This window comes from Lactuca virosa, chromosome 6 (assembly GCF_052849685.1).
Source record: "Lactuca virosa cultivar CGN04683 chromosome 6, Lactuca_virosa_CGN04683_v6, whole genome shotgun sequence".
In the NCBI taxonomy this organism is placed as follows: Eukaryota; Viridiplantae; Streptophyta; class Magnoliopsida; order Asterales; family Asteraceae; genus Lactuca; species Lactuca virosa.
Window position 1 is genome coordinate 5295754 of NC_136431.1, and position 72089 is coordinate 5367842.

The 72089-nt window shown below is 41.4% G+C and overlaps 3 protein-coding genes and 1 long non-coding RNA gene across 4 annotated transcripts; 2 read left to right on the plus strand and 2 right to left on the minus strand.

Annotated features, from left to right (window-relative positions):
• Positions 1–17017: 17017 nt before the first annotated feature.
• LOC145120332 (uncharacterized) lies at positions 17018–19518 on the plus strand. Its single transcript, XM_079056161.1, has 8 exons — positions 17018–17293; positions 17948–18030; positions 18190–18198; positions 18304–18392; positions 18470–18543; positions 18625–18675; positions 18760–18836; positions 18900–19518. Exons 1-8 carry the CDS (start codon positions 17043–17045, stop codon positions 19502–19504), a joined length of 1239 nt encoding a protein of 412 aa, XP_078912287.1. The 5' UTR covers positions 17018–17042; the 3' UTR covers positions 19505–19518.
• A 4963-nt stretch (positions 19519–24481) lies between these two features.
• Positions 24482–26762, minus strand: LOC145118960 (uncharacterized). The gene is made up of 10 exons (XM_079054607.1): positions 26607–26762; positions 26315–26376; positions 26106–26180; positions 25893–25974; positions 25715–25785; positions 25485–25586; positions 25287–25376; positions 25126–25200; positions 24937–25041; positions 24482–24848 (listed from the first exon to the last, which is right to left on the minus strand). Exons 1-10 carry the CDS (start codon positions 26659–26661, stop codon positions 24690–24692), a joined length of 876 nt encoding a protein of 291 aa, XP_078910733.1. The 5' UTR covers positions 26662–26762; the 3' UTR covers positions 24482–24689.
• Positions 26763–27478: 716 nt separating this feature from the next.
• LOC145118979 (envelope glycoprotein) lies at positions 27479–28477 on the minus strand. The gene is made up of 2 exons (XM_079054620.1): positions 28210–28477; positions 27479–28103 (listed from the first exon to the last, which is right to left on the minus strand). The coding sequence occupies exons 1-2, from the start codon at positions 28338–28340 to the stop codon at positions 27662–27664; spliced, it is 573 nt and encodes a 190-aa protein (XP_078910746.1). The 5' UTR covers positions 28341–28477; the 3' UTR covers positions 27479–27661.
• A 3522-nt stretch (positions 28478–31999) lies between these two features.
• Positions 32000–32803, plus strand: LOC145120661 (uncharacterized). The gene is made up of 2 exons (XR_013714292.1): positions 32000–32272; positions 32492–32803. It is a non-coding gene; the product is annotated as an uncharacterized LOC145120661 (long non-coding RNA).
• Positions 32804–72089: the final 39286 nt, after the last annotated feature.

Below are 72089 nucleotides of genomic sequence, written 5' to 3' on the forward strand. Positions count from 1 at the left end.
AGTGACAATAACTGCACCATCGTCGTCTCTAGTCATTTTAGTTGTCTTCCAGAACTCCCTGATTATTCTTTGGTAGACCACTGGGTTCACCGTTAGAGCAGAAGCGAGGCAACATTCTCGCAGTCTGTGCATCATTGATCTGAACTCTCCATGAGCTGCCGGAGGATCTGCCAGTATAATGGCCAGGTTGTGCATATCAACAAACTTCAAACTCACCATTTGTCTGTACTCAAACACACCAAGTAAGAAAACAGAAATATTTAAGCAATTAATGTTTTTAAGTTTTCTCAATTTATCAATTCAATTTTGACCTTTTTTTAAAAAAAAAATTAACTTCGACCAAAAATTTGAGTTTACGGTCAAAGTTTGGAGTTTACGGTCAAAGATGGTCAAAGTGTGTTTACGGTCAAGATTGGAAGTTTACGGTCAACATTGGTCAAAAGGGGTTTACGGTCAAAATTGGGTTTACGGCCGTAAACCCATGGCCGTAAACGGAGTTTACGGTCGTAAACTCCTGGCCGTAAGCTTGGGCCGTAAACGCCGATTTCAGAAAAACGTCGATTAATCCCCCAAAATCAGTCGAATCGACTAACAAACTGCATTCCCACGGTCGGTTTCATCATACCTTGAAGATGAACGGAGTAATTTCGCAAAAACACACAAAAAGTTTTTCGAGAGGAGAGAGGGTTTGAGAGGTTTACGGCCGGATGAAGAAGGAAATGAAGGAGTTTCCGGCTGTAACCTCCTTTATATACCCCCTTTCGAAAAATACCTGTCTCCCACACAGTATAAGGCTCAGTCCAAATTCCAGATGATTTATCAAAAATAAAACATTTTGAGGATTTAAAAATTAAAATTAAAAATTAAAATTAAAATTAAACTAAAATAAAACTAAAAATAAAAATAAAAATAATTTCTAAAATTTAAGAATTAAAAAAAAATTTCAATTTTGACAATTATTAAAAATAAAATAAAATTAAATAAAATTAAAAATTAAAAATAAAATTGAGATAACATAAACGCAGACTAAAATTTATCTCACCAATCACGAAGTATAATTTTTGTGACACAGGGATCAAAGTTGTTAGACAGTCTTAATCCACTTGTCAGTACCTTTATCTTCATGTCTTTGTCTGGTCGATCGCCGGTATTGTGGTCCACTTAAACACGAAAGTTTTATAATGAATTTGGACAGTCTAAATAGGACAAGACATTTCGATCCTTAATTCTTAATAAAATTTCCTAGGGACCATTTAGCTAACGACGACCAGGGATATTGTTGTCCACCTAAATTGAGCAGCGAGATCTACAGACAATCTGTATGTGTTCAGTTTTAGTTGTACCAGAACATGTTTCCCGCTTCCTGATATGCTCCAGTAATCAAGGACTTCCAGAATACTCCTTACATCGGGTGAGCAGACAATTATAAAGAAAGAAGATAGATTTAGAATGCATATGCTATACACCCAGGTCGGATCTTTTCCAATCACGCAGAGGGTGAAACATATGACTAACTGAAGTTTTAGAGGGATTGAGAAGAGAATGATGCATATACTGTGTACCAGGTCGGATTGCAAGTCACGCAGAGGAGACAGTATATGACTAACAGACAGAAAGAATTGCATAGATAGAGGATGCAGAGAGATAGAGTTGCATATGCTACATTCCAGGTCGGATCTTTCGATCACGCAGAGGAGGCAACATATGACTAACAGATAGAAAGAAAGAATATAACCTTCTACAGACCTAACTTATCGGAATTCACCAGTCACCCCATCAATACCGGGATTAAGGACATAATCTGCACATCGAGGAAAAGTTAATCCACAGTTCCAGATACTAGTTCTTTAGTGTAACCAGTGGATTCCCGTGTTTATCTCCCTGCTCAACCTATCTGAGCATCGTATTGTCAGGCTAAACGGATTCAACTAGGTCAAGATTTGTCAAGTCTATGAATTCCTTAAGTTCAGATCTCCCTAGTCAAGTCCATCTAGTTTCTTTCGTGTCTACCAGCGCATCAAACCCAGAGCATAAACAATTAATTTTTGGTACTTTACGCAGACTCAGATTACTCGTTATCACTTGATAATATCAGTTCCCTGTACAACATCCACAAACAAGACTGACAGTAACATATTTTTGATTTTTTATTTTTTTTATAATGATTTTGGAATTTTTTTAATGTTTTCTGAAAAAAGTAAAAACAGAAGCACAATATTTTTGGGTTTTTCATATTTTCTGAAAAAAAATAAAACAGAAACAAAATATTTTTGGATTTTTGTAATTTTTCAATTTTTTTTGTTTGGTTTTTTTTGTTTGGTTTTTTGTTTATTTCTCCCCCTAAATTTGTGCATGGGTGAGAATGAATTCACGAAAATGCGCAAATTTAAAACTAATCTAACAAAAAAAAATTAATCCTCAAAACGAATCATTTTCAAAAATCCCACAAGCACATCGAATCGAGCTTTGTTAAAAGGCTTGGTGAACAGATCCGCCACATTATTAGCAGTGGGAACCTGTTCCAGCCGGATGAGCGAGCGCTCATAACAATCTCTGATAAAGTGAATTTTGATGTCAATGTGCCTGGTTTTGGAATGTTGGACAGGATTTTTAGCAATTTGAATGGCTGCCTCATTATCACAGAAGATTGGGGTTTCTAGATAGTTCAAACCGTAGTCCAACAGCTGATGTTGGATCCAGATAACTTGAGAACAGCAAGCAGATGCAGCAACGTATTCCGCTTCTGCTGTTGAGGTAGAGACTGTATGTTGTTTCTTGCACTGCCATGACACCAGCCTATCGCCAAGAAATTGGCACCCTCCTGATGTGGATTTCCTGTCAAGCTCACAGCCTCCATAATTACTGTCAGCAAAAGCATATAAATCAAATTCAGAATTCTTCGGATACCAAATACCCAATTTTGGGCTGCCTTTGATATACCGAAAAATCCTTTTGACAGCAATAAGATGTGAAAGTTTAGGATTAGCCTGATATCGTGCGCATTGACACACTGCAAACATGATGTCTGGACGGCTTGCAGTGAGATACATCAACGATCCGATCATCGATCTATAGTGTGTCTGATCTACGGACTCGCCATCAGTATCTAGATTCAAAAGAGGTCTTTCGGTCATTGGTGTTGAAGCAGGTTTTGTGTCTTGAAACCCGAACTTCTCAAGAATATCCTCCACATACTTAGCTTAATGTAGCAGGATTCCGGTTGAATTTTGTTTGACCTGAAGCCCCAGAAACATGGTCATTTCGCCCAGCGAACTCATCTCAAACCGCTTTTTCATCACGCCTTCAAACTCTCTGCATAGCTGTGGACTGGTAGACCCGAAGATAATGTTGTCAACGTAGATCTGTACTAGAATCTGATCATTACCAACGTGCTTGATGAATAAGGTTTGATCAATGGTGTCGCGAGAGTATCCATGCTCGAGCAAGTGTTTTGTTAGTGTCGCATACCATGCTCGAGGAGCTTGATGCAACCCATACAACGCCTTGTCCAACTTGTAGACATGATTAGGAAACTTTGAGTTGACGAACCCAGGGGTTGATCAACATAGATTTCTTCCTTCACCTTGTCGTACAAGAAGGTTGTCTTGACATCCATTTGGTAGACCGTGAAGTTCATGTAGGAAGCATATGTGAGAAATATACGAATAGCCTCCAACCGAGCAACTGGTGCATAAACCTCAGTATAATCAAGACCCTCAACTTGTCGAAACCCGCGAACCACCAACCTTGATTTATTGCGCACTATTACACCAGAATCGTCCTGCTTGTTACGATAGACCCAACGCGTGTCAAGAGACCTTTTGCCTTTTGGTAACTCAACCAATTTCCAAACCCCGAGCTTTTCGAATTGATTTAGCTCTTCATGCATAGCATCTACCCAGCTGGGCTCATTTAAAGCCATTTCTACGTTCTTGGGCTCTATTTGAGATATAAAGCAAGAATAGAGACATGCATTGACATCTCCACTCTGACTTCTGGTTTTAACTCCATCACCCAGCTGACCAATGACGTTTTCGATAGGATGATCGTGTTGAATTCTCGAAGGTATCTCTTGGTCGATATCATTGAATGAAACGGGAAGAGTATGAATGTTCAAACCTCCATCATTTGCTGATTGATCCATATAAGATGAATCTGATTAATCGGATGAATCTGCTACAAACTCATTAGCAATTGCTTCAGGAAAGAGTAGTTCCATAAAAGTTGGAGTGACAGCGGAAGCATCTCTAGACATGAACTCTCTTTCAATAGGGGTAAGAGGTGTAGCGTCAGCATCAGGAGTTTCCTTTTGAACTTTAGACTCTGGACTATCAAGTCGAACAGATGACTCCCCCTCAGGTGGAGCAGAGGACTCCCCCTCAGATGGAGCAGAGGACTCCCCCTCAAGCGGTACTGTAGGAGGTCTGTAAACAACTTCTTCGTCTTCGTCTTCAGAAACAATCTTCGAATTAGAGGAGGACCCACATGAACCATTTGAAGACACATTTAGAGATTTGAAAAGCGATGTGTAGTCAAATAACCAGTCGGGACCCACTCGAGCGTCCGTTTCATTCTCCTCCAACCAGCGCACATCATAGGATTCGACAATCTGCTTAGTCTTCTTGTTGTAAACCCTATACGCAGTGTGTGCAGCATATCCTATGAAATAACAATCATCGGCTTTGGCATTGAATTTAGGGTTGGATTCCAGGTGAAGAAGGGTGCAAGGGCAGCCAAATACACGGAAATGACTGACTGAAGGCTTGTGACCGTATATAATCTCGTACGTTGTCTTCATCTGAGCTTTGTTGATTAAAACGTGATTCTGCACGTAGCAAGCCGTGTTAATCGCCTCGGCCCAAAAGAAAACAGGTAATTTAGAATCACAAAGCATTGTCCTTGCAGCGTCTTTTAAAGTTCTATTTCTCCTTTCAGCAACACCGTTTTGTTGAGGTGTGTGAGCAGAGCTGTATTAACGCACAATGCCCTTTTCTGCGCAAAAATGGTCAAGAACCGCATTCTTGAACTCAGTTCCATTGTCAGTACGAAGCGCCTTTACCTGGTTGTTGGTTTGATTCTCAATCATCACAATGAACTTCTTTATCAGATTAGCAACCCCAGCTTTGTTGGATAAGAAGAAGACCCACGTAAAACGAGAGAAATCATCGATCACAACTAGACAGTACGAACTTCTGTTGATGCTCAGGACGTTGACCGGACCAAATAAGTCTGTATGCAATAATTGGAGCACCTGACTGATTGAGTTGACTTGCTTTGGCAGGTGTGGTTTTCTATGATGTTTTCCTTGGGCACAGGACACACACTTCTCAAATGTAATAAAGTCTCTGACAGGTAAGCCTCGGACCATCTCATTCTTAGCAAGGCGATTTAGGTTTTTTGCGTTAGCATGACCGAGTCGTCGGTGCCACAGCATTGCGTTTTGTTCGGAGACTTTTGAAAATAGGTAAGTGACTTGTTCAGGTATGTTACTGTTCATGTCAATAATGTAGGCATTCCCATCCCGCTTAGATTTGACGAGAATCCACTCTTCCGGGATGACAATGCATGGCTTGAGAATCATGCACTCTTTATCGGTAAAGTGGGTAGAATAACCTTTGTCGCAAATTTGGGAAACACTCAACAAGCTATGCTTTAACTCGGGAGCAAAGTTGACATTTTCAAAGATTAGCACTCCATTTGTAACGGTTCCTCTCTGAGTGATCTTGCCACCATCTCCGCCCGCGAAGGAAACATACCCCCCATTAAAAGATTGAATGTCGCTCAATTGGGAGATGTCTCCGGTCATATGCCGGGAGCAGCCGCTGTCGACGTACCAAGGTCTGACGACATTCCTCCGCAACTGTCCCTGCAAAATGAGCGGGATTATTTAGATTTAGGAACCCAGGTCATCACTGTCTTGGGTTTCCTTTTCGCTTTCTCTGATTTATCTTTTAAAGTTCTCAAATTAGGATCCTCATATTTAATCATTTCAGAGGATGCTGATGATTGATTGGAAGTTGATTTGGGCATCCATTGGTAATTTGGTTTTCTAACAGTAACTGGTGAAATGCGTTTCTTATCAGTTTGCACTGAGCATCTGGATGTTTTATCAGAAGAGATAGAAGATCCAGAAGTACTCTTTGACGAAACCGATCTTGGCGGAGCCTTGTTCGGTTTTGGCAAACTGTTTGGGACTTTGTTCTTAAAAACCTTTTTATCTTTTTGAAAAACAGCCCTTTTTCTGCTTTGATCATTTTTCCAATCATCATTTCGAGAACGAGTTCTTGAGGACTTTCTAATTAAAGACCTTCCTCTAGATTCATTCTCTCCTCTTGGTGACATATGGTTTACAAAGATCCTATTTTGACAATTCCTAGCTATATGACCACCAACACCACAATTAAAACAAATATGTTTATTATTTGAAATTGTACTGCATTTCTCAGATTATTTTCTTGACAGACACTCTTACTCTTCTCAGAAGAACATGCATAAGAAATAGATGGTGAGATAAGTGAGGGTGCCTCAGATGGTGTGACTTGTGGAATTGATGGTTTTTCAGGAGAATCACAAGCATCAGAATTACCAAACAGTTCATCAAACATATCAAAGAAATTAAATTCAACTGTAGCAGATGTGGAAACATCACAAGAAACATTCTCAGTTCTAATATCAGAAACAAAAACTTTTTCATTTGAAACAAAATTATTAGAATCAGAATCAGAAACAGAAATAGACTCTCCAACTTCATGCTTTGCCTGATCTAAGGATTGATCTGCAGGGGAAGTAGAAACGTTAGTACTTTCAACATTAATAAATCCTCCTGAAACGAAACCAGATGGCTTTCCATAAACCATGAATGGTTCATTGGCAATCTCATCCTTTGATAGGGGTTGATACTGATATGTATGGTTATAAGGAGGAGGTACACTATCGTATCCTAAACCCTTTTGTTGGTTTCGTTTGAACTGCATGCAGTGATCAATCATGTTAGCAACTACCTTGCTTGATCCATCAAATTTTCTAAAATCAAAATTTGCAGTTTCAAATTGTCTCTTTAATGTACCAAGCTCAGTAATTAACTCATCATTTTGTCTCTTAACATAATCATAAAGTTCACATTTTTCACTGTATTCTGTCTGAATTCTCTTAAAATCCTTTATTTTTGTTTCTAACTGGGCCTTAAGGGGTTTTTGTCCTTTCCTGAGTTGATAGCCCTCATATCTAAGGTCCTCTACTTCTCTACGTAATAATTGAATTTCATCATGAAGAAGTTTAACATATTCACTACATGCCTGAGAGCAAGAAGGTAGATTTACCTCACTCTTCCTGGGCTCGGAAGTAGAAGATACCATCAGAGCAAACTGCAGCTCCATCATTTCTGCTTCAGGATCAGCTGCATCATTCTTCAGGGGAGCATCATCAATTTGAGCTAGGTGAGCGTTTTCTGGCCCTGAAATATTCAAAGCCTGAATCTGGTCCTCCCAGTCAAAGGACTGAGCGACCATAGCAGTCTCACCATTAACCGCAGCACCTGCACGATTGTTTCCCACTGCAACCATTGTCCTGTTATTGTTCGTCCTGCGATCTGGTTTTGGACACTCACGAGCAAAGTGACCCGGCTCGTGGCAGTTGAAACATCACAGCATGCCCTTGTTGAACCCCACCTTCTTGTCAGCATTCATGCCCCAGTTGTTCTTCCCTGTCTTTTTAGCAAACTGCTTGGCCCTGAAAACAGCCATAGCAATTTGCCATGTAATGTCCATCTCTTCCACGTCTTCTGGATGAATCTAGTCCAGGTCAGCAAATGACAGCTGAGGTGGAAGCTCTCCAGCTACAAAAGCATTGTAGCAGTTAACAAGCCTAGTGGCTAGAGCCAGATTTTTATCAGTGTCTTTCGTGTTTGAGGAAGAGGCTACAACTGGCACATTTGGAGGGGGGACAGCATGTGGAGTGACAAATGACTGGCTTTGTGAATGAGGAATGGATGAATCAGCAGCAAAGGTCTGAAACTGAGGTTGTTGAGCAGCAAATACTTGACCTGAGGAAGATATGACTGAAGAGAGAGCATTGTTAGAGGAGATTCCAAGATTTGCAGTTGAGTACGAGTTCACATGGTTAATCTCTCTCTGTTTGTCATCAATATCACAAGCTTTGATGATCGCCATAGTTTCAGCAAGAGTGAGGCGATTCAGATCCTTGGTCTTCTTAATCACAGCAACATTCATGTCCCATGATCTTGGAAGAGCATTCAAAAGCTTCTTGTTAATCTCTAACTTGGTCAAGAAAATCCCAGATATATTCATGTCAGTGGTGAGAGTTGTGAACCGCCGCAGCTGTGCCTCAAGAGTCTCTCCGGGAATGTAGTTAAACATATTGAACTTTTGTCGCAACATGTCCTGGCGACTCTCCTTCATATCTTCGTTGCCTTCATATACCTCAATTAGGGCTTCCCACAAATCTTTAGCTGAAGTATACTCTCGGAAACCTTGAGCAATATCAGGAGATAATGTCATGGTCAGAGTGGCTAAAGCCCTTTCCTGCTCTTCAACTTTCTCAAACTCTTCATCTGTGTAGTTTTCAACAGCTTTGTCAATCACCTGTCCTCCAACCGTCATAGTAATTCGGACAGGACCCTGGATGATGCTTCTCCAAACTTTAAAGTCCTTCATTTTAATGTATTTTTCAATCCTGTACTTCCACTCAGGAAAACCATCTGCAGACATTAATCTTGGAATACGCGTAGTAGTGCCCATGACAGTATCAAGTTCGTGAAAATGAGTTTGACTTTGAGATTCCATCAGAAATTAAAGCAAATTAAAATCAGAAAGGAGTTTACGGTTGATGTGTTTACGGCTAGGTGTTTACGGTTCAGTGTTTACGGTTCAGTGTTTACGGCCATAAACTGAGTTTACGGTCGGGTGTTTACGGTCGGGGTGATTACGGTCCAACTGTTTACGGTTTAATAAGATTAGTTTACGGTTAATAACGATATCACGTTTACGGTCCAAGAACACAGTTTACGGTTGAAGAACGGTCTTCAGTTTACGGTCGTAATCTAGGTTTACGGCCGTAATCTCTAGGCAGTAAACTCCCAGAAAATGCGTTTTTGGAGTAGTTTCAATCTTCTTAACGACGATAGCACCAAACCAATCTCGAATCAGTAAAGAATGTTAGTCTAAAACAGCCGTAAATTCGATTAAATAAAGCTTGACACCGGTTTTTCTCTGATACCAATTGTAAGGTCCTGAAACGGATCTTTACCAATGATCAAGCAACAAACAATCAATAGCAATCACAATAGAAGTAGAAGAAGTAAAGAAATCAAGCTTGCACACGTTTATTGCATAAAACGTCTGGTACAACTCGACAGAATAGACCGTGAACTCTATGGCATCAGCAACCTTACAAAGACCTACAACCCCTCTATTTATACTAGACTTGGGCTGGAAACTGGGTTTACGGCCGTAAACAGGCTTACGGCCGTAAACTCATACTTGGGCCGTAAACAGCTAAGCAATCACCAAAAACACACTAAAGACTCATAATGAACTACTACAATGAAAGCCTAGACCAAACCATTAACTGGACCTTTCACCTTTTGCTCGATCAATTTTCTTTCAATACCATGCTTGATCATCTTGCTAAGAAGATGATTGAACCGATCGAAGGTTTGTATCAGTTTCTCTTCAGGTTTCTGTTCGAAAACTCCAAATTCTTAGAGCATCAAGGTTTGAATAGAGTGTTCTAGATCCTCATCGGTTGAGTAAAGTTCCTTCAACCTATCCCAGATTTCTTTCGCCGTTGTGCATGAACCAACTAACCGAAAGGTGTCAGATTGCAATGCGAATCTTATCATTCTCATGGCTTTCACATTGCATAGCAGCTTGTCCTTTTCATCTTGTGGCATCTTATCTTCGTCCGCTACAAGCTTATTATATTCTTTTTGAGTCTTCACTGTCGTGTTCGTTCCAGAGTGAACAAACGGCCCAAGTGTGATTGCTACCCAGATGAGATAACCATTATCTTCATATCCAACCACGTAATCTTCAAAGTGATGCGCCCATACTTCATAGTCTTGAGTGTAAAGAATGGGAATCCTTGTAGTGGATCCAATGTTGTTAGAGATGTTGATGGGATTAGTTTGAGAATCTTCATGAGACATGGTGAGCCTTTTCTTAGAACAGCTAGAATCAGACCTGTAAACTTGAGATTAGGGTTTTATTAAACACAAGAGTTACCGTCGACAGGAAGAAGACGGCATCTTTATATTCGATAAAAGCGGAAACCCTAAAGAATTCTTAACACAAAAGGAATGTGTATTGATCACACAGTCTCCTGCTCTGATACCAATTGTTAGAACAAAGTTCTAGTAGGATCGATAGATTCTAAGCAGAAAAACAATTAAAGACGTAATGATGAACACAAGAATGGTTTAACTGATGTCGAATGATTAAACTTTAACACCTCAGAAGAGCTCGATTAAGAACTTCGACTGTAGAGGTGTTTAGGGTTACAAAAGCAATAACGATAATAATTACAAACGTATCTAATGCATACATGCATGCACTATTTATAGCTTAACCCTACATGATAATCACGGATGGACAGGCCCAATCCGGATATACAATACAAAGCCCATGACGCAACATACAATACCCAACAATATACACACCCTCGGGAATGGTCAATATTGGAGCCTCGCATAGTCTCTACCTCAAGGTCTCAAATTTCGCCTACTGCCCAGGCCCCCACCAAAAACTGACATTCTTCTTCCTCAATGGGGTCAAAGGAACAACAATCTTTGAGAAATCTTGGATGAATCTCCGATAATACCCAGCCAAAATCAGGAAGCTCTGAATCTCATATGGAGACCTCATGACCTCCTACTACATCATTGCCTCGATCTTGTCCGGTTCGACCAATATACCATCTTGGTTGACAAGGTGACCCAAAAATTACACCTCATGCAACCAGACCTCATATTTAGAGAACTTTTCATAAAGTCTCTCCCTCCTCAAAGTAACCAGAACCTCTCGCAAGTGCTCATCATGCTTCTCCTTGGTATCATAATAGACCAAGATATCATCAATAAACATAATAACTGACTGGTCCAACATTAGCATACACACCTGGTTCATAAGATCTATGAAAGTTCTCGGTATGTTAGTGATCCCAAACAACATCACTACAAACTTGTAATGGATATAACGAGTCCTGAAGGTTGTATTCTGTACATCCTTATCCCTGACCCTCATCTGATGATAATCATAGCTCAATTCAATATTGGAAAACCAAGATGCACCCTTCAGATGATCAAACAAATCGTCGATCCCCAAAAGTGGATAACGATTCTTCTTTGTCATCTTGTTCAACTCCCGATAATCGAAACACATGCGATGAGACCCATCCTTCTTCTTCACAAAAAATCGATGCTCCTCAATGTGAAATACTCGGCCTGATAAATCCATTTTCTAACGGCTCTTGTATCCGTGTGGACAACTCCTGCATCTCCGGAGGTGCTAAGTGGTACGGTGCATTAGCTATTGGGGCCGCACCCAGAACCAAATCATTCCGAAACTCCACCTACCTCTCAGGAGGAACTCCCAAAAAATCCTCAAGAAACACATCAGGGAACTCTGGAACAATAGGTACATCATTAACAGTCTTCTTCTCCACAACCCGAGTATCCATAACATACGCCAAAAATCCAGAGTATCACTGTTGAAGATACCTCCTAGCCCTCACAGCTGAGCAAATAGATGGTCCCCACTGAGTATCCTCTCTATTAATAACTAGTTATCCCCTACTTGGGATTCGAATCCTCACCAACTAACACTCACAATAAATCATAGCCCATTCTGACCCAACCAATTCATGCCCACAATAATCTTCATCCCTCGCAGAGGAATGGGGACCAGATCTATCAAATACTTCTCACGGAATAGCTCGAGAATTCAACTCTGGTGAACCCTCGGATCACTCAATGTATGATCATCAACAATATCTATATCGAATGGTTAATCCAACGCTCTTGAAGCATCACTGAACTTCTTGCTAAGTGCAATATACATAAAAGATCGGATAGCCCCCGAGTCGAAAAAAACACGAGCAGTCATAACATTGACTAGAAACATCCCTAAGTAGTTGGAGCGGGTGTCACCATTGCCACTCCTGATAACCTCAGATAGTCGGCCTTCTTGTGGCCTATCTGATTGCAATGAAGCAAATCAGACCTGATCCCTAAGGACAATCCTGGCTAATATGACTGGCCTTGACGCACCTGTAGCAGCCGAACCCACTGATTGACAAACTCCATCGTGTGATTTACCACAATTTCCACAATGGCCCCAACCCTGCTAGCCTCTATATTACAATTCATAATTCTTGTCTTTTTTGTTAGGCCCTCAACTGCCTGAGTCTGAGCTGGTTTCCGCTTCGCCCAAAGCTCCAACTCAGTCTCTCGCTCTCAAGCTCTGTCAAGCATATCCTCCAAATTCCTGCATCCCGAAATGCTAACGAACTCCTTGATGTCATCCCCCAACATATCATGATATCTCGTCTTCTTCATCTCCTCATCTGCAACATATTGTGGAAGCAGCAAAGCTCTATCCCTGAAGTTGGTCATGATTCCGCCACAGTCTTTGGCGTATGACGTAGATCCAAAAACTCTCTCGCCAACTGTTGCACCTTGATAGTTGGTGCAAACTCAGATGTAAACCTAGTAACAAAATCTACCCAGGTCATGGCCTCCCCGGCCTCCGCTCCCAAAGCATGACCAAACTCCTCCCACCAGTCGCAAGCTCGATCCCTCAGAAGGAAAGATGAAAAACTCACCCTTGATCCCTCATGGTAGAAACTCATCCGCTGAGCGCTCTCCATGTTTGTAATTCATCATCTACTGGAAATGGGGTCCTTCTTCCCGAAGAACTATGGGGGCTCACAAGAATTAAACTCCCGAAAGGTGAGAGTTCATGCCCCAAACTGACCAACTGCTATCTCGATACTAAAGTCCCCTAGGTGCTCATCTAGTAACTCCATAATCCTCTCCTTGATAATACCGAACATCACATGGGTCGGATCCAAGATACCGTGTGTGATCTCTAATGTGATAAACTTGTGTATCCTCTCATCAATTTGTTCATCATCAGCGCCTAAACTGGAACCAGAACCTCGGGTAGTCGCCACCATACTGAAAGTCAACAATACAAACGATTAGAACATACCCGAAGAATCCATCATGCTATAAGCTCCTTAGAATTTATGTGACTCTCCTTGATTTGAGTACGGGTCATGTGCTTCCAGTAGTATGGTCCCAATATTGCCTTCCACACTTATTCGTACTTCCCTTAAGAATCATCTTGAATCCTCTAAGTCACTTCACTACGACAACTCTCATAAGTCCTATGTTAAATAGCATACATAACTTACTACAAAGCTTCCTAGTCTTTCCTAGGAATCCTCCAACTCGCTTCTGCATTACTAGGAATCTCTAACAAAACCGTTGGTTGCCTCGTGCATGCAAATTATACACAATACAATATCAAATAGACTGTCAAATAAATGATCCTACCCTAATCCCATAACCAAACAAGGAACAAGAAATAAGGCTAAATCAATCATCATAAGGCTATATCATCCTAATCATGTACAACTTTAAAACATACACTTAGCAATTAACGCTATCAATCTAGACTTCATGTAACACATAACAAACAGTTCCCTAGGCTAGGCATCACAGATGCCAGTAAATTCTATCATGCAAATCCTGAAGGGATCCTTAGCCCTAATCTAGCATGCAGCTAACATAATAACATACTAAAGCATAACATCAATGTATGGGTATTTTGGAAATCACTTACTTGCGTTCGTTTGATTGCACGCATCATACCCCTTTTTCTTTACAAATATACTTTTATTTTTAGAAAACATTTACAAATCCTCAATTTGAGTCCAGACACACCCGAAGGTGTATCTGAATTCCTTAAACCAAGGCTCTGATACCAACTTGTAATTCCCAAAAAATACTAAGTAAATATTTTTGATTTCAAATCACCAAACCATACAACCGTTTAATCGAAACCAACCAATATATATAATTCTCAAAAAAATCACAGTGCGATCAGATCAGGCCCTTTCCCTAGGAACAAGAAGTACCTGAAACATTTAAAAATAAACTGTAGGCACAAAGCTTAGTGAGTTCCCTGAAATACCACATACCATACGTAACATAACGGGTCTATTCCAACCCCAAGTGCATGCTATGGGAAAATCATAGTCTTGCCATCACTTCCTTCTATGGGCCAAATCATGGTTTTTACTTGTACAAGTGTCAGGGGTTAGATCCTATTCTTCCATACAATTGCCATGGGCCAAACCCTACTCTTTCATGCAAATTCCAGGGGGGGTGAGGGGGCAAACCCTAGTACTTCATACAAATGTTGAGGGCCAAACCCTGGTCTTCCATGCAAAAGTCACAAAGACAACTAGTATCTTACATAGTATAGTGAGAAAACTCACCTCACAAACGTAGTCGTTGACTAGCAGGCTCACACGGTAGAAAAAGCAGGTGCTACACACCTCCTAATGAATCAAAGAATGTAAACTCTCAATCTACCTTCTAAATTTGGTCATTTGACTAAAAGTTAAACCAAGTCAAAAAGTCAATGGTCAAAGTCAACTCTAGCTGACCTCTACATCGTGGCCAGCCAATGGTTGCGTCCTAGCCATCCTACATGTTCTCGTAAAAAATCTGCTACCATGTCGTGGTAGTCACGCCACCACGTCATGGTAAAGTCCAGACAAAGCGGCCACGACCAGACTAGTCTCCATGTCATGGCCAACCAATCGCCACGCTGTGGAAACTTCATAAAGACAGCTTAATGGATTAAGCCTTCAATCCGTTAAGCCTTCAGTTCCAACTTTCCAGAATGCTTATTGGGACCATAGTAGTTCATAAAAATTCAAAGTTTATGGATATTTATGTCCTTCCCCAAACTAGGTCAAGAAAAGAGAAAGGTGACCTAAAACTTGTAACATCCTGTTTCAAGAAGTTTCCTATTTCGGGAATTATGGTCATTGGGCGGATCAAGTATAGGCCTTGGGATTCAAAGGATTAGGGTTTAGACTCAATTGTATGTGGATGATATAGGTTATGTGATCCAAGCTCTCGGTTTGTGTTTTGGAGTCAAAGGGTATAATGGTAAAAGTGATGGTTCGGACTTCTTCATGAATTAAGGATTCTAGTTCGGTAAGTTTTGAGTCAAAGGATATTAGATGGGATTGTAGGACTTTTCATTACCTTTTTGAGCATATTAAGAACACTGAAAATGGATTTGGGATGCATAAGTTATGACCATTTGAAGTTATGAGGGAAATGGGTTTTGGCCTATACGTTGGGGGTACATGGCATGTACGTTGTGCATACTGCATGAAAGTGGTGTGGTTATCCTTTGAGTACGTCGGGCGTACATAAGGGTACACATGGCATACCCACATGAATATTAAACCCAATTTTTAGGGTTTGGACCCTATAAAACTAATGGATTTTCTAGGTTATAAACAAAATTACATATGGCGGAAAAACACTTAAACCCTTAAGTTCACATACAACCTAGAAAGGATCTATGTTTTCTTTTTTTATTGCAACTAAATATGAATATCAAGAATCCCTAGGAGAGAGGCTATGAAATTGAAATCATACTAGATTAGAGTTATATACCTTTTGATTATTATTTTAAATAATCAAAGTAAAATCATTCTTCAAGATCTTGGAAAGCTAGCACCAAAGAAATGGATGTCTCTAATGGCTTGTGCCCAAAACACTAGTAGCCTTCCTTGTCTAATAAACAAAGACCAAAAGATTTTTTATTAACTCTTAATAACTAATGCTAAATATTTAATAAAAACTTTTATTAATAAATAATTACTTATTTATTTTCCCCACTTAATAAATAACAAAATAACAATTAATTCTTATTTATTAATTGTTGGTAATAAATATTTATATATTATAAATATTATTTTTATATTTTTATATGATCCTAAGTATATTACCTCATTGGTTCATATTAGGACAACCCATATTATATTTTTTTTTTTCTAAACATCGTGTAACACTCGTATTTTGAAGCTAGAATTTTTGGCATTTTGAGCAAATTAGATTTTTGGAAAAAAAAAATTAAGTAAAATAAAAATAATTTAACTAAAAAAATAAAACTATTAAAAAGAAATTATATAAATTAATTGGATAAATTTTGTTGGCGAAAGTTAAAGTTTCAAAGTTGCTAAAATGTTTAGTTAAGGTTAAATCAAGATTATAGTTTTAGGGGCTATTTTTGCTAAGTTTGGGAAACTTGTATGTGGCTTGGATTTAACTAGGTAAACTATTTATTGAGGACTTAATTATACTAAATTGGTACTTATAAGCTTAATTAAGTTACACTTTCTAAGTTGGAAATGTTGGTAAATGCTTTTATGGGGTACCAAATGTGCTTATTTACTTTGCAATATGGACCAAACTTGTAACAAACGAGATAGTTGGACCAAAAATGTTATATACATACACCAGACATTAGGGAATGTAACTTACTCTTAAACTTTTGATGTGCTTACCTAGAACAGAAAGAGACTTGTGGTCATAGAATGATATTACAGAAATACATTTTATTAAGACGGAAATTTCTTCGGCAATCCTAAAAAAAAACAGAAATTTATTAAAACTTAAAAGTGTGCTTTTTTCTTTTGTCAAATTTGAAAAAACGACATTGTATTTTCTTAAGATAATAGAAAATAAAAAAATATTTTTATGAGACGAGAAAGTAATAAATTATTATGATTTTGTTTTCGTGCTGTCCATGCGCATGGTCTTGAACTTGCCGTTCATTGATTTGTCTCTTTGTTAATTAAATTTGTTTCTAGTTCCAAATGAGATTATGAGACTATATGCCAAAAAATTCAATCCTTTATTTAAAACAACGATTTTGCATTTCTTCCTTCTCTCTAGTTAGTAGTTATCAAAACGTATAGCTTGAAGCTCTCATATGGATTCAGTTGCTACAAAATCTGAAGCAAGTCTAAGAAGGCGTAACTCATTTAGCACGATAAGTGACGCATCAAGTACAATTGTGAAAAGACGGCGTAGATGTCCATCTATGCTAGCATTGAATGATCCCACGACTAACAGTGAGGGAAACCAGATTCAGACATCAACAACACCGCTTGTTGATCAATCCACCACCACCACTACCCCGACCACTGTTAAGAGAAGCTCCAAGTATCGAGGAGTTAGCAGGTTTGGACACTTAACAGATAAAGTTCATGTCATAAATGGGCAAGGCAATTACTCCTATTTTTCTCACTAGTTAACATTGTTTTATCACTATTTTAAAAAAGTATTATCAGAAAGTAAGCAGCTCAAACTTTGTGTTTATAAAAATCTTTTTTTTATGGTATTTTCCGCACAATCTTCCAATTATTTATTTCCAGTGGTCTATTATTTTAAATAATGGTATTTTGTAATAAATAATAATAAAAAAGAATAGTTCGTTGCCCATTTAAGATATTAACCCTTACATATATAATTTTTTTTCAAGAAACGTCGAGTGTGGGGTGCCCGGAAGTATGGGCAGTTGCCCCCTTATAAACTACAATAAGTTAAAAAGTCATGTATATTGTTTAAGGTTTTTTTTTCTTTTTTTTTTTTTTGCAGAATTTCGTAGATAACTATGTTCATTTTTTTCTTAATCTCATTTTCGTCATAACTTGAAGAGAAAAAATATTACTTGTTCACCCATGGTCAACGGGATGGTTGTTTTATTTTTAACGGTGGGAAGTTTTCTTGACAATGACATTTAAAACTTCTTGATATATGTGTTAAGATTCTAACAAACTTTTGTTTTGTGAAATGTGAATTAATGATTGAATAACGGGTTTTATGAATTTATAGGCATCGCTGGACCGGAAGATACGAGGCTCATTTATGGGACAAAGGGTCGTGGAATGCGACACAAAAGAAGAAAGGAAAACAAGGTTGGTTATGTTGATCTTTATTAATGCTCACAAACTTGAGTCAAAATTAATTAAAGATAATGCAAAAAAATTGTCCATTTGTTTCCTTTACTATAAATTAAGTTGCTAATCCAGTTTCTTTATTCATATGTATATGTTGCAACTATTTGGATGAAGCAGTTTATCTTGGTAAGAAACTAATAAATCAACATCAAATATATATTATTTCATAGTCTTATTTCAAAACTACAAGAGAGTAAAATGCAAATGATTTGGATTTGCAAAATCTGTTAGGGGCATATGATGAAGAAGAATCTGCTGCAAGAGCCTATGATTTGGCTGCAATCAAGTATTGGGGAACCACAACTTTCACAAATTTTCAGGTAAGTGACTTTTTTTAAACAGCAAATCTAATTAATCTACTGTTAAACTACTTTTAATTCCATGTATATATATCTAGGTGACTGACTATGAGAAAGAATTGGAGATCATGGAGAACACAACCAAGGAGGAGTATTTAGCCACCTTGAGAAGGTAGTATATACCTAGCTAATTATTATAATTTCAAGTGTTTATATTTTAATACAAAATGACGAAACTGTCCTTCATTCACAGGAGAAGTAGCGGTTTCTCAAGAGGTGTATCAAAGTACAGAGGGGTTGCAAGGTCATTCGCTTTCTTTTTTTCTTAAAATTCTTTCTTTTTTTCCAATTTAGTCAAGATGCTATAATTTCATTAACCACTCCACAGGCATCATCACAATGGTAGATGGGAAGCAAGGATAGGAAGGGTGTTTGGCAACAAGTATCTTTACCTTGGCACTTATAGTGAGTTTCCAATTTTACCCTTCACTTTAATTAGTGGTGATTAATTAATTTGATCATCTTCAGGTACACAAGAGGAGGCTGCTCATGCATACGATATTGCAGCAATAGAATATAGAGGAATCAATGCAGTAACAAATTTCGATTTAAGCACATACATAAGATGGCTGAGAACCAGTTCCAATTCCGGTGGCGGCTCCTCCCAGACACAAGACCAACCATCGCCGCCCGCCACCACCAGCCACCATGTGAATCCACTTATGGAGGAACCTCAGTTTGCTTTCGGTTCCAGTTCCGGTTCATTACCATTAGCGATGACTCCTCAGAACCAACAACTCCTTGACACAAAGATGATGCTGCATGATTCCGATTCCAATTCCAGTTCCAATCATAACGATTCATCACCTGCTCCGAGTGCTCTAAGCCTTCTTCTCAGGTCATCCATGTTTAAAGAACTCGTGGAAAAGAATTTGAATGCGGGGAATGAAGAAGAACATGAGACGAAGATGAAAACCGAAGGGAATGAATTTCGAGGGATGTTTTTCAACGGAATGTGTCCTTCAAAAGTGGGAATGGAATTGGATGCGAAAGATGAATTGCCATTGTTTAGGAATCCAAACCAGTCGCTATGGAATGGTTCCTTGAACATGAACAAGTCTTCTAGGCATTAATTAACAACATTACAAACTAGAAACATATAGATGAGTACTTGTGTTAATTTAAATAAAGGTTTTCAAGATTGTACACATTACAAATAAAACTTGAGATGAACAGGTTGGTTCGACGAAGGGCAAAACCGTCTATATAATAATATACACACCCTTCAAGAATTGGACATGAGTCCCAAGAGGTTTTGACCAGGTCGTACGGGAGGGTCTTTTGTCCGATGATGCATGGTTCGTACACCCTTGGGGACTTGTTTGGCAAGACGTATTACGTATAGTAGAGGGTTAAGCAGTGTCATACATCGTCGTAAGCCTTGGGAACAAGTCCTACAAAGACAATACCCATAGACCTTGAGTATACTTCTTATGTGGTGTCTTATACTATATACATATATAGGTGCCATTACACCTTCAGTAAGTAACATAGGTTCCTAGACGTGTAGTCTACTTATTTATTGTCAAACGAGTACATTGAAATTAAGAGACTTCCAAATATAACCACATTTGTACTTTGTACCTTCGGTGCCAAAAAAATACCCAAAGTTTTCAACAATGACCATTTATTCCCAAAAAAATACCCAAAGTTTTCAACAATGACCATTTATTCCAGAGAAGTTAGGTGTTCATTATTTAGATAAAACTGAATTAACATGAATATGATTGGATGATTTGGTTTAGATATTTTGATTTTTAGATTGGTTAAAACCTAATTATTAGTAATTTTGGATTTTAAATTGGTTTTGGTTTATATAATAGAAACTAAGTGTGAGACTCATGTATTATATGGATTTCTTTCAAATAAAAATTAAATATGAAATTCTAAGCATTTGAGAAGTTTGAATTTATAAGAAATTGGAGAAAAATGTTGAATTATTAAAAATAAAGTGTTTTCTTCTCTTTTAAATGTAAACAAATAATTTAGATAAATAAATAAAAGAAACTAACGAAGCATTAATTTAGTAATTTTGAAATTAAAGGAAAATCCATTAATGAAATTGATATGCATTTATTATTATATTTAAATATTATATGGAATTTAATAAAATAAAAAACCATAAAATTGACATGTGGAATAAAATTTAATTTAAAATAACCATAAAATTACATGTGGCAAAATGAATGAGAATGTGATATGAAACAAAAAGATCTTTATTTATTAGAATAGATTTAATAGTCTGAAAAAACATAATATCACTTTATTATTTAATTATTTATTTAATATATATTTTTAATTATTTATTATTTTAGTAAATTACTTTTTTCATATAAATTTAAAAAGTTTCACCTAATAAAAAAAGTTAATATTTATTTTTTCTTAAAAGTTTTTTTCTATAAACTATTAAACTATAATATATTTTATTAGTACTTTATGAATTTTAATCCACAACAAAATAATTCGTTTATGTTTCTTTTATAAAATTAGTTAATATTCTAATTATATGTGTTTTTAAAAAGTTATGATTCTTGAAAACTGAATTGTAATTTGGTTGGATCAGATTAGATTTAAATTTAGTTTGGACTATTCAGATTCATGTCTTGAAACCCGAAATCAATTTGGATTCATTTGATTGGATTGGATCAAACCAATCCATCCGAGCGAACACCCATAAACAAAGGGTGTGAGTTTTTCCCCTCAATTTGTTTTTTGAATCGACCTTAAAACTATCTTTTTACCGTTGGAAATGATGTACTTATAATCGACCCTAAAACGACATTTAAAACTAGTTTTTTACCATCAAAGTGATGTAGTTTTTGATAAATAATTCAACCACTTAACTAAATATTATTTAAGAAAAAGAAAAACAAAAATATTCCTTTTTCCTAATCATTTTCCAAAAAAAATAGCTAATTTCTTTTTTTTTAAATGATATTTTTAAATAATCATATTTTGTAATAACAAAAAAACAGAATAGTTTGTTGCCCATTTAAAATATTAACCCTTACATATAAATAAAAAATGCTAAGGAGCTGACTTTTTCAAGAAACTTCGAGTTGAGATGGCCCGCAATATGGACAAAAAAGAGAAGGGAAAAATAAACATGGGATCATAGATGAGTAGATAGGAAATCGTTGATGGTTATATGCAGGGCCGGCCCAAGGTAAGTTCAAGAGGTGGCCTTGAACAGGGCCCATCCTTCACCAAGGGGCCCAATTTTTTAGCCTAATGTAGTAGTACATCCATTAGGGCACTTCTCCTCTTCACTGAAAACCAAAACACGTTTTCATCCAAAACAAAGAGAATCAAAATTGAAAGTGGGATCATGATTAAAATCGATTTTAATACTGCCTCGTTTTCAGTCGCATGCATGAAGATAAAGCAATTGATGGTGGGGAACGATTCAATTCTTGGTAACGATCTCATAATCTTAGTATATCTCCAAATTTAAAATATCGCATCCTTCAAGGCTTCAGCAATAACAACAATTTCTGCATTTTGGATCCCCTGTTCTTAAAAAATCGTAGTCTTCAACACTCTTCTTGTTCTTGAATAGCAGCCTTTAACCATGACTCACCCTTATGTTAAAAAATCATTGTCTTCAGCACTTCTTCTTCTTTTCAAACCACAGGACAACAACATTGTTCTGAACTTATTCTCTTCTTTCTTGACATCTTATAAGTTGTAAGTAACCCAATATATCTTTATATCTTTTATTTTTATTTTTTTACATTTTAGAGTATGTTTTCGATTTAGATTTACCAGGTTTTTAGAGTAATGCATTTGGTTTATCAAGAGTCTAAGAGTTTTTGATTCCTTTATTTCTAAATAATATGATGTATTATACGTTTTTTTGATCATTCATCCTTTCTGGTTTTCGTTTTTAAGAGATAAATGTTGTATTTAATTATGATTTTAACATCTCTTCTAATTTTGATTTTTACAGAATTTTAGCTTTAGTAGGACAATCATCGAGAATCTAGTTTTATATGTTTTTTAATACGTAAACGACAAATAAGGTTACCAGTTCTAAATTATACAGATTTTGAAAGGGTAATTAACAATTACGATTATATCAGATCATCACTTTTGAATTTTAAATTCCTGTCATCCCAAATTTTATTTTTCTATCTTTCTGATTCAGATTATCACATTTCACTTTTTGTGAATTTGATTTGATTTTTCTAAGAACATGAAAAGAGAAAACTGCAAATAAGGTGTTATGCTAATACATCTATTATAAAAAAGTTGGATTTGAATAATAACAATTTATAAGCAGAAAGGAGTTTTTTTTTTTTTTTTACCAATGTACCATCTGGAATGACATTTTGTCTTTTATATACGGTACAAGTTTAAATGATTAGAACTTTTACTGTTTATTTTTTTAGAATTTTCAAGATTTAAGGCCCTTTTTAACTAAATTGCACAGGGCCTCTAAATTCTCGGGCCCGGCCCTGGTTATATGTCATTTGCGATTCTGTGTCTCGTGAAATTGGCAAAGTGAAAAAAAAAAATTTATACCCTACTCGAAATTGTATGTCAGAAAATGAAATTGCAGGTGAGTTAGTGAAATAGGAGGCGCCTTGCCTTCATTTGTTTTTTGTTAGCTAAAAATGTCCATTTCAAAAGAAGATTATTAGGAAAACCGTCTATTTTTGTTTTCTTTTCTCATGTTTTTCAAGTTTTTTTTTTTTGAAACGGCAAATAATTTAAGTATCTTCTATAGGATTGAAACCATGACCTCCTAGTTAGTTGGTAGAATTAGCCCCCTTTTTATATTTCATCTTACTTCCTAATTATAGTTAAGCTTTAAATCTTTGTTATTTATTATTAACTAATTAATTTTTTAATAAATACTAAATAACATTTCATTATAATTGTCAAAATTATCGTATTGTAATATATATTATTTTAATTAAATTTTTTGCTGTGTAATATTTAATTTTAAAAAATTGATATTTTTGTAAATATGACAATTTTGGAAGATGTTTTATAATACAGTTCATAGTTCATATTAGATGGGATAGATTAGTAAATTATAGAAAGAAAAAACTTCATCTATTTTGGACAAGAAGGTTTTATAGTACATTTCAAAGAGGACCAAAGAGTTAGTACTCCTTCCAACAAACATTTCTAGGTAAACATTGTTATTATACAAAAATATCATCCATATCTTCATGTGAAGTTAGAATGAGCATATTGTTTTTTTACTACGTATAAACACTATTTCTTAAAGTATGCCGTGATGTAGTAAAATACATTCAACGATAAAATATTTTAGATGTTAGAAGAATATGAAAAACATATTTTCCTTGTATTGATGGTGATTATATCATCTAAAAATAAATTTAGACTTTGGAATCTCACTCCAAAGCCCCATGAGACAGAATATTATTCTCCAACAAAAATTCTACTGACGGATCATTTGAAAAATATAAAGCCCGACATTTGGGGATGTTATTAATTTAGTTAGATATGATTGCTAGACTATGACTATGATTAGTTAGATATTGTATAAATCTCATCACATCTAATGAGAAAGGCATGACGTCTTTGTTTTTTTGAAGCCAAAATGTATACAGTCTGCAGACCACATCTGCATGCCTCTGCTGCAGAAGAGGTGGACCAAATGTCTGCAGTCTGCAATAAGAAGATTGTTTGTTTTTAACGTCTGCAGCTGTTGAAATAAATTGATTTTTCAAACTTAATTTAATATCATAAACATTAAAAATGAATTTTTAGCAAAAAAAAAAAAAAAAAAAAAAAAAAAAAACAGCACGGTGGCCCATGTTTTTTTTTGTTTAGGTTAAAATGAAGTCTGGAGACCTTCGAAGACAGTGGTCCATGTCTGCGCCAGGAAGACCTCGCGCATTTGATCTGCGCACTTCCAAAAAACAAACACTCTGCGATTGCATATGTTTGCGCGTTGTCTGCGCGGCGCAGACAAACGTGGTTGCACAGATCTTAACAAAAAAAACAAACAGCCCCTAAGTATTAAGTTCCCCATCATGCAAAATATCTATCAACGGCACATAACGAAATCAATATGAGTTACAACGGAATGTGTATTTCAAAGGTTGGAATGGAATTGGACAAGAAAGCTGAATTTACCATTGTTTCAAAATCCAAATCAGTCAACTATGGAATGGTTCATTGAACATGAACAAGTCCCCTCTAAACATTAACCATAAATAAACGTTTTCACTATTCTACACGTTACAAATAGAACTTCGAGGATGAGGGGCAATATCGTCTTTATATTAATTTGACCGTATGTCTCCTGGTCAACATTCTTGATTGTATTTGTTTCTCTGGATCTAAATTATCAGCAATCTCCTTTACACCATCAAGAGAGAGAATTCCATCAGATGAGAGATGACCATCAAACGACTTCCCAGCAAGCTTAAACTGTTTCTATAATTATAATTAAAAAAAAAATTATAAAAAACTGGGGAACATTCCATTAAATGAATTATAAAAAAAGTCAACGTTGAAGTCAAACCTGTGCAGTGCCAGATAACTTGTTTCCATCAGCCATATTGCAGAGGTACCACACTCCAAGATTAGTCATATCTTGTTTTTCTTCCAATGTCATTATCTTTCCATTCTAAAAAACCAATTAATAATAAAAACAAAATTTTATAAAAAGCAACAGAAAAATGTGAATTAACAAAAAATAATAATAACTCACCAAACCAGAAATCATTTTATTTAGTGAATCCAAATCATACCCTATTTGGGAAACATCAGCACGAACATCAGTCACCTGTTTTACAAATTCAACAAATCCGTTATATATTTATATTATTATATAAAACCATGTAATATTAGTGTTTAACAAATCAAATGTACCTCGTTTTTAATTAGTTTTGATATTTCAACTTGATCATCCAATTTCCCATCCAAATTCTCAATCCTCTGGGTTAAGTGCCTCTTTGCTGCCTGATTAAACAAAAAACAAAAAATTAAAAAAATAAATAAAAACTATGAATGTAGACATGATATGACGTAATTAAAAAGAAAAATAGTTTTTTATGCTTCAAAACTTACAGCGAGAGCATCTGTAACTTGTTCTAGATTTTTTGTCAAATTTGAAACAGCATTTGCCATGTTACTCTTGGTGACATACATGAGGTCTGAAAATGAAACACCCTAAACACAAGATTTGAGAGAAAAAAAAAATTTGTCAAAAATTTGACATAATGTTTGACAAATGACAAATGAATTGAAAAACATTTTTTGTGTGAATCAAAAGTCAAAACAAAGCAATACGCATATACCTTCCACCACATGTATCCATAGCCCACTGCACCTAATGCAGCAGCAGGTACCACCATAGATGTTATATTACCTATATTTTATTGTAAGATGTAAGATTTACATTACAAAAAAAAATGGAAATTAGAATTTAACCAAAAAGTGACTTTTTCAATGACTTTAAAACAGTGTAGAACATACCACTAGAACCCCCATTTAAAACAGTGATTTGATTTTGACGTGAAGAAGCTAGCTGTCTAACTTCCATTGCTAACCTTCGAACCTGTTTTTTTTTTTTCAGAATTAAATTCGATTACCGTATACTTGTAAACAAAGTATAGAAAAGTTGAAATTTTGAAATTGCTTTATTGAAAACTAAAATTTTACATAAACAGCTTATGGATAAAACAATACCTGGCTAGCGATGGCATCTGAATAATCTCCTTCAGCTCCATCTCCTTGTTTTCCCTCATATCCTTTCACTAAACCCTGTCCAATTGAAACTCTATTGGAATTAAAACCTAATCAGAACTTCAAATTTTGGTCTTTGGAAAACTGAATCACTTGAGATCACATGAATGTCAAATTGGCTAAATAAGCATCGAATTGATAGCATCGTTTACCTGAAGTTCGCCCAATACATCAGAAAGCTTCCCGTTTTTAAACAGCAATGTACCAGTGTACCCTGCACACAAAACAGATCCATATGTGCATCAAATTAACGACTCTCTTACACATTATATCTCTCGAACTCACAACCTAATGATTGTATAGACTTGATTAGCACCATTGGCGCAAAAACCACTGTAAGGTAGAATATATAATATGATCGATTTGATTAACATATATGCAGTTGAAGATTATAAATAGGTATGCAACAGATGGAGGGGTATGATTGTGTAAAGAAAAAGAAACCTGTTCCGACTAAGATGATGATCTTATAAAACCCCATGCCAGCATGCGTCGCCATAGCCGCTGTGCACTCCTTCAGGAACGAAATCAAACCCTCGTTTCCGTCTGATGAAGAACACTGACCGCTGTTCTAACGCCATGCCAAAACGTCATCGTCAAAGGTTTAGCAGCAGCCGCGTGATAGATCCACAATGTTTGGGCCTAATAATTGAACCTGGGCCTGAATTTTTCGGGCTTTTTTGTTTGTATTGTTTGAAGGAAGTAAAAGGTAAAGGCATAATTTTAAAAAGATTTATTATTTGAGCTATTTATTAAATCACTATATATGCATTTGATCTCTTTTTTTTTATTTATAAAAAAATGATCATCCATCAACAAGATAGTAGTACCTCGCGAGTTCGTAAGGAGGGTCCACTTTCCCATAAAGTAACCTCGCAAAATCTTTTTGATGTCCTAATATTTAGCAAATGATAGCTCTCATCTATTAATCTGTGAGTTTTACCCAGTTGAACCTTAGATGATAAATGTGTGCTCATATGATAAACTGTCTTTTCATAAACCATGTTGATATTATGTAGAGAAACTTATATTAAGTATATATGAAATGATCCATCATCCATGAATATAAAAGAAGAGTCAGAATAAATCTTTAATGTTGCAGAAAGCAAACAAGCAAATTAAAATGATCCATAAACGTTAAAGAAGAGTTGGATAAATCTTTAATGTTGCAAGAAAGGACCAACAAGCAACTTAGAACGATTTATATCGCATCATTTGTAGTGAAAGAGCAATTGAGCAACGATTAACTACTAGCTAGATGTGATCTTATAAAAGGACAAAAACAACATATAATGTTGGCCAAAACAAGACTATGATTAGTGAAACTGTTTGCTATTTTCATTGAACATATATTCCACAGCAAAAATGGAAAAACAACCCATTGACATTGACATCCATTCCTATATTAACTACAACAGAGGATTTGGAAGATATTTTTTCAATTTGATTTACTCTCAGAAAGGAACAATAACAACTATGAAAATCCACAAGAACAAACACTACCCATGAGCCAACCATTGCATTATATCATTACGAACAACTCCATTAAACCCAAAACTCTTCTTGCTGCTTGAAACCATATCTCTGTACTGCATATTACTCGCAACAAGCTCTCGACGCCTCAACAACTTCGCAATAGTCGGATATGTTGTAAGCCAAAGATTTCTCGACGATGTAACAAGACGCCTTCCAGATTCTCGATACCCAAATCCTCCTCTACTTTTCTGTTGAAATGATTCTATCAACTGCATGTTTCTGTTTGGCATTCTCATCGTGTTCCTCACATATGGGGCAAAACTTCCAGCTCGAATCTGGGTCACCGGTTCCATCTTCTCAAGCCACTTGAGAATCCAATTGCCCAGATTCCGACCGATTTCAATGTCTCTCCGTTGTACCTCGCGATGAACCTTCAGTGTTGCATCAAATACAGTTCGAGTTTTCCTGTTATACAACAGATTTATAATCAAATTGAGTAATTAACCCAAAACCTAATCGACGATCGATAGAATTTATAAATATCAAAAGCTAAAGATTGAGAGATAGACACCTGTGGAGGAATTGACGGATCTTGGGGTGTTTAGGGCTAACAAGACGACGTTGAATGTGAAGAGCAAGCCTGTATGTTCTCTTTAACCCTAAGAAATACGCTGTCCCTAATGTAATTTCCCATAGCACCATTGTTATGCAAGAAGATCTTGGCTGAATTCTGTCTATGTAGTAGAAATAGAATAGCGTCCCATTACTTTTCTTTCCCTGTTTCGTTTTCCCCAAGCCAACTTCGTCACTGCTTACAAACGTCCATGTCTTTCTAATTTGCGTTAACAGGTAGTGGAAGTTTGGTTTATTGGACACTATCGCTACTTACTAAAGTCCACAAAAGAGGCCCAAAATCGCAAAAGCCCGTTCTCCAGACTTACACTTTCCTTAATTGGATATTCATCTTCAAAACACTTAGGTTGTTGGATGTGGTTCTAACTTCTAACACCACATCAGTATAATCTAATCCACCTCTTCGGCATCATCACACCACATCAGCTCCACATGAATGGGGCATGGTGATCTCTTGAGTGATAGATGTGAAGAAGAAGCAATCAAGAAAAAAAGAAAATAGAAGGTGGTGAGGAAGGGGAATGAGGATGGTCGCGAGAAGCCACTCAATATCAGCATCATTTGAGAGGGGGGTGGTGTTCACCTGAGTGATGGGTGGCTACATAAGCATGATGTGGGTGGCATGATGCCCATATTGTATTGCCTTAGGCTAGATGTTATATACCCTTCCCACACAAACATCGATGTCCTACCTACCATTTACGTCCTATGTAGAGTGATCATTCTTTATTTTCTCTTGTTTTTTGGTTTTGTTTGTATTAAAAAATGGGTAAAAATGATAAATGGTATACCTAGCCTCCGAGAACCTTATAAGAGATTTGATTTGAAGGAATGTGAGAAACGAAGACAATGATTTGACTATTGAGATCCCAATCGACGTGCATCAATGTAAAATAGAACTATTGAATCACAAGTGACTCACTCCCTTTATTTTATGTTTATATAAAATTAAATACATAACACACTCATAACCATATTGAAACATCCCAAAAAAACAGACCAAAAATTTCTTTTTAAAATCATTTATAATAAAACCATAAGTCATCCATCATCATAAAAAAAATCATAAATCGTGTATCTCAAAACATCGTGTCAAAATACTGTATCAAAATCATTTGAGAAAATATCAGAGTCTAAACATCCCAGGCTGAAACTGTGGTATGTGTCATGCGATCATCCCGAGTCATTCCCCTTGCTAATGGAAGTACCTGAAACCAAAACTAAAAACTGTAAGCACGAAGCTTAGTGAGTTCCCCAAACTACCACATACCATACAAATATCATGCAACTAGGAGATACGGGCCCCGCCCACTCTCATGGAGATTCGGGCCCCGCCCACACTCTGTTGTCTAGGAGATTCGGTCCCCGCCCACACTCTGTTGTCTAGGAGATTCGGTCCCCGCCCACACTCTGTTGTCTAGGAGATTCGGGCCCCACCCACACTCCGCTGTCTAGGAGATTCGGGCCCCGCCCACACTCAACTACTAACATATCACATATACGGGCCGACCTTGGTGTCGTAGACCCGTTCCTACTGAAGGAAACTCACCTCGCAAGACTGACTGTTGAAAACTCGAGTGAGAAATCCCCGTCTGTTGCTCCGGTGACTCTCCGACTATCAATTCCATAATAACACTTAATCAGAATCTGCTAATCCCTCTAGGGTAAAATGACCATTTTACCCCTGGTCAAAGTCAAAGTCAACTCCCAGTCAACCCAACTCGGCGAGTCCATGAAATACTTAAACTCGTGGTCAACTGAGTCAACTCGTCGAGTCCCTTAACAGACTCGTCAGTTTCTTTCTGTCATAATAATCGGGTCAACCCGCTTCAACTCGTCGAGTCCTTCCCTGGACTCGCCGAGTTCCCCTGTCTGATTGAGCCATCCCAATGGATTAAGCTCCTACCATTCAGATCTATGTTCCAAACTTCATCTACATACTGGGAATACACTCTTAAGGATAAAGTTTCCAACTTTACCCGTCCTTATTCCTTCCTAATGGGTTTAACCCAAACCCTAACTTTCTTAAGAAATAAATATTGGTCCACAAGCCATAATACCCTAAACCAAGGCACAATATACTAGATCTAGGTTCTTATCATTTGTGGGACACGTAAAGTCCCGAGCTTTCCTCCCATGCATGGTCTTTTAGGGCTAAAAGGCCATGTTCTTGCATATAAGCTTGCATGGGGTATCCATGGTCATAAAGTTTGCACCTTTATGCCATGGAGCCCTTCCTAGACCCCAGATCTGAGATGTAAATCACTTGGGACGTCCCAATCCCAAGGACTAAGGTTCTTGAACCAAATCCTTCATAAAATGAAAACAAATAGATCTAAGAGAAGAAATATCAAATTAGGGACTTGATTACCATAAAATGTAGTAAATGGAGTGTAGTTCCTGGATCTACTTCTTCCCCTTTGAGCCTTCTATCTTCTTCTTCTTCCACATGCTTCAAAAAGCACACATAACACTCAAAATGGCAAGGAATAGCTCAAAATCACTCAAGGTAGATTAGGGTTTCGAGATTAGGGTTTGGAGGTGAGAGAGGCTGGGGTGGAGGCCAAATATGATGTTTAAATAGGGTGCAAACCCTAAAGATTAGGGTTTCCTCCTGATGAACCTACTCGTCGAGTCAAGGCTTCGACTCGTCGAGTAGACCACTTAAACCCCGCGACCAAGTTGGCATCTACTCAGCGAGTTAGGGCTACCAACTCGTCGAGTAGCTCTTACGAAATGAATACTTTAATAGATTAAATGCGTACCAGGAACAGGGCGTTACATATATATGGTTAAACGGAGTGGAGTCGATGACATCCACTCCACCTAGATAAAATCATGTCATGGCATTTCAATATCATCTTCATTGAGTGGTGTTGATTGTAGATGTATGGAGGGTGTGATGCATGCGCTTATCGTTCAAAGCATGTCATCGACGTATGTCGGCATCATGGGATGGTGTATGCCGCCAACATCATGTGCCAAATCGGATGCTCCACACCATTTATTCTAATGTCATGTTTTCATGACCAAAAGTGTCATTATTGTGTTGACCAAGAAAATAACGATTGTGTCATTTGGTTGTCTGCCTATCAAGATCAAAAGGAGGTTGTATTAGAGCATTGGGTGTGGGCAACTAGTCATAACATCAAATTGGTGTCACCTCACTTGTCGCATAAGCAATGGTGTTATAACACCAAGTGGGGAAATGGTCACCATGTTAAGAGCATGTTATAACACCAACTTTTTTTCATTTCATATATATATATATATATATATATATATATATATATATATATATATAGTTTCTTTTTTTTTTAGTTAAAGCAAATATATTTTAAATAAAACATAATATATAAATAAAACAAAATGTTTAAAAAAATTGTAACATCCTGTTTGAAATAGAGTAATTAAATAATAAAACCGAAACCCCAAAAGGTAAATTTATAATTTATATTAATTTATAATGGCCCTAAAACCAATAATATTTAGCGGAGAGTGGTTTCGGGGAGCCAAATGATATAATTTGGGACTTTCGAGGGTTAAAGTGTAAATTCAGGATTTATTTCGTAAAAAATTTTAAAAGTCAAGGCATGTTTGGTAAGATTAGGACTTAAATTGAAAAGATATTGAAGTGCTGAGGGCCGAATGGTAATATTCGGATTTTATTTGAGAAGAATAAGGGAGGAGGGGTCGGATGCGTCAAATGGCACAAACTCTATATTGGAGACGGGGATTAAACCTGTCACCCTCCTTGCATCTCATTCCCTCAAACGAAAGGAACCCTAAACCTAAGGATGTTCCAGCCGCCACCCTCACTACATTCGCCCTCCAGCCGCTACTACCTTCGGAACACCCGCATCCGTCGCCGCCTCGCCGATGGACGCCACCACCATTGTACCGCTACCGGAAGCGCTGTGAACAGCTGGGACGACCGCCGGAGGCCGACGAACGGCCATAATCGTTGCTGCGTAGGGTCATGAGAGACAGGGAAGCCACGAGTAAGGCCTTCTGCCATCTCTCTCTCTATCCCCTTTCCTTGCTCTTTCCGGCGACTGAGACGTGGGTCACGTCCTCATGGTTGCTTCCGGCCTCGGCCACCGTTCCTGTTAGCTCCGACACCGCCACCAGCCACCGTGAGGGGTGGCTGTGTGCGTGAATTAGTATGTATGTGAATATATTTCTTGGGATTTATGTGGTAAGGAATATATCTTGGACAGGGAATCGGGAAGAAACTTATCACCGTCACCTACTGCCACCGCTATGCCGCTTGCGGTGCTGCTGCCATCGCCAAACGCCACCAGGTGGGTGGCTGGATCCATTTGCAAGCAAGAAAGTGTGTGGGTGTGTGTATTCTGCTGTAGAGTGGGGTTTGTTTAGCTGGAAAATCGGGAATGGCCACCACCACCACCGTGAGGTGGTGGCTGCCGCCATGAGCCACCATTGTGTGTTTTTATGTAGTTAGTGCGTGTTTATTCTTGGTGAAGGCATTGTAAATTGTAATTAGCTAAAGTATAATAAATTGAAAACCACCACCTTAGGGTTGTGCTGCTACCGGCCGTCGTGTCGGGTGGCGGTGTGCTTGCCTCGTTGAGTTCGATTCGTTTAGGGTGCTTGAAACCCTAATGGGCCTTGTAAGCCCTAATGGATCCTAATTGACCCAATAAAACCCTAATGGGCTTAATGATTTTCAAGTGGGCCTAATAGGCCTAATAAAGCCCTAATTGACCTAAAAGCCCAACAAATTGATAAATGGGCTAGTATTTGGTTTGGAAAACCCTAATGCCAATAAAAACCTAATTTGGGGAATTAATCGGGACACACGGGAATTATTTAATAACTTGAGATATTAAATAATAATCATTGGCAAAAATGAATCTAAGCAATATTAGACTTAATGGATTAAGTCCTTAATGGGTTAAGTGAGAAATACTTAACCCTAATCGTCATTTTATGAGAAACCTTAATTTCACTTGGGTTTATTGTTGGGCCTTCTTTTGGGCCTTCATGATTGGGTTATTAGATGGGCCATCCAAGATCAAGCAAATAGACCAGAATAATTAATGGGCTTTGGGGTAAGGTCCATATAAGGGGTTTGGGCCCAATTTGAAAAATTAGGCCATAGATGGGCCATAGTTTGGGCCTTAATGATTATATGATGTTGGGCCTTAGAATAAGACCATGTAAAGGCTTAGGCCCAATTTGGAAAGTTGGGTCATATGTTGGGCTTTGGCCCATTACTTGACCTTTGGGCCTTTGGAGTGTGAGTTGGACTTTGGGCTGGGAATCCAATTATTAATTGGGTATTGTTTGATGTTGACAGTTTGGGAAGCTGTCAACCAGCAACTGGAGTTTTATCCGCGAGACTTCAGCAGTGCCAGGTGAGTTCTCCTCACTATATCAACAGGGTCTACGGCACCAAGGGCGACCCTTTTTGGATTTGTATATGGGTTATTGCATGATATGCTTATTGATTTTCATCCTGGTATTTAGGATGGTAATATGCTTAGTGACCTGGTAAGTCGGTATCCTGGTATATAGGATAATGATATGTTAGTGACCGGTTAGGTCTGTATCCTGGTTATAGGATGTGTTATGCTATTTGATTTGTTAGATCGGTTTGACTGTTATGAATGCTAGCGTATGATATTTATGTGCACATGTTTGTTTGATTGGGGGTTGGGTTGAGGCGGTCCTGCTGTGTGATGTAGGCTAACATACCCAGGGCGGTCCGGATAGACTACAGACCCAGGAGGGTATGTCAGTCAGACCGAAGGCTCAGCGAGCGGTCCGGACAGGCTGTAGGCCCTGCGAGGCGGTCCAGACATGTCGAAGGCTCGGGAGCGGTCAAGATAGGCTGTAGGCCCTGGTGAGGGCGGTCCAGTCAGGTTGAAGGCTCACTATGCATGTTGTTTCGTTATATGATATGGCGAGCGGTCCGGATAGGCTGTAAGCCCTGCGAGGCGGTCCAAACGTGCCGAAGGCTCAGAGAGCGGTCCAGATGGGCTGAAGGCATGCGAGGCGGTCCAGTCAGGCTGAAGGCTCATTATGCATGCTGATGGTTTATATGTTATGATTATGATTGTATGGCGTTGGTATTTTGGGGGTAACTCACTAAGCCTTCGAGCTTACATTTATCGAATATTGTTTCAGGTACTTCTGATGATCGCGGGAAGGCGAATGTGTGATCGTACAGCTCCTCATATTTCATGGTTTTATGATTTGATTCTGGGGATACACTGATGAAACATCCCGAAAATACAAGCCAAAAATTTCGTTTTGAAAACATTACTAAAACCATAAGATCCAAATATTATATAAGAAAACCATAAGTCGTGTGTCTCATAGTGTCATAAAATATGTCTCATAACAAAACTGATGTCAAGATCATATCAAAATATCAGAGTCTTAACTCTCAGGCTAAAAAAATTGTGGTGTGTGCCATGTCATCATCCCGAGCCCTTCCCCTTGCTAGCTGAAGTACCTGAAACCAAAACTGAAACTGTAAGCACGAAGCTTAGTGAGCTCCCCCAAATTACCACATACCATACAATATCATATAAAGCACATACTGGGCCTTGTCCACTGCATCGGACCGAAGTCCAGAACTAACTAGGACCTTGCCCTCTGCATCAGACCGAAGAACTAACTAGGGCCTTGCCCTCTGCATCGGACCGAAGTCCGGAACTAACTAGGGCCTTGCCCTCTGCATCGGACCGAAGTCCGGAACTAACTGGGCCTTGCCCACTACATCGGACCGAAGTCCGGAACTGACTGAACATAGCATATCATAATCATAACACATAATAATAACTCATATACTGCATACTGCATCGGACCGCAGTCCGGAACACATAACACATAGACATGCCTGAGTCACAAAGACATCAAGCATACTGAACTACTTCTCGGGACCACCCCGGTATCGGGCCGCAGTCCGGATCTACTGCTATCTAAATGGGTCGGCATTGTGGCCGTAGACCCATTCCTACTGGAAAGAAACTCACCTCGTGAAGCTGACTGCTGAAAAACTGAGCGGGAAACGTCTGACAGCTGCTCCGGCAACTCCCCGGCTACAATTCCCACAAAGGCACTTAGTCAGAACTGATAACTAATCTTAGAGTAAAGCGACTATTTTACTCCTGGTCAAAGTCAACTTCCAGTTGACCTAACTCGCCGAGTTGGGCCGCTAACTCGCAGAGTCCCTATCTTCTTTTTCTACTCCCTACCCGATTCTACTCGCCGAGTTTAGCAAAGACTCGACGAGTTCTCCTTCTGTAATAACATCGAGTCAATCTTCATCCGACTCGTCGAGTTATATGAACAACTTGTCGAGTTCTACCTCCATCATATGAACATGTCCAGTCGATGACTCGTCGAGTCTGTTCTTGTGGGTAAGAAGATTGCATTGGACTCGCCGAGTGTGTTCCTACACTCGTCGAGTCCCATGGCTTCCAGGTTATGGCTACGTCTTAATACGTTGAGTCCCTCCTCTGAACTTGACTAAGTCCCTGCTTTCACTCAACTGGGCTCCTTTGAACCACAACAGATTGGGGACTTCAAGCCCCAGACTCGCCGAGTTCCAAGAACAACTCGGCGAGTTGCCTAATGTCCAAGTCTAAAACTCGATTTCTGATGTACAAATCTCATCCAAAAGATAGATCTGGGCTTCTAAGATCGTTCTAACACGTAAAGTTATGAACTTTACGTGCATGCATGCATCAATGGAGCTTAAAAGGCCGAAAATGGAGGTTTTAGCATGCATGGGGTTCTCATGGCCCTAAGGATGGCACCTTTATGCCATGAGGACCCTTCAAGGTCCTAGATCTGAAGGTGAAACAACTTGGGACGTCCAAATCTCAAGAGTCAAGCTTCTTAACCCAAAATAACCATAAGAAGATCTAGGAAATCACAAGTCAATCTTGAAATTAGGGTTCTCATCAGACAGCGCCTACTCGCCGAGTCGGTCTTCCGACTCGTCGAGTAGGTTACTTATTTCCCCAATCCGGATTCGATCTGACTCGACGAGTCTGGCCATCAACTCGTCGAGTCCAAGAGTGAAATTATAAGATTGACTTAAGTTAAAAGCATACCTGGAATCCGGGTGTTACAACTCTTCCCCACTTGTCTTAGACTTCGTCCTCGAAGTCTGCTGTATCTGAAAAATAACTCGGGGTAGTGCTCTCTCATTTCCTCCTCGGGCTCCCACATTCACTCCGAGCCCTTGCGGTGCTGCCACTGCACCTTTACTAACTCTACTCTCTTGTTCCTCAGCTCCTTCACCTTGCGATCCAGAATCGCCACTAGTCTCTCAATATAGTTCAAGCTATCATCAACCTGAATGTCCTCAAGGGGTACCACTGCTGAATCGTCCACTAAGCACTTCCGCAACTAAGAAACATGAAAAGTGTTGTGGATCTGGCTGAGTTCTGCAGGAAGATCTAACTGATACGCAACCCGACCCACCCGGGCCAAAACCCTAAAGGGACCAATGAACCTGGGGCCCAGCTTACCCCGCTTCCGAAATCTGATGACACCCTTCCAGGGTGACACTTTCAAGAGGACCATATCGCCCACCTGAAACTCCAAGTCGGAACGCCTCCTGTCGGCATAACTCTTATGCCGACTCTGAGCAGTCTGGAGTCTGCTCCGGACTTGCTGAATCCGCTCCGTGGTCTTGAGTACTACCTCCATACTCCCCATGACTCTATGACCGACCTCACCCCAACATATTGGGGTCCTACACTTCCTCCCGTAGAGCATCTCGAAGGGAGGCCGGTCTATACTGGAGTGATAGTTGTTGTTATACGAAAATTCCGCTAACGGAAGATACGTATCCCAACTGTCACCGATATCTAGTACACATGGCCGAAGCATGTCCTCGAGAGTCTGAATCGTCCTCTCGCTCTTTCCGTCCGTTTGAGGGTGGAAAGCGGTGCTGAAATGGAGATGAGTACCCATCTCGTCGTGAAACCGCTTCCAAAACCTGGAAGTGAATCGGACATCTCGATCTGCCACCACCGAGACAGGCACTCCATGACGTGCCACTACCTCTCGCACATAAATCTCGGCCAGCTTCTCGGCCGAAATGCTCTCCTGGATTGGTATAAAATGGGCGCTCTTGGTCAATCGATCCACGATGACCCATATCGAATCAACCCCTCCTGCGGTCCTGGGAAGCTTAGTAATGAAATCCATGGTGATATCCTCCCATTTCCACACGGGAATATCTAACGGCTTGTAACACCCATAATTTCAAGCCAAAATTAAACTTTTAAATCATTCAAAATACCAATAATTATTACAAAAAGGTTTTCCAAAATATTTTAATATCAGAGTTCCCAGAAATCATAATCATAAATCGAGGAAGTGTACGGTCACGCCTTCACCTTCCCGCGGTCAGCCGCTGTACCTGAAACAATAATCGATAAATGTAAGATAGAAGGCTTAGTGAGTTACCCCCAAAATACCAACCTCATATAATCATAATCATATCATATCAACAAATACAGAACAACCATGCATGTCGAGTCTGCAGTGTGACTGGTCCGCCCGCACCGGGCTTTCAGTCCCACCTGGTCCACTATCCGAGTCTACAGTATGACTGGTCTGCCCGCACCGGGCCTTCAGTCTATCTGGCCCACTCTCCGAGCCTCGGCACGTCTGGGACGCCCTCTCGGGGCCTTCAGCCTATCCGGACCGCTCGCCGAGCCTTCGGCCTGACTATGTGCCATTCCCGGGTCTGCAGTCTATCCGGTCCGCCCTGGGTATGTTGGCCTACAACACAAAGCAGGACCCGCCTCAACCCAACCCCCAATCAAACAACCATGTGCACATATAACAGATAATCACATAACAGTCTATAGACAACCAAACCGATCTAACAGATCATATAGCATAGCAACATCCTATAACCAGGATACTGACCTGACCGGTCACTAACATATCATCATCCTATATACCAAGATACCGACCTAAACCAGGTCACTAAACGCAATACCGTCCTAACTACCAGGACGCATATCTAACAGATCAATAAACATATCATGCAAATACTCGGATACAAATCCGATAAAGAGTCGGCCTAGGTACCGTAGACCCTGTCGATATAGTGAGGATAACTCACCTTGCAACTGACGTCTGAAACTAGAAAGCTCAACTCCCGGATATCCAACACGAACTCCACCACCTATTGTTACCATAAAACCCTTTTTTTTATAAATCTCCAAATTACCAGAATACCCTCAGCAGTCAACTGGTCAACTCTTGGTCAAAGTCAAAGTCCACAATCAAAGTCAACAGTCCATGTTGACTCGACTCGTCGAGTGCAGTTCACCGACTCGTCGAGTCCTTCCTGAACTCGAGAAGTCGTGAAATCCATGATTGGCTCATCAAGTTCCCCTTTAACTCGTCGAGTTCATACGTGTCCAAGAATTGGGAGAAACCCTAGCCGACTCGCCGAGTCTTCGAACGACTCGCCGAGTTCAAGGCAATCTTCAACGGGATCGCCGAGTTGTTCATCAACTCGTCGAGTTCATGCCCATCTTCATATGACTCGCCGAGTCGACCTTGCGACTCGCCGAGTCCCTTCAATCCTTCATCCATACAGATGCTTTTTAAGCCATGCTGAGGCTCCAAATTGTAGATCCAGCTTCCCAATGCATGTTTATCACATAAAGTTGCAACCTTTACGTGCATGGAAGGCTCTATAGGCTTAGAATGTCAAACTCAAGCTTACAATGGGGTTTATCTCAACATGGAGGGCTCATGCTTGCTAAAGCTGGAGACTTTATGGCTTTAGAGTCCAAGACGAGCTCAGATCTGAAGTTGCAACTTCAGATCCTAGCTCATACCCGAAAATGGTTATCACCCATGCTATAAAAGCCCTAATCTTCAACATGAAGAGATCTAGAAAGAACAAGGTCAAGGTAACAACTTGTTACCTTCAAATGATGCTAAACTGAGGTAGACTTCAGATCCACACAAGCTCCTTACTGCTAGCTAATTGTTCTCCAAGCTCCTCTCTCTAAGAATCTTCTTCCAAGACTTGAAACACCCAAATGGAGCACACACATACGTATTAGGGTTTGGTAAGCTCTCAAGGGACTGTAAAGAGGCTGAAGGTAGCTTATGATTCTTTAAATAGGGTGCCAAACCCCGGAAATTAGGGTTTTACCTTCCAACTCCTACTCGTCGAGTCCTTTCTTGGACTCGGCGAGTAGGTCACTTAAACTCGCGGGCTACCCCGCTGCTACTCGGCGAGTCAGACCACCAACTCGTCGAGTAGACCTTGAAATCATGAGGATTTATAACCCCAAATTGATACTCGGGAATCGGGGCGTTACACGGCTGCATCTTTCCGTGAGGTCTCTGGTGCTCTGCCTTGACCTTCCTGCAAGTCAGGCACCTCTCCACGTACCAAGCTACGTCCCGCTTCATGCAGGGCCACCAGTAATTGGGTCGAAGATCTCTGTACATCTTCGTCGCCCCTGGGTGGATGGAGAACCGAGACTTGTGGGCCTCATCCATCAACACCTGCCATACTCCGCCCCAGTACGGTACCTAGACCCTCCCATGTAGGGTCAACAATTGTGACAACCCGAAACTTTTTCCGTTATCCTTACCCAGTTTCCGTTAATAAAATTTGGGTTTTTATTTAATTCCGTCAAATTCCTTAGTTTGGGAAGGACTTTACGTTTTAAATAAATCAATTCGGATTTATTTCTGTTCACGTTAGTATTATTTTGGTCTAATGGAATATTCTAAGCTCAGTTCAATCGAGTTTTGGATTCAAAAACGAGGTTTTCTAAGTCAAAGCATAGCATCCGGGCCAAACAACCCTTCGAGAGGAGTTTACAGCCGCAAACTCAGTTTACGACCATAAACCCTGTTCACGGCCGTAAACCCTCCACCCCACCCCTTGGCCATTAACTCACCCCTATATAAGGGATGAGTGGCCTTCATTTCTCACTTTACACATCACAGGAGCTTTCTCTCTCTACTCTCTCTCTCTCTCTCTCTACAAACTTCGAATTTGCTCAAGGATCCTCAAGAATGTAAGTGATTCTTCACTTTGATTGTGTTTCTATCCTTATTCTAGTTATGAATCCATGTCTCATCTCCTAAATTTCATCATTTTCTAGATTTTCTCTTTCACCAAGAACACCAAGAACACACACTAGTTCTTGGTGGCTAAAAACCTCATTCCAAGCTTCTTAACAGTAAGTAACTACCATCTGTACATGTTATCTACTAGAAGCCATCGATTTTCGCCTAAAAATCGACCTAAAACGCATGAACTGAGTGTTTACGGCCGTACACCCTTCAATGGCCGTAAACTCCATTTCTGGTCGATTATTGACCTTTAAACTCTTCCTTGAACTGGGCACGAGGCTTAGGACACTTCCAGAAGGCTAGAAAGGACCTTGAAACATCGAAAATCGCACTTTTCACCAAGTATTTACGGCCGTAAACCCATGGGCCATAAACCCATGGACCGCAAACACTTGGGCCGTAAACATATGGGTCGTAAACCCTGTTGGGCCGCAAACCCTTGACCGTACACTCCTTTTACGACCGCAAACTTCCCATTTTCAAATCACATGTGATTCTAACACTTAATTTTAAGTGTTTCCTAGTCCCTAAGGTGGTTCTTTCCATAACAACTAGTGTTATGCCCTCACCTAATGCATATATGTACTTTTACATGCTAAATAGGATCTGTTTGTGCCCGAGGCTTTACTCGACACTCAGCAATTCCTAGCAACTTACACTCGAATCCCACGTCAAACTGTGAGTTCATACCCCTACGCTTTTTCCGAGTTTTTCATGTTTTCAGGGGGGCGGGGGGGGGGGGGGGGGAATACAAGCAAAAGTACAAGGAAACTTGTGCTCAAAATATATTATTTTGTTTAAGATAATTATATGTTCAGTATGCTTTTAACACAGAAAACAGTTTTACCAAACGATTAACAAATCAACTCGTAGAAACAGTTTTCAAAACTAAAGCAATGAACTTGTGAATCTTGTCATAAAATGTGATATTTTATAAAGGATTCATACAAATCATAAACAAGATTTTCGGTATTATTACATGCAAATTGTTAGTCTAAAGTTGGAAACACGTCCTTGGTAACACTCCCACCGAATTCGAGAGTGTAGGACTAACACTTGTAACCAGAATCTCGTGTAGGAATAACGTGACTGTTGTGTATAGATCTATACGGGACTGACTATCCCGCACCTCGCTGCTAGCTACAGTAGGACCGTCAGGTCTACGGGTGACAAAGTCATAAAAAGATATTGGCCCCGTTATGTGCCATATCAAGTCTAAGTACGGTTATGACACTCGCAACCTAGATAACATAATTTATTTTTGTAATAATGAAACAAGCGAACTAACCTCAAATTAATAACCGATTTGATTACTAGAGGGTATTGATAATACCCTTAGGATTTAGTTCACCACTTATTTATTAGTTTTATTTATGTAATAAGACTAATACACTTCACAGGGAACAAACAGGGTTTTTCAAGGAAACTACGTCTAACGATACAAGTATGGTAGATACTTGTACACCTCAGACAAGAATAGATAACTAACTATCAACTTTTAGGGAAAATATAGAATTTTCCTGGGAGAACACAACCTTTCATAAACGAACTGTTTAACATACAACGAATGGATAATCAAACATCTTTCATAAGAAAATATAGGATTTTCTTGGGAAACACTTTTCAAAGGATCAAAGAAACATTTCTTTCACCAGAACTAAACGCTTATGAACTCACCAGCTTTATGCTGATATTTTAAAACTGCTTGTATTCTCAGGGCAACAATAGACAGGTACTCTTGCCAACTTTTGGAGAAGACGGAGCATTTTGGGAGTCACGTCTTTACTTTTGTTATATACTGTTATGTACAAACTATGTTTTTCAAACAGATGTAAATAATCATATTACAATGTAATGGTTGTGTTTGCTTTGCGTACTATGATACAACTGTTGTGATACTACACATGACGTCACCCGCCCTCGGACGTTTTCCGCCGTCCGTTCCGACGGTTCGGGGTGTGACAGATTGGTATCAGAGCTATTGTTTATAGTGAACTAAGTATACCAAACCTTACATGGTATACAACTATAAACACTAAAGGGCCGAAGTGCTCTGAACTAAAAGTATACTTTTAAAATATAAGTATTTTACAAAAAGTATACAAGTATACCTACATACCAGGAACAGTATCATGAGTAGAACAAAACAAAAGTATTTGGATGTTGAACGTTGCGGTTAAACCTGGGCAGTTATGTAATCATGTCTAGGGTCAATATAGCCTGATAAACTATATTCATTCGAGACATCACCAACATGTGCTTGGGAGTGACTGTGGTGTTGCAACAGGCCTAAAACTTACCAAGTATCCATACAACAAGGTATCAAAAGAACAAAACATACAACTTAAAATATTGTAGGAGTATTTTAGCCAGAGCCGAATACATTGTAGAAATTCATTCCTAGTGTTGCTACCTATTTGTTTCTTAGCGATAACTTACTTGCATTAGTAACCTTTCTTTGCTTATCGCTTGGTAGAACACTTTATTATCAGGATGGGATATATTTTGTTTCATATATCTTGAGGACTTACCATCCTCTTCTTCCTGGTTGTTTCTAGAACAAGATGCCTCCCCGAAGAAGACCCATCAGAAGAAATGACGACACTCCACCACCACCACCCCCTCAGTTCGATCCCGCTATGTTCCAGGCAGCTGTTGCTGCTGCTGTGGCTACCGCGATGTCACAGATTAATCCTGGCAGATCTGGCGGGCAGGGAGGTGGCACTTATCCCCAAAATCATGAAGGTGGTCAGGGACACCAGAAGGAGTGCTCCTATAAGGACTTCATGAACGCGAAACCCACATCTTTCGACGACAAAGGGGGGGTTATTGCCCTGACCCAATGGTTCGAGAAGATCGAGTCCATTTTCGAAATTTGTTCCTGTTCTGAATCCAACAAAGTAAAATTCGCCGCTTGCAATTTCGCCAACAGAACACTAACCTGGTGGAATGGTCGGGTCAAATCCCTAACCCTGCCAGTGGCGAATGCTATGGGTTGGGAAAGTTTAAAGGAACTCATGCTGGCTGAGTACTGCCCACGGGGCGAAATGCAGAAACTGGAGCACGAGCTCTGGACCCTGAAGATGAAGGGTTCCGACATTGCTGCCTACACTTCTAGGTTTGAAGACCTAGCACTTCTTTGCCCGGGAATGGTCACCCCGGAAAGCAAAAAGATTGAGAGATACATTTGGGGATTCACACCCCCAACGCAAGGGAATGTGTTGGCTGCCAGGCCAAACACTTTTGACAGCGCCAAGTACCTGGCGCAAATCCTCATAGATCACGGAGTTGATCTTGATAAAGTGACAACCGCTCCCGAACAAGCAAAGGTAAGCGGTGAGAAAAGAAAATTCTGGAAGCAGCGAAAGGGCTAGCCTTCGCAGGAGCCCTCAAAGAAACAACAAACGGTGGCAGTCCACGCTGCTACTACTCCTGCCGCTGCTCCTGCCACTCAAGCACCTACCAGTAGATATGATGGTTCCCTTCCTCGGTGTGACAAGTGCAATTACCATCATAATCCCGGCCCATGCCGAGAAATGTCATGCACCAGCTGTGGCAAAAAGGGGCACACAACTCGAGTTTGCAAGACACCAGTCCAACCAACCAATCAGGCATCTGGAGCAAGCGTCGGTCAAGCCTGTTATGGTTGTGGAGAAGTCGGGCACTACAAGAGAAACTGACCCAAGGCAACAACAGCTGGTAGCACGGGGAGAGTGCTAGCGATGGGCCAAGAAGAGGCAGTTGCAGATCCCACCGTTGTTTCGGGTACGTTCCTCCTCGACAACTCTTATGCATGCATTCTTTTCGATTCTAGTGCGGAGAGAAGTTTTATTAGTCATGTATTCAAACATATCCTCAAACATAAACCTCAACCACTAACCGAAACATTTACCGTCGAGATGGCTAACGGTGAGAAAGAGAGCACTAATGATATATACGTAGGCTGTACCCTTACCTTAAACGATCATTCTTTTCCCATCGACCTTATGCCGGTTTCCATAAAAAGCTTCGATGTCATCATCGGCATGGATTGGTTGAGCCCCAATCATGCTGATATCCTTTGTTACGAAAAAGCTATCAGTCTCAATCTTTCCTCTAGTGAAACTCTCATGATTTACGGCGATAAACTCAGTTCAAACCTCCGTATCGTTTCGTGCATCAAAGCCCAGAAACTTCTGCGAGAGGAGTGTTCTGCATTCCTAGCCCATATCATTAATGAGAAGCAGGAAGTTAAAGACCTCGAGAGCATGCTCGAAGTCTGCAGCTTTCCCGATGTTTTTCCCGAAGATCTCCTGGGAATCCCTCCCGAGCGCCAAGTCGAGTTTCGCAACGACTTAGTCCCCGGAGCTACCCCCTTAGCTAAATCCACATACCGATTAGCGCCGACAGAAATGCAGGAGTTATCCAGTCAGCTCAACGAGCTGCTCAACAAAGGATTCATCAGACCGAGTTCCTCACCCTGGGGAGCCCCGATCTTATTTGTGAAAAAGAAGGATGGATCCTTTCGGATGTGCATTGATTATCGAGAACTGAACAAGCTCACTGTCAAAAACCGTTATCCTATTCCTCAAATCGACGACCTCTTCGATCAACTTCAAGGAGCCAACTACTTCTCCAAAATAGACCTAAGATCAGGGTACCATCAGCTGCGAGTCCATGAGAGCGATGTTCCTAAGACAGCATTTCAGACTCGGTATGGTCACTACGAATTTGTAGTAATGCCCTTCGGTCTAACCAACGCACCGGTAGTATTCATGGACCTGATGAATCGGGTGTGCCGTCCTTTCCTGGACAAGTTCGTCATCGTGTTCATCGACGATATACTTGTCTATTCCAGGAGCGAGGAAGATCACAAACAGCACTTGAGAGTAGTGCTGGAAACTCTAAGGGCGGAGAAGCTTTACGCGAAATTCTCCAAGTGCGAATTCTGGATTCGAAAAGTAACTTTCCTAGGTCACGTAGTAAGCGAGGAAGGCATACATGTGGATCCCTCAAAAATCAAAGCGATGGAGAGCTGGTCAGCACCGAAGACACCCACAGAAATTCGTTAATTCTTGGGTCTCGCTGGCTATTATCGCAGATTTATCCAGAGTTTCTAAAAAAATGCCAAACCCTTAACCACTCTGACTCAGAAAGGCGTACCTTTCTGTTGGAGTGAAAAGCAAGGCACTGCGTTCCAAACGTTGAAGAGGGCCCTATGCAGCGCACCTATCTTGTCTCTGCCCGAAGGGACGGAGGACTTCGTTGTCTACTGTGATGCATCCAATCAGGGCCTAGGCTGTGTGCTCATGCAACGGGGAAAAGTCATTGCTTATGCCTCAAGACATATGAAAGCACACGAAGTCAACTACACAACGCACGACCTGGAATTGGGAGCAGTGGTCTTCGCATTGAAGATATGGAGACATTACCTCTACGGAACCAAGTGCACTATCTTCACTGACCATAAAAGCCTGCAGCATATTTTCAACCAGAAGGAGTTGAACATAAGACACCGGCGATGGGTTGAGCTACTCAGCGATTACGAGTGTGAAATACGCTACCATCCCGGCAAGGCCAATGTGGTGGCAGATGCCCTCAGCCGGAAGGAGTACTCAGGTCGTAGAGTGAAGGCACTAACCATGACTATCCATTCCCATTTATCCGCGCAAATCAAGGAGGCTCGGCTGGAAGCCTTAAAACCAGAGAACATGCCGGGTGAAGCCTTGAGAGGAATGGAAAAGAACCTAGAGATCAAGGGAGACGGAGTCTATTATTTCATGGACCGGATCTGGACCCCAAAGTTCGGTGGTTACAGAGAGGTTGTAATGAACGAAGCTCACAAGACTAGATACTCCATTCATCCAGGTTCGGATAAGATGTACCTCGATCTCAAGGAATTGTATTGGTGGCCAAACATGAAAGCAGAGATCGCTACCTTCGTGGGCAAGTGCCTGACTTGCGCCAAGGTGAAGGTCGAGTATCAGAAGCCCTCAGGTCTGCTCCACCAGCCGGAGATACCTAAGTGGAAGTGGGAGAGAATTACTATGGATTTTATCACCAAATTACCCAAGTCTCCGAGTGGGCACGACGCCATCTGGGTAATTGTCGACCGACTGACTAAATCCGCCCACTTCCTGCCAATCAAGGAAAACTTAAAAATGGAGAGACTCACGTGAATCTACATCCGAGAGATAGTTCGACTGCATGGTGAGCCTGTGTCCATTATCTCCGATCGAGATAGCAGGTTCACTTCGAGGTTCTGGCAGTCACTGCAGAAAGCTCTTGGAACTAAGTTGGATATGAGCACAGCTTACCATCCCTAGACAGACGGGAAGAGTGAGAGAACCATCCAGACATTGGAAGACATATTGAGAGCATGTGTCATTGACTTCGGTAAGTCGTGGGACACCCATTTGCCCTTGGTCGAGTTTTCCTACAACAACAGTTACCACACCAGCATCAAGGTTGCGCCTTTCGAAGCCCTCTATGGTCGCAAGTGCAGATCCCCTCTGTGCTGGTCTGAGGTGGGCGACACGCAGCTAGCCAAAGGGCAAGTCCCTAACATCACTCTTACTGGCCCAGAAATCATCCACGAAACCACAGAAAAGATCGTACAAATCCGGGAACGACTAAAAGCTTCGAGAGATCGACAAAAGAGCTACGCCGATAAATGACGAAAACCCTTGGAGTTCCAGGCCGGAGACCGCGTTCTGCTAAAGGTCTCGCCCTGGAAAGGCATGATACGCTTTGGTAAGCGTGGAAAGCTAAATCCAAGATACATAGGACTCTTCGAGATCCTCGCTAGGATCGGTCCTGTAGCCTACAAACTTCGTTTACCACAAGAACTTAGCAACATTCATCCTGTCTTTAACGTTTCGAATCTTAAGAAATGTGTATCCGACGAAACCCTTACGATTCCTCTCGACGAGATTGAGATCAACGAGAATCTGAACTTCATGGAAGAACCAGTCGAAATCATGGATAGAGAGATCAAACGAACGAAACAAAGTCGCATCCCGATAGTGAAGGTTCGCTGGAATGCCAAGCGGGGACCTGAATTCACTTGGGAGCGCGAAGATCAGATGAAACAGAAGTATCTGCATCTCTTTTCTAATCCATGATTTGTATTCTATGTTCGAATTTCGGGACGAAATTCCCTCTAACGGGGGGATGATGTGACAACCCGAAACTTTTTCCGTTATCCTTACCCAGTTTCCGTTAATAAAATTTGGGTTTTTATTTAATTCCTTCAAATTCCTTAGTTTGGGAAGGACTTTACGTTTTAAATAAATCAATTCGGATTTATTTCTGTTCACGTTAGTATTATTTTGGTCTAACGGAATATTCTAAGGTCAGTTCAATCGAGTTTTGGATTCAAAAACGAGGTTTTCTAAGTCAAAGCATAGCATCCGGGCCAAACAACCCTTCGAGAGGAGTTTACGGCCGCAAACTCAGTTTACGACCGTAAACTCTGTTTACGACCGTAAACCCTGTTCACGGCCGTAAACCCTCCACCCCACCCCTTGGCCGTAAACTCACCCCTATATAAGGGATGAGTGGCCTTCATTTCTCACTTTACACATCACAGGAGCTTTCTCTCTCTACTCTCTCTCTCTCTCTCTCTCTCTCTCTCTCTCTCTCTCTACAAACTTCGAATTTGCTCAAGGATCCTCAAGAATGTAAGTGATTCTTCACTTTGATTGTGTTTCTATCCTTATTCTAGTGATGAATCCATGTCGCATCTCCTAAATTTCATCATTTTCTAGATTTTCTCTTTCACCAAGAACACACACTAGTTCTTGGTGGCTAAAAACCTCATTCCAAGCTTCTTAACAGTAAGTAACTACCATCTGTACATGTTATCTACTAAAAACCATCGATTTTCGCCTAAAAATCGACCTAAAACGCATGAACTGAGTGTTTACGGCCGTACACCCTTCAATGGCCGTAAACTCCATTTCTGGTCGATTATTGACCTTTAAACTCTTCCTTGAACTGGGCACGAGGCTTAGGACACTTCCAGAAGGCAAGAAAGGACCTTGAAACATCGAAAATCGCACTTTTCACCAAGTATTTACGGCCGTAAACCCATGGGCCATAAACCCATGGACCGCAAACACTTGGGCCGTAAACATATGGGCCGTAAACCCTGTTGGGCCGCAAACCCTTGACCGTACACTCCTTTTACGACCGCAAACTCCCCATTTTCAAATCACATGTGATTCTAACACTTAATTTTAAGTGTTTCCTAGTCCCTAAGGTGGTTCTTTCCATAACAACTAGTGTTATGCCCTCACCTAATGCATATATGTACTTTTACATGCTAAATAGGATCTGTTTGTGCCCGAGGCTTTACTCGACACTCAGCAATTCCTAGCAACTTACACTCGAATCCCACGTCAAACTGTGAGTTCATACCCCTACGCTTTTTCCGAGTTTTTCATGTTTTCAGGGGGGGAATACAAGCAAAAGTACAAGGAAACTTGTGCTCAAAATATATTATTGTTTAAGATAATTATATGTTCAGTATGCTTTTAACACAGAAAACAGTTTTACCAAACGATTAAGAAATCAACTCGTAGAAACAGTTTTCAAAACTAAAGCAATGAACTTGTGAATCTTGTCATAAAATGTGATATTTTATAAAGGATTCATACAAATCATAAACAGGATTTTCGGTATTATTACATGCAAATTGTTAGTCTAAAGTTGGAGACACGTCCTTGGTAACACTCCCACCGAATTCGAGAGTGTAGGACTAACACTTATAACCAGAATCTCTTGTAGGAATAGCGTGACTGTTGTGTATAGATCTATACGGGACTGACTATCCCGCACCTCGCTGCTAGCTACAGTAGGACCGTCAGATCTTCGGGTGACAAAGTCATAAAAAGATATTGGCCCCGTTATGTGCCATATCAAGTCTAAGTACGGTTATGACACTCGCAACCTAGATAACAGAATTTATTTTTGTAATAATGAAACAAGCGAACTAACCTCAAATTAATAACCGATTTGATTACTAGAGGGTATTGATAATACCCTTAGGATTTAGTTCACCACTTATTTATTAGTTTTATTTATGTAATAAGACTAATACACTTCACAGGGAACAAACAGGGTTTTTCAAGAAAACTACGTCTAACGATACAAGTATGGTAGATACTTGTACACCTCAGACAAGAACAGATAACTAACTATCAACTTTTAGGGAAAATATAGAATTTTCCTGGGAGAACACAACCTTTCATAAACGAACTGTTTAACATACAACGAATGAATAATCAAACATCTTTCATAAGAAAATATAGGATTTTCTTGGGAAACACTTTTCAAAGGATCAAAGAAACATTTCTTTCACCAGAACTAAACGCTTATGAACTCACCAGCTTTATGCTGATATTTTAAAACTGCTTGTATTCTCAGGGCAACAATAGACAGGTACTCTTGCCAACTTTTGGAGAAGACGGAGCATTTTGGGAGTCACGTCTTTACTTTTGTTATATACTGTTATGTACAAACTATGTTTTTCAAACAGATGTAAATAATCATATTACAATGTAATGGTTGTGTTTGCTTTGCTTACTATGATACAACTGTTGTGATACTACACATGACGTCACCCGCCCTCGGACGTTTTCCGCCGTCCGTTCCGACGGTTCGGGGTGTGACAGATTGGTATCAGAGCTATTGTTTATAGTGAACTAAGTATACCAAACCTTACATGGTATACAACTATAAACACTAAAGGGCCGAAGTGCTCTGAACTAAAAGTATACTTTTAAAATATAAGTATTTTACAAAAAGTATACAAGTATACCTACATACCAGGAACAGTATCATGAGTAGAACAAAACAAAAGTATTTGGATGTTGAACGTTGCGGTTAAACCTGGGCAGTTATGTAATCATGTCTAGGGTCAATATAGCCTGATAAACTATATTCATTCGAGACATCACCAACATGTGCTTGGGAGTGACTGTGGTGTTGCAACAGGCCTAAAACTTACCAAGTATCCATACAACAAGGTATCAAAAGAACAAAACATACAACTTAAAATATTGTAGGAGTATTTTAGCCAGAGCCGAATACATTGTAGAAATTCATTCCTAGTGTTGCTACCTATTTGTTTCTTAGCGATAACTTACTTGCATTAGTAACCTTTCTTTTCTTATCGCTTGGTAGAACAATTTATTATCAGGATGGGATATATTTTGTTTCATATATCTTGAGGACTTACCATCCTCTTCTTCCTGGTTGTTTCTAGAACAAGATGCCTCCCCGAAGAAGACCCATCAGAAGAAATGACGACACACCACCACCACCACCCCCTCAGTTCGATCCCGCTATGTTCCAGGCAGCTGTTGCTGCTGCTGTGGCTGCCGCGATGTCACAGATTAATCCTGGCAGATCTGGCGGGCAGGGAGGTGGCACTTATCCCCAAAATCATGAAGGTGGTCAGGGACACTAGAAGGAGTGCTCCTATAAGGACTTCATGAACGCGAAACCCACATCTTTCGACGGCAAAGGGGGGGTTATTGCCCTGACCCAATGGTTCGAGAAGATCGAGTCCATTTTCGAAATCTGTTCATGTTCTGAATCCAACAAAGTAAAATTCGCCGCTTGCAATTTCGCCAACAGAACACTGACCTGGTGGAATGGTCGGGTCAAATCCCTAACCTTGCCAGCTGCGAATGCTATGGGTTGGGAAAGTTTAAAGGAACTCATGCTGGCTGAGTACTGCCCACGGGGCGAAATGCAGAAACTGGAGCACGAGCTCTGGACCCTGAAGATGAAGGGTTCCGACATTGCTGCCTACACTTCTAGGTTTGAAGACCTAGCACTTCTTTTCCCGGGAATGGTCGCCCCGGAAAGCAAAAAGATTGAGAGATACATTTGGGGATTCACACCCCCAACGCAAGGGAATGTGTTGGCTGCCAGGCCAAACACTTTTGACAGCGCCAAGTGCCTGGCGCAAACCCTCATAGATCACGGAGTTGATCTTGATAAAGTGACAACCGCTCCCGAACAAGCAAAGGTGAGCGGTGAGAAAAGAAAATTCTGGAAGCAGCGAAAGGGCCAGCCTTCGCAGGAGCCCTCAAAGAAACAGCAAACGGTGGCAGTCCACGCTGCTACTACTCCTGCCGCTGCTCCTGCCACTCAAGCACCTACCAGTAGATATGCTGGTTCCCTTCCTCGGTGTGACAAGTGCAATTACCATCATAATCCCGGCCCATGCCGAGAAATGTCATGCACCAGTTGTGGCAAAAAGGGGCACACAACTCGAGTTTGCAAGACACCAGTCCAACCAACCAATCAGGCATCTGGAGCAAGCGTCGGTCGAGCCTGTTATGGTTGTGGAGAAGTCGGGCACTACAAGAGAAACTGACCCAAGGAAACAACAGCTGGTAGCACGGGGAGAGTGCTAGCGATGGGCCAAGAAGAGGCAGTTGCAGATCCCACCGTTGTTTCGGGTACGTTCCTCCTCGACAACTCTTATGCATGCATTCTTTTCGATTCTAGTGCGGAGAGAAGTTTTATTAGTCATGTATTCAAACATATCCTCAAACATAAACCTCAACCACTAACCGAAACATTTGCCGTCGAGATGGCTAACGGTGAGAAAGAGAGCACTAATGATATATACGTAGGCTGTACCCTTACCTTAAACGATCATTCTTTTCCCATCGACCTTATGCCGGTTTCCATAAAAAGCTTCGATGTCATCATCGGCATGGATTGGTTGAGCCCCAATCATGCTGATATCCTTTGTTACGAAAAAGCTATCAGTCTCAATCTTTCCTCTAGTGAAACTCTCATGATTTACGGCGATAAACTCAGTTCAAACCTCCGTATCGTTTCGTGCATCAAAGCCCAGAAACTTCTGCGAGAGGAGTGTTCTGCATTCCTAGCCCATATCATTAATGAGAAGCAGGAAGTTAAAGACCTCGAGAGCATGCTCGAAGTCTGCAGCTTTCCCGATGTTTTTCCCGAAGATCTCCTGGGAATCCCTCCCGAGCGCCAAGTCGAGTTTCGTAACGACTTAGTCCCCGGAGCTACCCCCTTAGCTAAATCCACATACCGATTAGCGCCGACAGAAATGCAGGAGTTATCCAGTCAGCTCAACGAGCTGCTCAACAAAGGATTCATCAGACCGAGTTCCTCACCCTGGGGAGCCCCGATCTTATTTGTGAAAAAGAAGGATGGATCCTTTCGGATGTGCATTGATTATCGAGAACTGAACAAGCTCACTGTCAAAAACCGTTACCCTATTCCTCAAATCGACGACCTCTTCGATCAACTTCAAGGAGCCAACTACTTCTCCAAAATAGACCTAAGATCAGGGTACCATCAGCTGCGAGTCCATGAGAGCGATGTTCCTAAGACAGCATTTCGGACTCAGTATGGTCACTACGAATTTGTAGTAATGCCCTTCGGTCTAACCAACGCACCGGCAGTATTCATGGACCTGATGAATCGGGTGTGCCGTCCTTTCCTGGACAAGTTCGTCATCGTGTTCATCGACGATATACTTGTCTATTCCAGGAGCGAGGAAGATCACAAACAACACTTGAGAGTAGTGCTGGAAACTCTAAGGGCGGAGAAGCTTTACGCGAAATTCTCCAAGTGCGAATTCTGGATTCGAAAAGTAACTTTCCTAGGTCACGTAGTAAGCGAGGAAGGCATACATGTGGATCCCTCAAAAATCAAAGCGATAGAGAGGTGGTCAGCACCGAAGACACCCACAGAAATTCGTCAATTCTTGGGTCTCGCTGGCTATTATCGCAGATTTATCCAGAATTTCTAAAAAATTGCCAAACCCTTAACCACTCTGACTCAGAAAGGCGTACCTTTCTGTTGGAGTGAAAAGCAAGGCACTGCGTTCCAAACGTTGAAGAGGGCCCTATGCAGCGCACCTATCTTGTCTCTGCCCGAAGGGACGGAGGACTTCGTTGTCTACTGTGATGCATCCAATCAGGGCCTAGGTTGTGTGCTCATGCAACGGGGAAAAGTCATTGCTTATGCCTCAAGACATCTGAAAGCACCCGAAGTCAACTACACAACGCACGACCTGGAATTGGGAGCAGTGGTCTTCGCATTGAAGATATGGAGACATTACCTCTACGGAACCAAGTGCACTATCTTCACTGACCATAAAAGTCTGCAACATATTTTCAACCAGAAGGAGTTGAACATAAGACACCGGCGATGGGTTGAGCTACTCAGCGATTACGAGTGCGAAATACGCTACCATCCCGGCAAGGCCAATGTGGTGGCAGATGCCCTCAGCCGGAAGGAGTACTCAGGTCGTAGAGTGAAGGCACTAACGATGACTATCCATTCCCATTTATCTGCGCAAATCAAGGAGGCTCGGCTGGAAGCCTTAAAACCAGAGAACATGCCGGGTGAAGCCTTGAGAGGAATGGAAAAGAACCTAGAGATCAAGGGAGACGGAGTCTATTATTTCATGGACCGGATCTGGACCCCAAAGTTCGGTGGTTACAGAGAGGTTGTAATGAACGAAGCTCACAAGACTAGATACTCCATTCATCCAGGTTCGGATAAGATGTACCTCGATCTCAAGGAATTATATTGGTGGCCAAACATGAAAGCAGAGATCGCTACCTTCGTGGGCAAGTGCCTGACTTGCGCCAAGGTGAAGGTCGAGTATCAGAAGCCCTCAGGTCTGCTCCACCAGCCGGAGATACCTGAGTGGAAGTGGGAGAGAATTACTATGGATTTTATCACCAAATTACCCAAGTCTCCGAGTGGGCACGACGCCATCTGGGTAATTGTCGACCGACTGACTAAATCCGCCCACTTCCTGCTAATCAAGGAAAACTTAAAAATGGAGAGACTTACGTGAATCTACATCCGAGAGATAGTTCGACTGCATGGTGAGCCTGTGTCCATTATCTCCGATCGAGATATCGGGTTCACTTCGAGGTTCTGGCAGTCACTGCAGAAAGCTCTTGGAACTAAGTTGGATATAAGCACAGCTTACCATCCCTAGACAGACGGGAAGAGTGAGAGAACCATCCAGACCTTGGAAGACATATTGAGAGCATGTGTCATTGACTTCGGTAAGTCGTGGGACACCCATTTGCCCTTGGTCGAGTTTTCCTACAACAACAGTTACCACACCAGCATCAAGGTTGCGCCTTTCGAAGCCCTCTATGGTCGCAAGTGCAGATCCCCTCTGTGCTGGGCTGAGGTGGGCGACACACAGCTAGCCAAAGGGCAAGCCCCTGACATCACTCTTACTGGCCCAGAAATCATCCACGAAACCACAGAAAAGATCGTATAAATCCGGGAACGACTAAAAGCTTCGAGAGATCGACAAAAGAGCTACGCCGATAAACGACGAAAACCCTTGGAGTTCCAGGCCGGAGACCACGTTCTGCTAAAGGTCTCACCCTGGAAAGGCATGATACGCTTTGGTAAGCGTGGAAAGCTAAATCCAAGATACATAGGACTCTTCGAGATCCTCGCTAGGATCGGTCCCGTAGCCTACAAACTTCGTTTACCACAAGAACTTAGCAACATTCATCCTGTCTTTAACGTTTCGAATCTTAAGAAATGTGTATCCGACGAAACCCTTACGATTCCTCTCGACGAGATTGAGATCAACGAGAATCTGAACTTCATGGAAGAACCAGTCGAAATCATGGATAAAGAGATCAAACGAACGAAATAAAGTCGCATCCCGATAGTGAAGGTTCGCTGGAATGCCAAGCGGGGACCTGAATTCACTTGGGAGCGCGAAGATCAGATGAAATAGAAGTATCTGCATCTCTTTTCTAATCCATGATTTGTATTCTATGTTCGAATTTCGGGACGAAATTCCCTCTAACGGGGGGATGATGTGACAACCCGAAACTTTTTCCGTTATCCTTACCCAGTTTCCGTTAATAAAATTTGGGTTTTTATTTAATTCCGTCAAATTCCTTAGTTTGGGAAGGACTTTACGTTTTAAATAAATCAATTCGGATTTATTTCTGTTCACGTTAGTATTATTTTGGTCTAACGGAATATTCTAAGCTCAGTTCAATCGAGTTTTGGATTCAAAAACGAGGTTTTCTAAGTCAAGGCATAGCATCGGGGCCAAACAACCCTTCGAGAGGAGTTTACGGCTGCAAACTCAGTTTACAACCGTAAACTCTGTTTACGACCGTAAACCCTGTTCACGGCCGTAAACCCTCCACCCCACCCCTTGGCCGCAAACTCACCCCTATATAAGGGATGAGTGGCCTTCATTTCTCACTTTACACATCACAGGAGCTTTCTCTCTCTACTCTCTCTCTCTCTCTCTCTCTCTCTCTCTCTCTCTCTCTTTCTCTCTCTACAAACTTCGAATTTGCTCAAGGATCCTCAAGAATGTAAGTGATTCTTCACTTTGATTGTGTTTCTATCCTTATTCTAGTGATGAATCCATGTCTCATCTCCTAAATTTCATCATTTTCTAGATTTTCTCTTTCACCAAGAACACCAAGAACACACACTAGTTCTTGGTGGTTAAAAACCTCATTCCAAGCTTCTTAACAGTAAGTAACTACCATCTGTACATGTTATCTACTAGAAACCATCGATTTTCGCCTAAAAATCGACCTAAAACGCATGAACTGAGTGTTTACGGCCGTACACCCTTCAATGGCCGTAAACTCCATTTCTGGTCGATTATTGACCTTTAAACTCTTCCTTGAACTGGGCACGAGGCTTAGGACACTTCCAGAAGGCTAGAAAGGACCTTGAAACATCGAAAATCACACTTTTCACCAAGTATTTACGGCCGTAAACCCATGGGCCATAAACCCATGGACCGCAAACACTTGGGCCATAAACATATGGGCCGTAAACCCTGTTGGGCCGCAAACCCTTGACCGTACACTCCTTTTACGACCGCAAACTCCCCATTTTCAAATCACATGTGATTCTAACACTTAATTTTAAGTGTTTCCTAGTCCCTAAGGTGGTTCTTTCCATAACAACTAGTGTTATGCCCTCACCTAATGCATATATGTACTTTTACATGCTAAATAGGATCTGTTTGTGCCCGAGGCTTTACTCGACACTCAGCAATTCCTAGCAACTTACACTCGAATCCCACGTCAAACTGTGAGTTCATACCCCTACGCTTTTTCCGAGTTTTTCATGTTTTCAGGGGGGGAATACAAGCAAAAGTACAAGGAAACTTGTGCTCAAAATATATTATTGTTTAAGATAATTATATGTTCAGTATGCTTTTAACACAGAAAACAGTTTTACCAAACGATTAAGAAATCAACTCGTAGAAACAGTTTTCAAAACTAAAGCAATGAACTTGTGAATCTTGTAATAAAATGTGATATTTTATAAAGGATTCATACAAATCATAAACAGGATTTTCGGTATTATTACATGCAAATTGTTAGTCTAAAGTTGGACACACGTCCTTGGTAACACTCCCACCGAATTCGAGAGTGTAGGACTAACACTTATAACCAGAATCTCTTGTAGGAATAGCGTGACTGTTGTGTATAGATCTATACGGGACTGACTATCCCGCACCTCGCTGCTAGCTACAGTAAGACCGTCAGGTCTACGGGTGACAAAGTCATAAAAAGATATTGGCCCCGTTATGTGTCATATCAAGTCTAAGTACGGTTATGACACTCGCAACCTAGATAACATAATTTATTTTTGTAATAATGAAACAAGCGAACTAACCTCAAATTAATAACCGATTTGATTACTAGAGGGTATTGATAATACCCTTAGGATTTAGTTCACCACTTATTTATTAGTTTTATTTATGTAATAAGACTAATACACTTCACAGGGAACAAACAGGGTTTTTCAAGAAAACTACGTCTAACGATACAAGTATGGTAGATACTTGTACACCTCAGACAAGAACAGATAACTAACTATCAACTTTTAGGGAAAATATAGAATTTTCCTGGGAGAACACAACCTTTCATACACGAACTGTTTCATATACAACGAATGGATAATCAAACATCTTTCATAAGAAAATATAGGATTTTCTTGGGAAACACTTTTCAAAGGATCAAAGAAACATTTCTTTCACCAGAACTAAACGCTTATGAACTCACCAGCTTTATACTGATATTTTAAAACTGCTTGTATTCTCAGGGCAACAATAGACAGGTACTCTTGCCAACTTTTGGAGAAGACGGAGCATTTTGGGAGTCACATCTTTACTTTTGTTATATACTGTTATGTACAAACTATGTTTTTCAAACGGATGTAAATAATCATATTACAATGTAATGGTTGTGTTTGCTTTGCTTACTATGATACAACTGTTGTGATACTACACATGACGTCACCCGCCCTCGGACGTTTTCCGCCGTCCGTTCCGACGGTTCGGGGTGTGACAGATTGGTATCAGAGCTATTGTTTATAGTGAACTAAGTATACCAAACCTTACATGGTATACAACTATAAACACTAAAGGGCCGAAGTGCTCTGAACTAAAAGTATACTTTTAAAATATAAGTATTTTACAAAAAGTATACAAGTATACCTACATACCAGGAACAGTATCATGAGTAGAACAAAACAAAAGTATTTGGATGTTGAACGTTGCGGTTAAACCTGGGCAGTTATGTAATCATGTCTAGGGTCAATATAGCCTGATAAACTATATTCATTCGAGACATCACCAACATGTGCTTGGGAGTGACTGTGGTGTTGCAACAGGCCTAAAACTTACCAAGTATCCATACAACAAGGTATCAAAAGAACAAAACATACAACTTAAAATATTGTAGGAGTATTTTAGCCAGAGCCGAATACATTATAGAAATTCATTCCTAGTGTTGCTACCTATTTGTTTCTTAGCGATAACTTACTTGCATTAGTAACCTTTCTTTGCTTATCGCTTGGTAGAACACTTTATTATCAGGATGGGATATATTTTGTTTCATATATCTTGAGGACTTACCATCCTCTTCTTCCTGGTTGTTTCTAGAACAAGATGCCTCCCCGAAGAAGACCCATCAGAAGAAATGACGACACACCACCACCACCACCCCCTCAGTTCGATCCCGCTATGTTCCAGGCAGCTGTTGCTGCTGCTGTGGCTGCCGCGATGTCACAGATTAATCCTGGCAGATCTGGCGGGCAGGGAGGTGGCACTTATCCCCAAAATCATGAAGGTGGTCAGGGACACCAGAAGGAGTGCTCCTATAAGGACTTCATGAACGCGAAACCCACATCTTTCGACGGCAAAGGGGGGGTTATTGCCCTGATCCAATGGTTCGAGAAGATCGAGTCCATTTTCGAAATCTGTTCCTGTTCTGAATCCAACAAAGTAAAATTCGCCGCTTGCAATTTCGCCAACAGAACACTGACCTGGTGGAATGGTCGGGTCAAATCCCTAACCCTGCCAGTGGTGAATGCTATGGGTTGGGAAAGTTTAAAGGAACTCATGCTGGCTGAGTACTGCCCACGGGGCGAAATGCAGAAACTGGAGCACGAGCTCTGGACCCTGAAGATGAAGGGTTCCGACATTGCTGCCTACACTTCTAGGTTTGAAGACCTAGCACTTCTTTGCCCGGGAATGGTCGCCCCGGAAAGCAAAAAGATTGAGAGATACATTTGGGGATTAACACCCCCAACGCAAGGGAATGTGTTGGCTGCCAGGCCAAACACTTTTGACAGCGCCAAGTGCCTGGCGCAAACCCTCATAGATCACGGAGTTGATCTTGATAAAGTGACAACCGCTCCCGAACAAGCAAAGGTGAGCGGTGAGAAAAGAAAATTCTGGAAGCAGCGAAAGGGCCAGCCTTCGCAGGAGCCCTCAAAGAAACAGCAAACGGTGGCAGTCCACGCTGCTACTACTCCTGCCGCTGCTCCTGCCACTCAAGCACCTACCAGTAGATATGCTGGTTCCCTTCCTCGGTGTGACAAGTGCAATTACCATCATAATCCCGGCCCATGCCGAGAAATGTCATGCACCAGTTGTGGCAAAAAGGGGCACACAACTCGAGTTTGCAAGACACCAGTCCAACCAACCAATCAGGCATCTGGAGCAAGCGTCGGTCGAGCCTGTTATGGTTGTGGAGAAGTCGGGCACTACAAGAGAAACTGACCCAAGGAAACAACAGCTGGTAGCACGGGGAGAGTGCTAGCGATGGGCCAAGAAGAGGCAGTTGCAGATCCCACCGTTGTTTCGGGTACGTTCCTCCTCGACAACTCTTATGCATGCATTCTTTTCGATTCTAGTGCGGAGAGAAGTTTTATTAGTCATGTATTCAAACATATCCTCAAACATAAACCTCAACCACTAACCGAAACATTTGCCGTCGAGATGGCTAACGATGAGAAAGAGAGCACTAATGATATATACGTAGGCTGTACCCTTACCTTAAACGATCATTCTTTTCCCATCGACCTTATGCCGGTTTCCATAAAAAGCTTCGATGTCATCATCGGCATGGATTGGTTGAGCCCCAATCATGCTGATATCCTTTGTTACGAAAAAGCTATCCGTCTCAATCTTTCCTCTAGTGAAACTCTCATGATTTACGGCGATAAACTCAGTTCAAACCTCCGTATCGTTTCGTGCATCAAAGCCCAGAAACTTCTGCGAGAGGAGTGTTCTGCATTCCTAGCCCATATCATTAATGAGAAGCAGGAAGTTAAAGACCTCGAGAGCATCCCCGAAGTCTGCAGCTTTCCCGATGTTTTTCCCGAAGATCTCCCGGGAATCCCTCCCGAGCGCCAAGTCGAGTTTCGCAACGACTTAGTCCCCGGAGCTACCCCCTTAGCTAAATCCACATACCGATTAGCGCCGACAGAAATGCAGGAGTTATCCAGTCAGCTCAACGAGCTGCTCAACAAAGGATTCATCCGACCGAGTTCCTCACCCTGGGGAGCCCCGATCTTATTTGTGAAAAAGAAGGATGGATCCTTTCGGATGTGCATTGATTATCGAGAACTGAACAAGCTCACTGTGAAAAACCGTTACCCTATTCCTCAAATCGACGACCTCTTCGATCAACTTCAAGGAGCCAACTACTTCTCCAAAATAGACCTAAGATCAGGGTACCATCAGCTGCGAGTCCATGAGAGCGATGTTCCTAAGACAGCATTTCGGACTCGGTATGGTCACTACGAATTTGTAGTAATGCCCTTCGGTCTAACCAACGTACCGGCAGTATTCATGGACCTGATGAATCGGGTGTGCCGTCCTTTCCTGGACAAGTTCGTCATCGTGTTCATCGACGATATACTTGTCTATTCCAGGAGCGAGGAAGATCACAAACAGCACTTGAGAGTAGTGCTGGAAACTCTAAGGGCGGAGAAGCTTTACGCGAAATTCTCCAAGTGCGAATTCTGGATTCGAAAAGTAACTTTCCTAGGTCACGTAGTAAGCGAGGAAGGCATACATGTGGATCCCTTAAAAATCAAAGCGATAGAGAGCTGGTCAGCACCGAAGACACCGACATAAATTCGTCAGTTCTTGGGTCTCGCTGGCTATTATCGCAGATTTATCCAGAATTTCTAAAAAATTGCCAAACCCTTAACCACTCTGACTCAGACAGGCGTACCTTTCTGTTGGAGTGAAAAGCAAGGCACTGCGTTCCAAACGTTGAAGAGGGCCCTATGCAGCGCACCTATCTTGTCTCTGCCCGAAGGGACGGAGGACTTCGTTGTCTACTGTGATGCATCCAATCAGGGCCTAGGTTGTGTGCTCATGCAACGGGGAAAAGTCATTGCTTATGCCTCAAGACATCTGAAAGCACACGAAGTCAACTACACAACGCACGACCTGGAATTGGGAGCAGTGGTCTTCGCATTGAAGATATGGAGACATTACCTCTACGGAACCAAGTGCACTATCTTCACTGACCATAAAAGCCTGCAACATATTTTCAACCAGAAGGAGTTGAACATAAGACACCGACGATGGGTTGAGCTACTCAGCGATTACGAGTGCGAAATACGCTACCATCCCGGCAAGGCCAATGTGGTGGCAGATGCCCTCAGCCGGAAGGAGTACTCAGGTCGTAGAGTGAAGGCACTAACCATGACTATCCATTCCCATTTATCTGCGCAAATCAAGGAGGCTCGGCTGGAAGCCTTAAAACCAGAGAACATGTCGGGTGAAGCCTTGAGAGGAATGGAAAAGAACCTAGAGATCAAGGGAGACGGAGTCTATTATTTCATGGACCGGATCTGGACCCCAAAGTTCGGTGGTTACAGAGAGGTTGTAATGAACGAAGCTCACAAGACTAGATACTCCATTCATCCAGGTTCGGATAAGATGTACCTCGATCTCAAGGAATTATATTGGTGGCCAAACATGAAAGCAGAGACCGCTACCTTCGTGGGCAAGTGCCTGACTTGCGCCAAGGTGAAGGTCGAGTATCAGAAGCCCTCAGGTCTGCTCCACCAGCCGGAGATACCTGAGTGGAAGTGGGAGAGAATTACTATGGATTTTATCACCAAATTACCCAAGTCTCCGAGTGGGCACGACGCCATCTGGGTAATTGTCGACCGACTGACTAAATCCGCCCACTTCCTGCTAATCAAGGAAAACTTAAAAATGGAGAGACTCACGTGAATCTACATCCGAGAGATAGTTCGACTGCATGGTGAGCCTGTGTCCATTATCTCCGATCGAGATAGCAGGTTCACTTCGAGGTTCTGGCAGTCACTGCAGAAAGCTCTTGGAACTAAGTTGGATATGAGAACAGCTTACCATCCCTAGACAGACGGGAAGAGTGAGAGAACCATCCAGACCTTGGAAGACATATTGAGAGCATGTGTCATTGACTTCGGTAAGTCGTGGGACACCCATTTGCCCTTGGTCGAGTTTTCCTACAACAACAATTACCACACCAGCATCAAGGTTGCGCCTTTCGAAGCCCTCTATGGTCGCAAGTGCAGATCCCCTCTGTGCTGGGCTGAGGTGGGCGACACGCAGCTAGCCAAAGGGTAAGTCCCTGACATCACTCTTACTGGCCCAAAAATCATCCACGAAACCACAGAAAAGATCGTACAAATCCGGGAACGACTAAAAGCTTCGAGAGATCGACAAAAGAGTTACGCCGATAAACGACGAAAACCCTTGGAGTTCCAGGCCGGAGACCGCATTCTGCTAAAGGTCTCACCCTGGAAAGGCATGATACACTTTGGTAAGCGTGAAAAGCTAAATCCAAGATACATAGGACTCTTCGAGATCCTCGCTAGGATCGGTCCCGTAGCCTACAAACTTCGTTTACCACAAGAACTTAGCAGCATTCATCCTGTCTTTAACGTTTCGAATCTTAAGAAATGTGTATCCGACGAAACCCTTACGATTCCTCTCGACGAGATTGAGATCAACGAGAATCTGAACTTCATGGAAGAACCAGTCGAAATCATGGATAGAGAGATCAAACGAACGAAACAAAGTCGCATCCCGATAGTGAAGGTTCGCTGGAATGCCAAGCGGGGACCTGAATTCACTTGGGAGCGCGAAGATCAGATGAAACAGAAGTATCTGCATCTCTTTTCTAATCCATGATTTGTATTCTATGTTCGAATTTCGGGACGAAATTCCCTCTAACGGGGGGATGATGTGACAACCCGAAACTTTTTCCGTTATCCTTACCCAGTTTCCGTTAATAAAATTTGGGTTTTTATTTAATTCCGTCAAATTCCTTAGTTTTGGAAGGACTTTACGTTTTAAATAAATCAATTCAGATTTATTTTTGTTCACGTTAGTATTATTTTGGTCTAACGGAATATTCTAAGCTCAGTTCAATCGAGTTTTGGATTCAAAAACGAGGTTTTCTAAGTCAAAGCATAGCATCCGGGCCAAACAACCCTTCGAGAGGAGTATACGGCCGCAAACTCAGTTTACGACCGTAAACTCTGTTTACAACCATAAACCCTGTTCACAGCCGTAAACCCTCCACCCCACCCCTTGGCAGTAAACTCACCCCTATATAAGGGATGAGTGGCCTTCATTTCTCACTTTACACATCACATGAGCTTTCTCTCTCTCTCTCTCTCTCTCTCTCTCTCTCTTTCTCTCTCTACAAACTTCGAATTTGCTCAAGGATCCTCAAGAATGTAAGTGATTCTTCACTTTGATTGTGTTTCTATCCTTATTCTAGTGATGAATCCATGTCTCATCTCCTAAATTTCATCATTTTCTAGATTTTCTCTTTCACCAAGAACACACACTAGTTCTTGGTGGCTAAAAACCTCATTCCAAGCTTCTTAACAGTAAGTAACTACCATCTGTACATGTTATCTACTAAAACCCATCGATTTTCACCTAAAAATCGACCTGAAACGCATGAACTGAGTGTTTACGGCCGTACACCCTTCAATGGCCGTAAACTCCATTTCTGGTCGATTATTGACCTTTAAACTCTTCCTTGAACTGGGCACGAGGCTTAGGACACTTCCAGAAGGCTAGAAAGGACCTTGAAACATCGAAAATCGCACTTTTCACCAAGTGTTTACGGCCGTAAACCCATGGACCGCAAACACTTGGGCCGTAAACATATGGGCCGTAAACCCTATTGGGCCGCAAACCCTTGACCGTACACTCCTTTTACGACAGCAAACTCCCCATTTTCAAATCACATGTGATTCTAACACTTAATTTTAAGTGTTTCCTAGTCCCTATGGTGGTTCTTTCCATAACAACTAGTGTTATGCCCTCACCTAATGCATATATGTACTTTTACATGCTAAATAGGATCTGTTTGTGCCCGAGGCTTTACTCGACACTCAGTAATTCCTAGCAACTTACACTCGAATCCCACGTCAAACTGTGAGTTCATACCCCTACGCTTTTTCCGAGTTTTTCATGTTTTCAGGGGGGGAATACAAGCAAAAGTACAAGGAAACTTGTGCTCAAAATATATTATTTTGTTTAAGATAATTATATGTTCAGTATGCTTTTAACACAAAAAACAGTTTTACCAAACGATTAAGAAATCAACTCGTAGAAACAGTTTTCAAAACTAAAGCAATGAACTTGTGAATCTTGTCATAAAATGTGATATTTTATAAAGGATTCATACAAATCATAAACAGGATTTTCGGTATTATTACATGCAAATTGTTAGTCTAAAGTTGGAGACACGTCCTTGGTAACACTCCCACTGAATTCGAGAGTGTAGGACTAACACTTGTAACCAGAATCTCTTGTAGGGAGAGCGTGACTGTTGTGTATAGATCTATACGGGACTGACTATCTCGCACCTCGCTGCTAGCTACAGTAGGATCGTCAGGTCTACGGGTGACAAGGTCATAAAAAGATACCGGCCCCGTTACATGCCATATCAAGTCTAAGTACGGTTATGACACTCGCAACCTAGATAACAAAATTTATTTTTGTAATAATGAAACAAGCGAACTAACCTCAAAGTAATAACCAATTTGATTACTAGAGGGTATTGATAATACCATTAGGATTTATTTTACCACTTATTTATTAGTTTTATTTATGTAATAAGACTAAAACACTTCATAGGGAACAAACAGGGTTTTTCAAGAAAACTACGTCTAACGATACAAGTATGGTAGATACTTGTACACCTCAGACAAGAACATATAACCAACTATCAACTTTTAGGGAAAATATAGGATTTTCCTAGGAGAACACAACCTTTCATAAACGAACTATTTAACATACAACGAATGGATAATCAAACATCTTTCATAAGAAAATATAGGATTTTCTTAGGAAACAGTTTTCAAAGAAACATTTCTTTCACCAGAACTAAACGCTTATGAACTCACCAGCTTTATACTGATATTTTAAAACTGCTTGTATTCTCAGGGCAACAATAGACAGATACTCTTGCCAACTTTTGGAGAAGACGGAGCATTTTGGGAGTCACGTCTTTACTTTTGTTATATACTGTTATGTACAAACTATGTTTTTTCAAACGGATGTAAATAATCATATTGCAATGTAATGGTTGTGTTTGCTTTGCTTACTATGATACAACTGTTGTGATACTACACATGACGTCACCCGCCCTCGGACGTTTTCCGCCGTCCGTTCCGACGGTTCGGGGGTGTGACAACAATCCTCGACTGTCATAATCAAAGGAAGCTACTCGGCCCACAATCCTCTCACACTTCTGACGCTCCTCCTTCAGGCCCTCAGCCCGCGCCTCCCTAATCTGCTCCAGTAGTGGGGTAATCACTGTCATCCTCAGACATATATCTCTGATCGGGGCCGCTACCGCCTTGCGGCTCAGTGCGTCGGCCACTACGTTGGCCTTGCCCGGATAGTAAAGGATCTCACAGTCATAATCCTTTACCACGTCTAACCACCGACGTTGCCTCATGTTCAGATTCGGCTTATCCATGAGGTACCTCGAACTCTTGTGATCCGTGTAGATGGTACAACGGACCCCATAGAGGTAATGTCGCCAAATCTTGAGGGCGAACACCACTGCCCCCAGCTCTAAATCGTGTGTCAGATAGTTAGCCTCGTGAGGCTTCAATTGTCTCGAGGCATAAGCTATCACATGCCCTCGCTGCATCAACACTGCTCCCAAACCTTTGATCGAAGCGTCACAGTAGACTACAAGGTCATCCACTCCCTCTGGTAGGGTAAGAATCGGTGCCTCGCACAAACGCCGTCTGAGGGTCTCAAATGCTGACTGCTGCTCCGGCCCCCAGAGAAACGCCACCGACTTCTTGGTCAGTTGGGTGAGCGGAACTGCTATCTTCGAGAAATCCTGGATAAATCTCCTATAATACCCTGCCAAACCCAGGAAGCTCCGAATCTCGGATGGAGACTTTGGGACCTCCCACTGCATCTCGGCCTCAATCTTGGACGGATCTACCAATATACCCTTCTGGTTGACAAGGTGCCCTAGGAACTGCACCTCGCGCAACCAGAACTCGCACTTGGAGAACTTTGCGAAAAGTCTCTCCCTCCCCAAGGTCTCAAGCACCTCCCTCAAGTGCTCCTCATGCTGCTCCTGAGTCTTGGAATACACCAAGATATCATCAATGAACACTATCACAGACCGATCCAGCATCGGCCTGCACACGCGGTTCATGAGGTCCATGAACGCGGCTAGAGCGTTGGTGAGCCCAAACGGCATCACCACGAACTCATAATGACCATAGTGGGTCCTAAAAGCGGTCTTCTGCACATCCTCATCCCTGACCCGCATCTGGTGATATCCGGATCGTAAATCAATCTTGGAAAACCAACATGCTCCCTGAAGCTGGTCAAACAGATCATCTATCCTCGGAAGTGGGTAACGGTTCTTCACCGTTACCTTATTCAGCTCCCGGTAATCTATACACATACGGTGCGACTCGTCCTTCTTCCTCACGAACAGGATCGGGGCTCCCCATGGTGAACTGCTCGACCTGATAAATCCTTTGTCTAGCAGCTCCTGCAGCTGCATAGACAACTCCTGCATCTCGGGAGGAGCCAGCCGATACGGTGCCTTGGCTATCGGAGCCGGACCAGGAACCAGATCAATCCTAAACTCAACCTGTCTCTCCGGGGGTATCCCAGGTAAATCCTCTGGGAATACGTCCGGGTACTCTCGCACTACTGGTACATCATCAACTGTCGCCTTACCCTTTTCCCGGGTATCCATAACATAGGCGACGTATCCTATGCATCCCTGCTGGAAATAACGCCTCGCTCTCGCTGCTGAGCAAAGAATCGGTCCGCGCTGTGGCCTCTCGCCCTAAATCACTAACTCTCCCCCACTAGGAGTGCGAACCCTTACTAACTGTAGCTCACAATCAATCACTGCCCCATTGGGGCTCAACCAATCTATACCCACTATAACCTTATTCCCTTGCCGGGGAATAGGAACCAAATCCACTGAGAACTGCTCATCAAATAACCGCATCGAACACCCCCTATGTACTCTCGCGACCCTGACGGTCCTGTCATCAGCTATCTCAACCTCAAGTGGGCAATCCAGCTCCCCTGGAGCTCTGCTAAACCGGTTGCTAAGAGCAAGCGAGACAAATGATCGGGTAGCCCCCGAGTCAAACAATATTGTAGCTGAAATGCCATTCACTAAGAACGACCCTATACACAAACACATAAACATAAGAAACAATCAATACTAAAACAGAGATAAGAGGAAAATTCATACCTGTCACCACGTCAGGAGTCGCTTGTGCCTCCTCTGCTGTCATCTGGAACGCTCTACTCTTCGCCACTGGCGCCTCAGCCCGACCCTGACGGCCGTCTGTAATCCTCAATGTAGCAGGGGCAGGTGCCGCCACCTTCCCTGCTGCTGCTAAGCTAGGACACTGAGACCTCTTATGGCCCTTCTGATTGCACTAAAAGCAAATCATATCAGATGCTAAGGTGGGAGTCATAGTAGTAGTAGCTGTACAATCCTTGCTCATGTGCCCAGTCCGACCGCACTTGTAGCAGCCGGAACTCCCTGTCTTGCACACTCCATCGTGCAACCTCCCACACTTGCCACACCGACTGTGGCTCTGATGTCCCCTAGATATGTGATCCGATACCTTGGGCTTTTTGCCCGAACTGCCTGTGCTAGATACCACCTCTGGCTTCCTCTTCCTCTCCATCTCTAAATCAATCTCCCTCTCACGAGCCCTCGCAATCATGTCGTCCAGCGTTTTACAGCTGGACCGGCTCACAAACTGTTTGATATCACTGCTCAACATCTCATGGTATCGGGCCTTCTTCATTTCCTCATATGCCGCGTACTGAGGAACGAGAAGAGCCCTCTCCCTGAACTTGGCGGTAATCTCCGCCACTGTCTCCGTCGTCTGCTGGAGATCCTGAAACTCCCTGGCAAGCTGTTGCACCTCAATAACAGGTGCGAACTCGGCTCTGAACCTGGTCGTAAAATCCGTCCAGGTCATAGTATCAAGGGCTGCATCATCCCCAATGACATGTCCGACCTCCTCCCACCAATCACGTGCCCTGCCCTTCAGAAGACAGGATGCAAGTCGGACCTTGTCCCCCTCGGGACATCTGCTAGTGCGGAAAGCGTTGGCAACATCAGCCAACCATTTGGTACTCGCAATGGGGTCTCGGGCCCCCTGGTAATCTGGAGCTCCACAAGCCCAGAACTCCCTGAATGTCAAAGTACGTGACCCCATCATAGTCACCATCTCAGTGCGGAACACACTCAACCTCTCATCCAACAACTCCAGAATACCTTCCTTGACCGATCCAAAGATCACAGGAGTCTGCTCAAGTATGCTACGCATGACCTCTGAAGAGATGAACTCTCTGGTCTGCTCATCCAAATGCTCGGCTCCCGAGCCTGAACATGATCCCTCTCCGGCACCTGAACTGCCGACTGCTGGTCTAAGGCGTAAAACCACCATTCTGAAACACATAATGACAATCATCAGAAACACTGATATAACTAGAGGAATCACATCTACCACAAGTTTCCTGATCTTGTCTCAACCTTCCTCGATTCGGGTACGGATCCTCTGCTTTCAGTAGTACGAGCCCATACTACCTTCCACATCTATCCATACTTTCCTCAAGAACTGCCTTGACTCCACCAAGTCCCTTCTACTGCTACTGATCTCTGCTATGATCTTCCTAGGCTTGCCCTAGGGTAATCACCAACCCACTCTCCGCCATCAGTTGCGTAAGAAGTCCCCGCTTTCTTCCTCTAACTAGCTCGCAAATACTATTACATATCACTCAGACTAGATAATTCTTCGAATGAGAGGTCCTACCCTACAACGGTTGGACTCAAACAAGAGCTGCGAAGTACGGCTAGACCTAACCTTCTGGAATTATTTAGTCCTTGCAATATGTAACTTAACATATTTGTTTACTAGTCAGTGAAAAACAGCTAGAACTCCTAGAAGCACAAAGCAAGCAGCATTCGGACATCGAGTGCACATAATCAAATATATACTACTCAGGCTATCCTCCTGACTAATCTGTACTAGCATGTAGTTCTCATAAAGCTGAAACACATATAGCAGGCACATAAGGCATCCTCCTAGATCCTTAGCCCTAATCTAGCATGATGTTCTACTAAAACTGATAATCATACATAAACTTGTATGGGTAAATTGGGAGTACTTACTTGAGCTCGGCTGATTGCATGCACCACACCCTTTTCTCTTTTTAAGTTTTTTTTTTCAAAAATTCTTTTCGAAAATGATTTTCTTTTGAAAACCTTATACCATTTCCTTAGTTTGAGTCCAGGCACACCCGAAAGTGTGTACGAATCCCTCAAACCAAGGCTCTGATACCAACTTGAAACATCCCGAAAATACAAGCCAAAAAATTCGTTTTGAAAACATTACTAAAACCATAAGATCCAACTATTATATAAGAAAACCATAAGTCGTGTGTCTCATAGTGTCATAAAATATGTCTCATAACAAAACTGATGTCAAGATCATATCAAAATATCAGAGTCTAACTCGCAGGCTAAAAAAACTGTGGTGTGTGCCACGCCATCATCCCGAGCCCTTCCCCTTGCTAGCTGAAGTACCTGAAATCAAAACTGAAACTGTAAGAACGAAGCTTAGTGAGCTCCCCCAAATTACCACATACCATACAATATCATATAAAGCACATACTGGGTCTTGCCCACTGCATCGGACCGAAGTCCGGAACTAACTAGGGCCTTGCCCTCTGCATCGGACCGAAGTCCGGAACTGACTGAACATAACATATCATAATCATAACACATAATAATAACTCATATACTGCATACTGCATCGGACCGCAGTCTGGAGCACATAACACATAGACATGCCTGAGTCACAAATACATCAAGCATACTTAACTACTTCTCGGGACCACCCCGGTATCGGACCACAGTCCGGATCTACTACTATATAAATGGGCCGGCATTGTGGCCGTAGACCCGTTCCTACTGGAAGGAAACTCACCTCGTGAAGCTGACTGCTGAAAAACTGAACGGGAAACGTCTGACAGCTGCTCCGGCAACTCCCCGACTACAATTCCCACAAAGGCACTTAGTCAGAACTGATAACTAATCTTAGAGTAAAGCGACTATTTTACTACTGGTCAAAGTCAACTTCCAGTTGACCTGACTCGCCAAGTTGGGCCGCCAACTCGCCGAATCGACGAGTTCTCCTTCTTTAATAACATCGAGTCAATTTTCATCCGACTCGCCGAGTTATATGAACAACTCGTCGAGTCTACCTCTATCATATGAACATGTCCAGTCTATGACTCGTCGAGTTGTATGAACAACTCTTCGAGTCTGTTCTTGTGGGTAAGAAGATTGCCTTGGACTCGCCGAGTGTGTTCCTACACTCGTCGAGTCCCATGGCTTCCAGGTTATGGCTATGTCTTAATACGTTGAGTCCCTCCTCTGAACTTGACTAAGTCCCTGCTTTCACTCAACTGGGCTCCTTTGAACCACAACAGATTGGGGACTTCAAGCCCCAGACTCGCCGAGTTCCAAGAACAACTCGGCGAGTCGCCTAATGTCCAAGTCTATAACTCGATTTCTGATGTACAACTCTCATCCAAACGATAGATCTGGGCTTCTAAGGTCGTTCTAACACGTAAAGTTATGAAATTTACGTGGATGCATGCATCAATGGAGCTTAAAAGGCCGAAAATGGAGGTTTTAGCATGCATGGGGTTCTCATGGCCCTAAGGATGACACCTTTATGCCATGAGGACCCTTCAAGGTCCTAGATCTAAAGGTGAAACAACTTGGGACGTCCAAATCTCAAGAGTCAAGCTTCTTAACCCAAATTAACCATAAGAAGATCTAGGAAATCACAAGTCAAGAGGGAAGTTTTATTACCAGAAAGTGAGGGGAAAGTGATGCTGATTCTGGATCTGAACTCTTTTCTTGAAGTCTTCCCTCTTCCTCTTCTTCACCCAACTTCAACACAAAAGATATCACAAGAAATGACACCCAAATACTCACAATACTCAAAGGTGGCGATTTAGGGTTTTCTGGGTATGGAAGGAGTGACAAGGGAGGCTAAAGGGGCTTTATGTTCCTTAAATATGGAAACAAACCCTTGAAATTAGGGTTCTCATCAGACAGCGCCTACTCGCCGAGTCGGTCTTCCGACTCGTCGAGTAGGTTACTTATTTCCCCGATCCGGATTCGATCTGACTCGATGTTTCGGGCCATCAACTCGTCGAGTCCAAGAGTGAAATTATAAGATTGACTTAAGTTAAAAGCATACCTGGAATCCGGGTGTTACATCTGATGTTCAAACTATTTTGAAAACAAACTGTAATCACTTAAGGGTTTTTAAATGCAGTAAAAAGTTTTAAATTGGCTTGATTTTTATGGGTGTTACAAAAATAACATAGCATTTAAATTATACATAACATCCAAATTGAAAAAAAAAACATTACAATAAAAATATATTTTATTTTTCCTAAACAATGTTATTCATTATCGTTACCGTGGAAGATATAATCCGTCAAGTCTTCTCGAAGTTGTCTATGTTTATTTGCGTCCTAAATGCCAACGACTCTATGCAAATACTCGGCTGTTCCTTGTAGAAATTGACCGTGTATGAGCTGCGTTGGGATATAGTGTGCAATATTTCGTCCATTATCTTCTACTACCATGTTATGCATTATGATACATGCATACATGATATATCGTAGAATTTCTAAGTCCAATGGTCGTGCCGCATGTTCAACTATGTGTCACTTCACCTTTAGCACTCCAAAAGCACGTTCCACATCCTTACGTGCTCTTTCTTGTCTTCTCTTGAAAATTTTGCCTCTTTCTTCAACCGGGT

Bases quoted from the DNA above. Each gene is read 5' to 3' on its own strand.
- LOC145120332 (XM_079056161.1), top strand. From the start codon at position 17,043: ATGGATTCAGTTGCTACAAAATCTGAAGCAAGTCTAAGAAGGCGTAAC. The intron at 18,676-18,759 runs GTCATTCGCTTT...ACCACTCCACAG, and splicing joins AAGTACAGAGGGGTTGCAAG to GCATCATCACAATGGTAGAT. The intron at 18,837-18,899 runs GTGAGTTTCCAA...GATCATCTTCAG, and splicing joins TCTTTACCTTGGCACTTATA to GTACACAAGAGGAGGCTGCT.
- LOC145118960 (XM_079054607.1), bottom strand. From the start codon at position 26,661: ATGGCGACGCATGCTGGCATGGGGTTTTATAAGATCATCATCTTAGTC. The intron at 25,975-26,105 runs GTATTGTTTTAT...AAAAAAAAACAG, and splicing joins CAGATGCCATCGCTAGCCAG to GTTCGAAGGTTAGCAATGGA. The intron at 25,377-25,484 runs GTAAGTTTTGAA...TTGTTTAATCAG, and splicing joins AAGTTACAGATGCTCTCGCT to GCAGCAAAGAGGCACTTAAC.
- LOC145118979 (XM_079054620.1), bottom strand. From the start codon at position 28,340: ATGGTGCTATGGGAAATTACATTAGGGACAGCGTATTTCTTAGGGTTA. The intron at 28,104-28,209 runs GTGTCTATCTCT...GTTGTATAACAG, and splicing joins ATCCGTCAATTCCTCCACAG to GAAAACTCGAACTGTATTTG.